Source organism: Diceros bicornis, chromosome 13, assembly GCF_020826845.1.
Source record: "Diceros bicornis minor isolate mBicDic1 chromosome 13, mDicBic1.mat.cur, whole genome shotgun sequence".
Lineage (NCBI taxonomy): Eukaryota > Metazoa > Chordata > Mammalia > Perissodactyla > Rhinocerotidae > Diceros > Diceros bicornis.
The window spans coordinates 40390654-40450692 of NC_080752.1; the positions used below are offsets into that span (position 1 = coordinate 40390654).

At 53.9% G+C, this 60039-nt stretch overlaps 1 protein-coding gene across 1 annotated transcript; it reads right to left on the reverse strand.

Moving 5' to 3' along the window:
• Positions 1 to 5497: 5497 nt before the first annotated feature.
• On the reverse strand, positions 5498 to 54446 carry MYOM3 (myomesin 3). The gene is made up of 37 exons (XM_058552052.1): positions 54407 to 54446; positions 51037 to 51215; positions 50687 to 50767; positions 49836 to 49995; positions 48914 to 49071; positions 44678 to 44773; positions 42922 to 43010; positions 40901 to 40945; positions 40282 to 40422; positions 38565 to 38726; positions 37784 to 37925; positions 36465 to 36664; positions 35675 to 35728; positions 35144 to 35271; positions 32202 to 32385; positions 28900 to 29074; positions 26425 to 26546; positions 25844 to 26031; positions 25453 to 25579; positions 24123 to 24301; positions 21270 to 21384; positions 19840 to 19996; positions 19023 to 19132; positions 17512 to 17556; positions 16737 to 16873; positions 14996 to 15140; positions 14790 to 14849; positions 14351 to 14418; positions 13133 to 13243; positions 11300 to 11387; positions 10732 to 10770; positions 10376 to 10484; positions 9041 to 9204; positions 8829 to 8865; positions 8615 to 8637; positions 6845 to 6900; positions 5498 to 5850 (listed from the first exon to the last, which is right to left on the reverse strand). Exons 2-37 carry the CDS (start codon positions 51195 to 51197, stop codon positions 5590 to 5592), a joined length of 4317 nt encoding a protein of 1438 aa, XP_058408035.1. The 5' UTR covers positions 51198 to 51215; positions 54407 to 54446; the 3' UTR covers positions 5498 to 5589.
• Positions 54447 to 60039: the final 5593 nt, after the last annotated feature.

The following is a 60039-nucleotide window of genomic DNA, read 5'->3' on the forward strand; positions in this document are numbered from 1 at the left end:
TCCTCTTGGTTCTTTTCTGTCTCATCCAATTTTTCTACATTAAGCATCTATTTCTATCATTGAAAAAATACAACAAATGCTACTTAGAAATCCCTTGTGAGATTGTGGGCTCCCATCTCTGGAAGAGGCCATACTGTCATAATCAAAAATGTGCAGAACTGTTGAATTCCGTGGGAGCTGGATTAACCCGGCTGTCTTCCCCAGGAGACTGTGACTGTCCCCTCACCCCAGGAAAGAATGAGTGGGGAAATTTGTCATTTGTTTCTCTCCTATCAGACACTGTGCTAATTACGTGGCAAACATCCCCTCAGCTAGATAACTTGATTAAATTACACATTGAGTACAGCAAAGCTGGATCTCGGATTATGGCACCAGCCTTTAATCTTGTATGTTCCGGCCACACAGCAAAGCTCAGATTGTGTTGAATCAATGCAGAGTCGATGAATCAGTTGGATGTGTAATTTTTTTTAACTACAGCCATTACTTGATAATTATTTCTTGTAGCACATCTATGTTACCATTAATTTTAATTAGTGTGATTGAAAAATAACAGGCTGTATAAATTGCCTGTAAGAGAAGAACTCTGTGCTCACTTGCCTGCATCTAATGTCCTTGACTAATTGCTGGATAAATAACTAATATGACTCCAGATGAAAAGACAGCTGAGGATTTGTTTCCCATGGGGTCTTTAAAATTTCTTATTATGAAAAAATTCCAAATACATACAAAAGTAGAAAGAATGATGGTAACCCCCATTACCCATCAACCAGTTTCAAGGATTATCAATATTTTCCTCACTTTTTCATTTATCTCCCTTCCTCTCATTTTTTTTTTCAACTGGAGTATTTCAAAGCAAACCCAAAGACTCATTTCACCATGAACATTTCTATAATTGGAATGAAAAGGCTTTTGTGTGTTTCTCTTGCTCTAGATCTGCTAGCACAGGAAGCGATGATATAAAAACCAGCCCAGGGGCTCATGGATTTCTGGGAGGCCTGCAAGAGGAGGGGCACATTCCTCGCAGGCTGTGCAATTTGTTTTTGCTGTCAACCCAGCGCGCTCCTCTGCTGCAACTCCTCCGGCCTCAGGATTTATACTTTTCTCAAATGCCAAAAATAAAATATCTGGCTTCCTCTAGCTCGAGACATCTGGGGAGTGTTGCTTCTGAAACTATTTTTGGCATGAAAATGTCACCCAAGTTGCTTGAAGCGATTCAAACATTTTAAGGTATTGAAAGCATCTGACTCAAGTGGTGGCTGAGGCTGAGTGGGTAGAGGTTAATTATTACACAGGCCAGTCATTCTCGTCAGGGTTCTTGCTCCCTATGCTGTTTCTGTTTACTGTTCTCAATGCTGTAGGTCAAGGATTGCACCCGGGGTTGGTATGTGAAAGGGGTGGGGGAGGGGTGGTCAGTGGTGTGATAAGGGGGGAACCCACTGGCCAGCTGTTCTTCCTTCCACTGGCACATCCTGCCTGCTGGGAGATCCACGGGGGGTTCCCAGGATCCTGTGTTTGCTGACGGGCTCCATCAGATAAGAGAGACAAAGTTCCTGACTTTCTGAGTCCCACTCAGGGTACCAGGGATCAGGCTAGACCAACTGAGATGTTTCCCAGGATGAGCCAGTGAAAGAATATTACAAGGAGCAAATGGGAATTGTAGTTAAGGAAGAACCAGAGGGTCCAATAAGCATGATGGTGGGAGTAGCCCAGGCTGGGGTCAGGGGCGAAGGCCATTGGGAACAGGTTGGGAAGGGGAGGGGAGAGTAAGGTCAAGGCCGGTGGTTCAGACTGTAGGGCGTGAACGGGTGAGGCTGGGGGCCTGGCTTTGTTGGATGATGGCATGCCACCACCACCTACCGTGGGCTCAGGAAACATGGAATAGATGAAGATGGAAAAGACCCCGTGGGGAGGTGGCTGATTCATAACTCTGAGCTGTTTTGGCCCACGTCACTTCTGACACCAAATGTGTGGGTTTTTCCCACACCAATAACCCGTTCTCCAAATCTCCAGACGCCAACTAGGTGTCCTACAATTCAATTCAATTGTGACACTAACGACCCAGAGTTAGTGTCAGATTCCACAGGCTTAAGGGCTCAGTCAAACAAGACTGCCCTTGCTTATGACACCAGTCAAAAGTCCCAGGTTACCACCTGGACCTCTGACCAACCGGCTATAAATCAAGGGTTCTCACACTCCCTCCTCAGATTCCATAATTTGCTAGAACAGCTCACAAAACTCAAGGAGACATTTTCCTTACATTTACTGGTTTATTATAAAGAATGTTCTAAAGCAGACAAATGAACAGCCAAATGAAGACATACATAAGGGCAAGGAATGGGGGCAGGTATGGAGCTTCCGTGTCTTTTGGGTGTACCACCCTCCCAGCGCCCCCATGTGTCCACAAACCTGGAAGCCTTCCAAGCCCGTTGTTCAGGGGTTTTTAATGGAGGTTTCAATTTAGACACGATTGATTAAATTATTGACCACTGGTGATTAACTCCATCTCCAGCCCCCTCCACTGCCCAGAGGTCAGGGGTGGGACTGAGAGTCCCAACTCTCTAATCAGGTTTTGTTCTTTCTGGTGACCAGCACCCATTCTAACCCATCTAAGGACCCCCAGTCACCATCATCTCATTAGCATAAAAAGACACTCATCTCTCTGGAGATTCCAAGAGTTTTAGGAGCTGTGTGTCAGAAACCAGGGACAAAGACCAAATATTTATTTTTTATTATGTCACAACATCCTTTAGCGAGGTTCCCCCCCGCTTTCTCGCACCTGTGTGGTACTTGAGGTTTCATTGGGATTAAGTGGGAAGAGCTCAGAGAACAATGAAAGGTCTCAGGGACCTCCATCCCCGCTGCCCCACCCCTGGGACCTGCCCTGTCCACAGTCCTCCTAGGTAGGACCCTAATGGAGAAACCAGCCGAGCCTGGACTCTGGGAGGTGGGAGCAAGGAAAAGAGAGCCGAGCAAACGAGGGCGTTGAGGATCCGGTCTTCAGGAAGGCTGCTTGAGGGTGCTGCCCTGGGGACTCTATCCAGGGAGACTGGCCAAACAGAAACTGTCCATATGCAGCACAGCAGGAACGACTTTCTGCTCCCCCGCTGGCTTGTCACCAAATCAAGCTGGCAGCATCTTCAGCCCCATGATACACTGCGTCTGAGCTTCTTCTTAGAGTGCACACCCACTCCCCACCAACAGGGGGCGCCCACACCATGCTCCATCAGGGCCAACAGGCGGGATAGATGCTTCTCAGGGAAGAATTTATGACAAATTGCTGTGTACCACTCCCCCTCCCACCCTTCCCGTGGAGAAAATTTTACTCTCTGGACAATGGGGCCGAGAAGCCACCTCCATTAACCCAACCCGTCACTGATTTGCTTACTCGTTACTTTGGCAATTCTCAAGTGTTTATTGAGAATTTAGGCATGGTTCGCCTCTGGGATCTGGGCTCCACGTGCCCCTTGGCATCGCCCAGGGGCAGTGTGGCAGAGCTCTGAACCAGGACCCAGGGACTCTGGTTCCTGTCTTGACTCTGCCATTTACCCTCGGGTTCTCAACTGCCATATCTGTAAAAATGGGTTCAGTGGTACCATTCCACTTGATCTGATGAGCACTGAGATATGAGAATGCTTCGTAACATTTTAAGTGTAGTGCCCATGTGATTTATTGTCATTTTTACGTCCTCTGCCTACCTCCCTGTGTTGGGGTGACGATCAAGCGAAGGAGAAGGGAAGCTGCTTCTCCCTTGGGTGAAGATGAAGGACATATACAAGCATGTTTAAGGCTCTTCTGGTTTTAAGTGCGTGGATACTGCGCTCTCTGATTTCTTTGAAATTTGTGACATTTTTCATTAACACATGAAAGAAGCCACGTCTCTCTTCTGAGATTCCAAGTATGAGAGTGAGAGGGTGGGCTAGGATCCATCCTTTTTCTTCACCACATCATCAAGAGAAAAGCAAAGCAAAGGAGAATCAAATTCTGAGAGGTAATAAAAATCCTAGTGGCAACTGCAGGGGCCCTCAAACATGATCTTTCAGGCTTCTTGTTTTACAGAAGGAAACCGAGGCCCAGAGTGAGGACAGAATCACTCAAGATCACACAGCAAGCGTGTGTCTTCAAGCCCAGGAGTGTTTGCCTCCAAGACCTGTACAATTCCCCACACTCATTCCCAGCCGGGGCACAGTGAGTTCCCTCCCCCCCAGCACCTGGCCTGACTGCACCACGTGGTCTGGAACATGAGCCCCTGGGGATGTACGTTACCCTCCATGCCTTGACGCATGTGTAGGGGGTGGCTGTGGGAGTGACTCATTTTATCCATAAGTTCAGAAGTCATTTCAGAAATCAGAGGTGAGTGTCATCTCCTCGTGTTGGGAGTATTTATTTTCTCCTTTATAATTCTCAGGATTTTCCAAAATTTTACAACAAACACCTATAACTTTATAAACCCCACCCCCTCCAAATCTTATTTTAAAACAGAAGGAGATTGGAGGGCGATGAAATGCCCAGTCTGTACTGAGATCCATTAACAAGGTCAACCAGTGTCTGTCATGCCAGGCAGGGGCCCCGAGCTGGAAGAATTCCTGAAGGTCACCCAACTCTCCAGCCTGGCGTCCACAGCTGCCTAGGCAGCCTCGCCCCTTCCTCTCACCAGGCCTTGCTCCTGAAATATCCTCCTCCCATTACTGTCGCCACATTGGACTCAGTTTTCAGAGTCCAACACCAATTCTGCTAGTTCCGTGAAGGTGTTTTAAAGCCCACCTTCCCGACCTGGGACGAACATCTGTCTCCCTCCTCTGACCACTACTGGCACTTTACGAGGACCTGTTTTACAATCCTATCCTCTGCCTTGTCCTGGAGTCATTTGCACCCAGGTCCACCTCTCTTACTGCGCTGAGGCCTCCTTGAGGGTGGGCCTGTATATTACTTATCTCTGTGCTCCCAATGCCATCCTCGGCCTGGCACATGCTAGACTACAAATGAATGTTTGCTGAACTTAAGTGAACCGAAAATACAGTATCCTAAAAAGAGATATTGTGATAAATCACATTATGGCAGGGCTCATCCACCTTGGCACATTGACATTTGGGGTCAGATAATTCTGTGTGGTGGGGAGCTGTGGTGTTTAGCAGCATGCCTGGCCTCTACCTACTAGATGCCAGTAGACAACCCCGGTTGTGACAGCTTAAAATTTGGACACTGCCAAATGTCCCCTGTGGGACAAAATTGCCTCCTGTTGAGATCCACTGGTATATGGTATATGGTTTATAAGGGATTTTCATAAACAACTCCGAGGAGTAGAATTCCCATTTGAAAGATGAGAAAGGCAAGGCTCATGGAGGGTTTAGAGTTGAAACTGAGTCTTGCACGTAGGTCTCCTAATCCAAGTCCCGGAGGTCTCTCAGGACCCCAGCAAGGTCTTTGCTTCTCTACTTTGGAGTGTCCACTCCACTCCTACCCTGTGTTCTGGGTTCCACCCTGTCCCCTTCTCCCCTGTTGTGCCCCTGTGGCCTGTGCCAGGCTGTGACCCACTGGTTGACCCTACTGGTCCGTGCAGACTAGACCTCTGGCTGCGCCCGAATGCGCTCATCACATCTGCAGCCCCTTCGGCTCCTCCCCGTGCTTGAACACACTGATGGTGACCTGGCCCGTCTCGGAGCCATACTTGTTCTTGACGAAGACACCATAGCGCCCGCTGTCCTCACTGTTGACCTTCTCGATGGTGATGGTGACCTCCAACCCCTTCACCTCCATGTGGTAGCGGTCAAGGAAGGTGACAGGCTTGTCATTCTTCAGCCAAGAGATTTCAGGGGTGGGGTCTCCTGAGACGACGCAGGTCAGGCACAGAGTCTGAGAAGACAGGAAGGGAACACTCAGTCTCCCCTCCTTGTAACAACCCTCGGCATTCACCTTCGCTGCCCCACACAGCTCCCCGTACAAGTTGCTCCTTGTGATAAATTCATTATGTGTGTTTTATCGTAACCCATAAAGGGATAACATTAAAGGGAGAGACATTTTATTTTAACCCCACATCCTCCATCCTCAACTTTTCTATGGGAATACTTATTAGTTAGAATTTCCGACCATTATTTCTCTAGCAGTTATCTGCCCTAGAATGGCCTGAATTTTGCTTTATTGATTTTTGTCCTATATATAAGTCATTATGATTTTACCATGAAAATAAAGCTATATTGCTTTAATATAAAGATTTATGAATTGAGTTAGAAAATTCTTGAACAAGCTCTAATGCAGAGCACTATAGTGTAATGGTGAAACACTCAGAGTCTGGGTGTTAACCTCAGCTCTGCCCCTTCAAGCTGTGTGACCTTAGGTAAGTCCCTTAACCTCTCTGGGCCTCAGTTTCCTCAACTATAAAGTGTTACTAGTAATATTATGCCATTTCATGTGGTTACCTTGATGGTCAAACAAGCTAAAATATGTACACATGTGGAATAATGTCTGGCACAAAGTAAGCACCATAAAAACGTTGGCTATCTTTTTCTAGAAGACTAGACTTGTATAATTTCAGCCCTGGAAGGGCTTTTAGGAATCATCTAGTCCAACTCTTGTGGAAACTGAAGTTCACAGACAGAAGTCTATGATACCCCCAGTGTCCTAGGGAGGAGGCGTAGAGCTGGGGCGGGCACCTCATGGGCCTGACACCAGGCTCCGTGTCTGTCCTTCATACTAGATGCGACCAGTGAGGTGTGGTCACTTGGTCACTTGGCAGATCCAGCCCCTTTGGCTCTGGAATCCACGGTGCTACATTGTTTCACGATCTTTGACGGACACACTATAGACCACAGCACGGGACTGCTGGCCGTGGTCTGGGGATGGTCGGTACCTTATCTTCCATGATTGTGGCCACGTCTGGCAGGCCCCTCACCACTTTGGCACGATCTGGAAGGGAAAAACGAGACCCCCAGTGATGAATGTTTTCCTGCAGGTTGCTTCCCAGAAGCAGGTTTCCACCGAGTTGAGGTTTATTTTTAAGCAATGTTTCTTTTTTCTATTTTCATCATTTTGGGTGGAAATCTTTAAATTTGTATTACATCTTTCCTTGACTTCATAAACAGAAGACAGAGGACATAATGTGCTTCTGTCATTGACTTGAGATCATTGTCATGATTGGTGGTACCTGGAGGTGACAGTGAGGGAACTGGAAAAGAAGGTAAATAAAACTGCTCTGAGCCTTAACTTGGCAAAATGCACACAGCAGGTGTGATGAACCAGCTAAGGCAGCGAGCTAGGAGGGGGCAGGAAAAGTGGGATGGAGCTGTTGGGACATTGACTCTGGTCAAGGGGACCTGGTGGCCAATGTGGGTGGGCAGGAAGAGAATGTGGTTGTAAACCACTAAGAAATCAGAAAGCCAATACATTGCTTATGCTTCACTCAAGGCTGTGGGAACAGAAGGAGTGGGTAGCACGGACCCTGGACCGTGGATCAGGGAAGTGCAAAGACCTCAAAGTAGCTTGTCTGTCCAGTGGACGTAAGGGGAGCAGGACCCTGAATGTGGGGGCGGGGGAGGGTAGCCCCAGAGATGGAGGCTGCTGTGGCCAGGAATGGTCACAAGCCCTTCACAGCTGGGTGAAATGATCCACTTCCCTTGACTCTTGATTCCACCAGCCCCAGCAACCAAATATAGTGAATTCGGCTTCCCTCTCTTAGGGTCCTGGAAGGGGAGTCCTGTCCAGGAACACAGCACCCTAAATGGGAGGGGGTGCTCTAGCTGGGGAAGTGACTAGACTGGTGGTGTGATGGCTTGAGAGAGCCTCCCTGACTCGGCGCTCCTCTGGCAGGGCACAGGCTGAGGCGGGTCTCTGGGCCGTGCTCTTCCCACCAAGGTGGCCACCCCTGCAAAAGCTTCTCATGCACGGCCTTAGACCCCCGATTGCTCCTTCCAGATTACAGTTATGAACGCTGAGGCCTGCACTTCCTGCCAAGTGGGGACACTCGGGGACCAGACGCCATGTAGGGTGAATTCTCCCTCCCACAAATGGCCCCAAGCTGGTGGCATTTCGTTTCTCTCTCTGTTTCTCATAGGCGTTCAGTTTCCTTCCTTGTTGTCAGGGGTTGCTTTGCTCTGCTGCCAGAAGTCTCCCTCGTGGAAATTCCCACTTCTGACCTGCCGGGTCAGTGAGACCGGAAAGCCAGATCCTGGAACTGGATGGTTTGGAACCAGCCGGGGGAGACCTGATGCAGCTTGAGCGCGTGGACTTGGGGTGGCGCTTGGTGCTCAGAGCCCGAGCCTCCTCCCTCTGGCCTTGGGGCTGTGTCCGGGATTAGATGAGGCCCTGGTGCCCGACAGCCAGAACCAGCTCCAGCTTTCAAGTGGGACCCTCCCCACACGTCACTGGGAAAGGCCGGCCTCATCCCCGTCTATCCCCTGCCGTCTGGTCCCACCCATAGTCTCAGTATCCACCGACTCCTTATCTCTCTATCCTCGCACTGCCACCGCCCAGGTCTCCCTGGCAGCTCCGTGACAGCCCAGAGACACGCAGACCCCCCCCCCCCCCGGGGAACTGGGACCCAGCAGCCTGCCAGGAGGTGTGAGCTCCTGAGAAGCCACCTCAAACTTGGAAACGAGAACAAGAGAAATATTGGTGGACTTACTCTTCTCGATGATGGCCAAGGCTCTGAAAAACAGAAAGGAGAATACGGCTCAGGGTTCCACTTGTTAAAGGGAGGTCCTGCCCTGGTAGGGGTGGGCAGGTGACAAGGGACAGGTGGAGCTGGCAAGGGCTCCCAGGAAGGGGTCCTGTGCACAGCTCACGCCACGCCCCGGAGGGGCCTGTGATTCCCACTGAGAAACGCAGAGGGGACTTACTTCAGTCTCTGGTGCTCGGCCATGGCGTCTTCAAAAGCTGCGAGAAGGAAAGGGGAGGAGAGGGGCTTAGCGGACTGTCCCTGCGCTCTCTCCTCCCGTTCCAGTCTTCTCTTGGGGCAATGCCAGGATTGGGTAGGGAGAGGCGAGTCCCCCCAAAAGACCACGGGGTTTTCTAAACAGGTTCACCGTGGACGGGCGGGTGGACGGCTCACCTTGCCCTGAGAGATCGGTTGAGAGCTGCCGCGCTTCCTTCCCGGCAGCTATCTCCAAGGTGTATTTGCCCTTGTCTGAGTCCTTGGGGTCCAGGATGTGGAGCCAGATCTCATCCAGGGTGGTGCCAGCCCTCAGCCGGTCACCACTCTCCAGACGTTTCTCTCTGAGCGCAAAGAAATGGTTAACACGGCTCAGCTGATCAGTGCTGCCAGGGACAGGCTTGCTGGCTGCCGGTCTACACACACCCCCAGCCCCAAACTCCTCTCTCGGGGTTTTGTTTCCAGATTTGTGGGGTGAAGTTGGTGACCATCCATGAGACATTCGATAAGTATCTACTCACTCGTCCACTCATCATTCATCATTCAACCATCCATTCGTCCAGTCTTGTGGCACATTGACTGTGTCCAGTGCCGAGCCTGTATTTGTGACGTGTCCTGCAGGCTGAGACTCTGAGGCACTCGAGGGGCAGCAGCCACCACCTCCTCCACCCTCGGGAGTCACTTCCTCACCTCTTCATTGTCCTTATCTTAAACCCTCCCAGGGTTTCTTCCCACAATCACTCTCCTCTAGCCCTTAGAAACCATATAAGCTCTTTCCCTTCTTTACTTAAATTTCATTCCTGGAGACACCCAGCCCCTGTCCCCAGTATTGTGCTGCAGAAGTGACACCTCTGGGCTTAGTCACAGGGCTCAGAAACTCTGGCTAGAGAAGGAGCCCATTGTCCTGGAATTCAGCTTGGCTCTCAATCACGTGACAAACTTGACCACGTCAGCTAGCCTTCTCCACAGAATGGGTGCAACAATGTCTGTTCCACAAGGCTGAGGCACGCAGATGAGAAGAAGCACTGGGAAAATTCTGCTCTCAAACTATCTGGGGTCACTTAGTTCCCAGATAAGTCTCTGATACCTTATCTATTCTGCCTTCAAGCCCTGGCCCTCAGTTAGCTGTCAGCCCCACAGGTTCCTCTGCCTGCACCTCTCCCCTCAGCCTGGCAGCCTGAGTTTGCTAAGGCTGCAAAGACCCACAGGAGCACCATGACCCACCTGACCATCTGGTTCTCCCTTGTTCCTGCATCCTTCCCTCCCCCAGTTCCTAGATGCTACTCTAAGACAGTGATCCTTCTGTGGCCATGGACATTCTGGAAAAATGGTCCTACCACCAGGGTTCCCACCTTCCCTGGGGAACCGCTACCAGCTGTTCCCTATCCCTGATTCCCTCTGTGGACAGCAGGACTGGGGGAGACCCTGTCTCTGCCGACTCCTTGGGACTGGGCTCTGGGGCAGGGGCCGAGCCCCCTTCAGCCTGGCGAGGGCTCCAGGGTAAGGCCAACCTACTTGTGGAACCAGGTGGTTTTCATGTACTCCACGTTGTAGTACTTGACCTTGCTGAAGATCCGGATCCCCTCCTCAGTCCCCTGGATCTTCAGTGGGGTCGCAGAGAGGGCTGGGGAGGCAAAGGATTAGAGTGGGTCTGCCCCAGGGCCCTTTGTGCAGCTTATTTTGGGGCCAGCCAGCTCGCCCCTGTTCTGGGGGTGCGGTGGGGAAAAGGCAGTGTTGTGAGGAGGCAGGAGCTTCTCCCTAGTCTTTGAGGTTGGAAACTAAACCCACCCTGGGAGCCAAGGCTGGTTGGAGGTCCCCTGGAGGTTATTTGGCGTCAGGGCAGGGTTGGGCAAAGAGAGGGGCTTGCTTACCACCGATCCTGCCCAACTCAGTGAAGATGGCGTCCAGGGCTGGAGGGAGACAGAGAGACTGGTCAGCTGATGTAGGGCTCCCCTATGGATGCGCCAGGATGGGACGTCCTTGGAAAAAGCTGGTGGAGCCCATGAGCAGCTCTCGGGGCACAGGGAGCTCTGCAGGACGACTCCCATGGCCTGGGGGTGCAGGGGATCTGGGGTACTCAGTGATTGATGGGGCAGGGGGGTACCATGGAGGACAAATGGGCTGACTTGACAATTTTCTTGCAGGCTGAGCCAACCAGCCCACTGTGTGGCAAGGAGTGAACTCAGGCTTTAGGTCTTGAAGCCTGGGCTCGCTGTGGTATACTGCAGTGAATACGGGCATCAGCGCCACACAGACCAGGCCCTGCCACTGACTAGCTGTGCAGCCTTGGGCAGGACACGTAACCTGTCTGTGCCGCAGTTGCTCCAAGTGACATAGGGACCCCATAAATTTTACCCCACAGGTCATATCACAGTCTCCCGGTTCAGTGTGATCTCCCCACGACCCTCCCGGCCTGTCTCTAACACCGCCAGCTCCTACCTTCACCTGTGAGGTCCAGTATGGTGTCGTCCTCCCCTCGATTGTCAGAAACCATCGCTCTATAAATTCCCTTGTCCTCTTTGGCCAGCTGGAAAGAAAGATGAGGGAAGGCGGTGTCAGCATGGGTTCCAGAAGGAGCCATGGACAGAAGAGCAGCCTGGGCTCCAGACCTGCCCCTCAACTCTCTGTGTGATCTCAGCTAAGACCCTTCTCCTGCCTGGGCCTCAGTTTACCCATCTGGAATGGGTGATCTCTAAGGCTCCTTCCAGCTCCAGGGCCCTTTGATTCCAAGCTCAGCTTGTCTGGGCCTAGAGATGGGGTGGGGTGGGGGGAGTTGAGGGCAGAAACAGATGCCCCACGTTTGGATTCACAGGCAGCTGCTCGGAGCAGAGCATAGTAAGCCCTCCTTGCAGAGCTTGTCAGAGCCTGGCACGCCCTCCACTGAGCTGCCCTGCTCCCTGGGGGACCCTGGATGGAGGGACCCCTCTGCACTTCTCCAGGAGGAAGTGTGGTTTTTTTCACCCAGGACAAGGGGGTCCTTTCTGGTACATGCTTGTCAACCCCAAATAAGGATGAACCAACACTGAGCAAAGCCAGAACTTAGGTTGTGCTTTTAAAGCAAGGGCCAGAGGTCAGAAGTGACCTCTTACTCCACAGCACCTCCTGCAGGACCTGGGGGGGTACTCTCTGCCTCCCCGCCCCCGCCCGGTCCTCTACATGGTGTGCTTCGAGGCAGGATCCAAGGCAGAGGCATCTCTTAACCTGGGGATCAAAGGGCTGAACCCTAACAGTCCTCTCCTACATCCCCTCCCTAGTCCCTAAGCGAGGGCTCCAAGTCCCCGCCAAACCCCGGGGAGGGTGATGGGACTGACTTCTGATCCCACCCTCCAGTCTGGTGTCTTGGTACTTAAACCCCTGAGCCTCAGTTTACTCATCTGTAAAATGCTGGCATAATCCTTCCCTGGCTACATGCTCTAGCTGCTGTGAGGATCAAGCGAGGTAACTCTTTGGAAGCCAGAAAATTCTGCACCAGCGGGACAGATGGTTATGACAAGACCCAGTGGCTACTGAGCAGCTATTTGATGCCAGGCCCTGTGCCAGGAGCTTGCACCGTGGTGACAAAGGCCAGCTCGACATCGTTCTGGCCAGGATCTGGAAGACCCTGAAATCATTATTTCCTTCCTAGTCAGCAAACCTGTGTTTGCTCCAGTCCTCCCTGGCACCCAGGGAGGCCACAGAAATCAGCAGCAGGGCAGAAATACATGGAATGTTTGAGAACAAGCCTTGCGTTTCTCTCTTAACCAGGACACATCCCTCCGAAGGCCACGGGGAGGAGGTGGGTGGGAGGACTGAGCCCCAGGCCTGCTTTGCTGTGCCCAGACCTGCCTCACATGGAGCCAGCCTTCCTGTCCTGAATCCTAGAGTGTGGGGGGGAAGGAATCTTGGAGAGCGCATCCCTTCCAACCCGTTCATGTTACAGATGAAGCCGAGGTCACAGAGGGGCAGTGACTAGCTCAGGGCTGCACAGTCCGTGGCAGGGCCGGGACTGGAGTCAAACGAAAGGAAATATCAGTAATACTGACCCTGTCTTTATGTAAAATTTGGTATTGTTTTCCTCTTGGTCTTTTTTTTTGCATCAATTTTGATTTTTTTTAAATATTGCATGAAATCTTATTTATCTTGATTACGAGTTTTCATGAACCCCCTTAAATTTTGAGCCCGAGATGAGTGCCTCACTTGCCTCACCCTAGTCCCAGCCTGCTCCTGACTCCCAGCCCAGTGCTCCTGGCACGGCCGGGAGGGTGTGAGCCCTGGAGCCGGGGCTGCACTCACCTCTTCGATGCGGAGAAGCCCTTCCCCAGTTTCTGGGTCGTACTGACCGTTTGGCGTCTCTCTCTTCTGGAAGAACCACTGGAAGTGGGTTTCCTTCCTGGTGTTGGTCGCCTGAGGAAGGTGGGGAATGAGGAGACTCCATTAGGCTTTCTCTTTTTAAGTGAAAACTCAGCTCATCAGGACTTTTTTTACAACCATGACCCCCCCCCCGCCCCCCGCCAACACACACACATTCTTAGGCTAAGTCTCAGCCAACTCTTTCCTCACACCATATCTCCTCTGCTGCCTTCTGGACTCTGGACTTTTGCTAATGGTGTTCCCTCTGCCTCTTGGGCCCCTCTCTACTCTATTTTTCCTTGTAAACTTCTATGCATCTTAAAGACTCAAGTTAGACGTCACCTTAGACGTCACCTCCTCCAGGAAGCCTTCCTTAAAGCACCCCAGAGAACCCCTCATCGTGATTAATCAATTTCTTCCACATGTGTTATCACAGCAGGAGGTATGCTGTTTTCCAATGATCCTGCTTCAGACTGAGGGCTCCTAGAGGCCTAAGGAGACCACTTCTTCATCCTCATATGCCCAGTGCCTGGCAGAGCGTCTGGCGCATAGTAGGGGCTTTGAGTTTGCTGAATGGATATGCTTCCCCCACCCTGCCCTTCCCCAGTTATCTGAAGAGGCTGCAGGGAGCTGAGAAGGAGCACCAGCTTCGGAGTCAGACAGGCCCCAGGCTCCACCGCTTACCGCATGGTCTTGAGCTATCTCCCCACGCGTTTTCTCATCCGTGAAGTGGGGGAATATTGCCCATCTCACAGATGATTGCGAGGCAGATGAAAGAAAGTAATGCTCTGAAGCACCGAGCACAGTGTCTGGCAAGGCTACTAATAGACACCAGGGAACCCCCCTCCACATACAGACCCCTCACTTGCTCCCAAATCCCCTGGCCCCACAGAACCCCTTCCCGGAGCAGCTGGGAGATTCAAGGCTGACCCAACTCACACTGATTCTGCTCCCTGGGGAAGGCGAGGGGAGGCTTTGTTTAACAGTTAAGCGCAGTTAAATGCAGTCTCCCTGGGGCTGCTTCCCAGGTATGGGGTCAGCCAAGCTCAGGGCATGGAATTTGGGGGAATGGGGCAAGGACAGCCACCGGGCTTGGGGACAAGCCACAGATCTGGCCCTCTGGGCCTGGGGGCAGGGCTGGAGGCGGGGGCGGGGACTCGCCTTGCACGTCAGCAGCACTTGGCAGTCCTCCGTGACCTTCCACTGCAAGGGCTCCTCGAAATAGGGACCTGTGAGCGCGAAAGAAACACGCCCACCGGTCAGAGCGCCAGGCTCACCCAGGCGCCACCTGGTGGTGAGACAGGGGAAGCCAGCTGGGCAGGGGGCCCTGGCCTCTCAGAATCTGCCCCCACCAGGGCGGGCACAGAGGTGAGGCAGGGGACATGCCTAGGGCGCCACATCTAAGGAGGTGCTCACTCTCAGGTCGGGCAAGGGCTGTTTTGTTCTGGCGCCGGGACAGACCTGCATTGAATTGCAGTGGCTGTCCCTCGGGGGTCCAGCCGGGCTGAGGGCTCTATGAACCCACTAGTCCAGCAGTTGCCCAGCACCGACCACCGGCCTGGGGGCCCAGGCTTTTGAACTTCCCCCTCCTAGCTCTTACCCTGTTTTCTCTTCCAGTCCCTTCTCTTAGCATCTGCCTTCCTCAGAAGTTTGTCAAAATCTGTGAACACACAAGGAAGAACCAGCCTGAGCCACGAGGAGTGCCGGTGCAGAGAGGGCCATCAGGACAGAAGACCCCAGGGCTGAGAGCTGGGGCCGGTGCCTGGGGCAGGGCGGGCAGGGCGGGCAGGGCGGGGCTGGGCTGACCGTCATCCACCAGTGCCAGCGTGATCTGGTTTTTGGCTTTTCCATCTCGGAGCTGAGCAGTATATGACCCTTTGTCATCCTCAGACAAGTTCTGGATGATCACTTCCACCAGGCCCTTCTCTCGGTCAAAATTGATTTTGCGATTCTGGAAAGAACAAACCCCAAGAGTGTTTTTTTTGTCCTTTTCCCCTCCCAAGGAATTTGTGTTGTGGGGCACACATCAGGGCATCGTCGGACTTGGGGGATGATATATCAGAGTTAGAAGCCTTCAGAGACTGGGGAGGGGGCCCTGGATAACCCTCTGCTGCTTATAGACTGCAGCTCTCCCACACCCAGCCCTGAGAACATCCCCGGGGCCTGGCAGGCACAGAAAAGTCTTGGGTGCTTGAACTAATTGCAATTAATAACATGCCTTCAACCCCTATTGTGTCACATTTTTTCTTATTTTCTACTTCTTTTGCAATTTAATAGGAAAAAAATCCCCATAAAAGTATAAAGGATAATATAAAAAACACCTGTGTACCTGGTTCCCAGAATTAATGTTCATTTACAGTTTGTCATATTCTAACAGTTTTTAAAAGTTTTATTTTCCACATTTAGGACCTTATTCCTTCTGGCTTTATTTGCATGTATGATCTGAGGGAGCTGTCTAATTTTATTTTATTTTTCTACAAGGGCAACCGATAGTCTCAGTGCTGTGTACTAGAGTCTAGACTTGGTAACACTTCCTCTACCATGAGTCAAGGACGCTTAATCTTTATGCAGAACTTTCAAATCTATTTTCTCATTTGCTCCTCCTGATTCTGGGCAATCAGCCCCACTGTACAGATGCAGGAACTGAGGCACAGAGAGGTGAAGAGACCCAACCAAGGGCACACAACCCACAGCGGATGGTTATGAGTCTTCTGACATCCAGCTCCAAGCTCTTTCTCCTCTGTCAGGACAGCATCCCTCTCTACAACACATATTTTCGATGGCCACTGTGCCATCTGGAGATGAGATTCACAAATAATGTGGTCTCATGACTGAATCTCTCATGAGATTGAAATTGCCGTGTTTGTAAGCAAAAACAGTTGAGTATGGACAACTCCTATGGTCCAATCTAATACAACCTATCTACACACGATTTTTTAAAAAAGCAACATCATACCACAACTGTAACATGAAGAAGCAATAAAAGTAATATATATTTCAGTCGTAGATGCTCAGACACCGTCTCACTCATGCTGTTCTGATTTATAACGGATTGGTTTGAATTTGAGAGAAGAAAAGCAAAAAGATCAAAAGCTCTTCTGTACAAGAGGAACAGGAAAATGAATGAAAGCACAGAGGTAAACTGTCTACTAGAACAGAAACTCTCTATTCAGTGTATATTAAAACTGTGCAAATACTTTACATCTAAAACAGAGTTAGGGTCTAGGTTTGGATAATTATAGGCATGAATGTAGGTTTTTCATTTTAAGAAAGTCTGGCAGGAAATTCAAAAGCTGTGGGGGGTGGCGTGGGAAATTCTTTGATTGTGGGAGTGTCCCTCGCATTGGTGAGTGTCTAGCGTGCCTGCCCCCCCGCACCCCGCGCTAAAAGCCGGGTGTGCCCACCCCGACCCCATCACTGTGACAGCCAAAGCATGTGGCCGTTTCTGAGATGTCCGCTAGGGGGCGGTGCCGGCCTGTGAGAACCGCTGCCCCCAGAGGCCACGGCCCGGGCGGGAGAACCTCAGGAACTCTGAGCCCCCAGTTACCGGTGAGCTGAAGATCTCCTTGTTGTTGAAGATTAGATGCAGCTCAGCGGCCGGAGACAACTTTTCCACTTCCAGCCAAAGCCGCACCTCCCCTTGCTCGAGGATGTCCACGTTCCAGCCGGAGATCAGCTTGATGACTGGGCGGCAGAGGACGGCAGGGGGTGGGCGGGGCACCCTGGGGCACCCTCCTCCCCACCCCACCCGGAGCACACCGCCGGCATTTGACGTGCGAAGTGCTTGAGAGTCTCAAGGAGACTCTGGAGCGGGGGTCCGAGGAGGGTTTTCCGCATTCGGCCCCTCTAGATTGAATTCACCGCAGGGAAGCCTTTCCTCTTCCCACGCTTTGAGGCCGTGTCCCCCCAACCCCTCATCCCGGAGGACTTTCAAAAACACGAATGTCTGGGCTCCGGCCCCAGAGTTGATTTGTCTGGGGTGTGGCCTGGGCTCTCGGGATTTTGAAAAGCTTCCAGGGGGTTCCAATGTGCACCCAAGTTTGTGCCCCTGCTCCAGGGACTGTGCGCCACTAGCCCGTGGAGGGAAGCGGAGGCTTAGACGATCCAAAATCCAAGAAGAAACCATCCGCTCTGCCCTGCCTTGCACGCCCTTTCCGCCCTGCTGGCTGTCCTTTTCCCTGTCACGGACTGCTGACTCCCTGAGTCTCTGACCCTGCGGCCCCATGAGGCCCCATCCTCTGGCCCCGGCCGGTTTCTGGCTCTCCACCTGACTCAGCTCTGCTCAGGACACCCCGGGGGGAGCCGCAGCCTGGACAGCTTACCTGGGTTTCTGATCTCATGGCTCAACTTCTTCAGCTTGTTCAGCTCTGGACAGGGAGGAACAAGAAAGAAACCAAAGAGGATGAAATACTCCGGCCAGTGGGGTCCATGCTGGGGGAAAGTCCGAGACACTTCCCCCTCAGCTTGAGGTCACCTGGCTACCCAGGGGTTGATGATGAGCCCTGTGGGGCACCAAGGGGGCTGCGGGGCTGCTGCAGGCCATCCTGAGATCAAGTGCTACCTCCTCAGAGAAGCACCTACTATGTGCCAGGCTCTGCATTCTCATTCATCCTCACGCAACACTATGGGGTGAGCATCACTGTCCACCTCCACAGTACTTCAGGCCCACTGGCTCCTGAGCCCCGTTGTTAACCACTGTAACATGCTGTTCTAGTACCTGAGGGTCTGGCCCCTGCACTGAGCCCTTCAGTCCACAAATCTCTAGGGCAGTTCTGCAGAGTGCTGCCTCATTTGCTAACTGCTTCTTTGTGTTAGGTTTGTCTCTCTTGCTAAGCTGAACCCTGGGCCTACATGAGAGTCTGGTACACAGTAGGCGTTCAATAAATATATGTTGCGTGGATGAATGGGCAGGGGCAGAGCTCATGCCTCATTTCCCTTGTAAGTCCCAGAGTCCTTAGTATGATAAGTCTGACTCAGGGCAAGCATCCAGTCAAAACAAACAAAAAAACCCTCTTACTTTTGTGGGTGGCTTTAGTTTGCACAGAATCATCTGATTGTATCTGCATAACAACATGGTTTCAGTCGGGGCAGCCAGGGATTATAATCCCCCTTTACAGATGAGGAATCTGAGGCCCAGAGAGGTGACGTGACTTGCCCAAGGGCAAACAGCTAACGAATTGTGGAACTAATATTGGAACCCAGGCCTCTCTGGCTTCTGCTTCTTAACAAAATCAAAGGGCCTGGTGTGCAATCAGCAGGGAAGACAATGCACTGCCCCTTGGTTGCTATGGAGACAGCAGAGCATGGGTCTTGTCAGTCATCAGCACTGGTTTCAGTTCAGCTTACATCATCAAACATGGATGACCCTTTAGACATGGCATCCACTCTCTGGTTTGCCACAGTCCCCACTGCTCCCTATTGTCATCTTCATTCCTCAGACCAATTGCCATTTGCAATTTATCATTACACTTGCACTGTTGTTTTTCGTAGGCTACGGAGGGAAATGAAATAATTCTGGTACCTTTGCTTTTATCAAAGTAGAAAAAAGAGAGACAAGAAAGAATGTGAACTCCATCAGGCAGGGCTTTTTGCCTGTTGAGTTTCCAGATGTAATCCCCAGGGCCTAGGACAGTATCTGGCAAATGGTAGGTGCTCAATAGATCTTTATTCATTGACTGACTGATTGAATGGGTGGGTGAGGGCAGACTTCTCTGGAAATTGCTGCTTTATTCAGTTTCGTTATTTCCTGCTCGCCTCTGGGGGCATTTGTGTTTGGGACTCTCCATCTGGGCCTGTGTCTCTGGGGATGGTGGCAGTGGAGCAGGGGCAGTACCTTCCTCGGTCAGCGTGTGGCTCGCTGAGATGTCTTCGTCAGCATCAGTGACCACCACCGAGTAGGTGCCTAAGTCCTCGAGGCCAGGGTCTTTCAGGATGACCTTGGACCTGGCAGAGAGGGGAGCAGAGGCTCTGAGAGGGACCTTGTGCATGGAAGCCTGGGAGCTGAGAGTCTTGGTTGGCTCTGCAGGCCTTGCACCCCATCCAGACCCGGCCGAGCTGGGGAGCAGGCGGGGCTGCCTCCTTATACTCCCTCAGGGTCCCCTGCCCAGGGCAGCTCTGGCACCTTCAGTGGCCCCCGTTAGCTAGGCTCTGGCACAAGGTCTCCTTACTGGACGCACTGCCCTGTCTCTCCTCCCAGGGCTCAAGCCATTGCTTTCTCTCCTGCTGGACGAGCTGCTGGGGATGGAGGGCGAGACCTGAGGGCGTTTGACAGCAGCCCTTGTGGTCATCTGGTTCCAACCCCTTACAGACGAGGACGCTGAGCCCAGAGAACTTGCGAGAGCAAGTCACCGGCACCCAGGCTAGAAACCAAGTCCTGAGTGTCTCCTCGGAGGAGCCGACGCAGAGGACACGCAGTTCCCTCCAGAAAAACGCTCTCCAAGTGAATGCGCCATTTTAGCTCCTTAAATGCGCTCTCCCTTCCCCCCCTCCTAGGGTGGCAGTCAGCGTCCTTCCTGAGAGACAGGCAGCCCCTCTCAAGCCCATTGTCTGTGAGTCCTGCCAGCTGGTCTCCCCCACGCGTCTCTGCCAGCTCACCTGACGACATCCGGGACCTGTGGGCCAGTCCCGCTGCCCCCTCTGCCCTCACTTACTTGTTTACTCCCTCCTCGACCTTGACCCTCTGGGGGTCCGGCGGGCCCTTATAGTCCTTGGACCACTGGAACTCTGAGGAGTCGGGGGCCTCGGGGGCTTCGAAAGCCAAGTAGATGAAGCCCTCTTCATCCACACCGACCTCGATCTCCCGGGCATCTGAGGGCAGGATCCAACGGAGGGTTCCAGGTGTTTATAAATAACAAACCAGGTCGTGCCCCTCCCCTGCTCAAACCTCCCAGTGGCTGCCCATTGCATCCGAATAAAACAACAAACCCCAGACTCCTTGCTGTGGTCTCCAAGGCCTTGCATAATCCAGCTCCTTCTCAGCTCACACGTCACCTCTTCAGAGAGGCCCTCCATGACCACCCTGGCTTGAGTAACCCCCACCCCTCCATATCACCCTGTTGCATTTCCTTTGTAGCACTTGTCATATCTTAAATCATTTTCTTCATGTAAGTGTTTACTTGTTCACTGTCATCCACTCGCCCCTCCCCGACACTAGCGCAGGGCCCTTGCCTTCTCATCCACTGCTGTATCCCCAGCACAATGTGGGCATCACCAAATATTTGCTGAATGAATGAATGAATGATTAAAAGAATGGAAAGAGAACGTGCTTTATAGTTAGGAGAGAGGAGTGATTCTGTCATGTACTAACTGTGTCACCTGGTCATTTCACCTCTCTGAGCTACAATAAAATCACTTCTGAAGTGGGGACAAGGGGCCGGCCCCGTGGCGTAGCGGTTAACTGCACGCGCTCTGCTGCTGGCGGCCCGGGTTCGGATCCCGGGTGCGCAGTGACGCACCGCTTGTCAGGCCATGCTGTGGTGGCGTCCCACATAAAGTGGAGGAAGATGGGCACGGATGTTAGCCCAGGCCCAGTCTTCCTCAGCAAAAAGAGGAGGATTGGCATGGATGTTAGCTCAGGGCTGATCTTCCTCACCAAAAAAATAAATAAATAAATAAAGTGAGGACAATGATGGCCCCCTCAAGGCTTGTCGGAAAGGCCAGCCAGGGCAGTGTAAGGACCCAGCACAGCATCCGGCATGTGTGGTAGGAGGGGAGCTCAGGAGTTGTGACTGCAAGACACGCAAAGCCATGTGTAGTATCCAAAATGGAGTTGGGTGTTGTTTTAAATATCTGTGAAGAGTTGTGGGAGTTTATGAATGTGGCTTGTGAAAGAATGGAAGATCCCATCAAATCATAAAGAAAAGACGTTCATATGTTGAGATCTCACAGAAATCAACGGGAGTGGGGGATGTGGAGAGAAACAGGCAGGCAGGCAGGAAGAGCTGGGGGGTGCGTGGCCGGGCGGTGGGAGGAGGGCCCGGCAGGTCCCATCCACATGCTTCTCTGACCCCGCCCCGAGCTCCACCCGTCCTCAATGGTACAGCCCAGCAGCCGGGTGCTGGCACCCTCTGCCTGCCCCTACCTGGCTTGTCCTCCAGGAGTATGGGGTCCGTGGGCATGGACGGTTGCCCCAGACCAGCTGAATTCACAGCCTGTACCTGGAACACGTAAGTCTTCCCCGGCTGCAGGTCAGAAATCTGGGGGAGGAGGGATGGGGGTAAGAGTGAGCACTGAGGACAGCAAAGACTCACCCTTCTTGCAACCCTGGCCGTGGGGTGTGGGGAACCGCTTGTGTGGAACCCCAGAGGGCACAGGCTGCCCTGCGGGGGGACAGGCTAGGAGCACATCGCTCCCCCAAGCTCCAGGTTTTAGCGGGCCTCTCCATTGGGATTATCTCCCCTGCCTGTGGCCCCTGGAACTCCACCTGCTCGGAGCTTAACTCATCATCAGCCCCCCAACAAGAGACCCTCTCCCTTCCTGGGCCCTGTGTCTCCTCCGTCCATCACCCCGGAGAGAAGCCTGGGGATCAGCTTCAGCATCTTTTCCTCGAGCCCTGCACCTCCAATCACCAAGTTCTACCCATTTATTTCCCCAATGTTTCTTGAATGTGGCTGCTCCCCTCCACGTCCTGGCCCACAGCCTTGGCTGAAGCTTTCTTTCTCTTCACATGGATTAGTCCAGCAGTTTCCTAAATGGCGTCTCTGCCTCTAGACCCTTCTTCCCCAGTCTATCGTTCCCTCTGCCAGTCTTTCCAAGATGCCAATCTGATTGCGCTTAAACCTTTCAGTGGCCTTCAGGGTGAAGTTCAAATTCTGAGGTTTAGACCTAAAGACCTAAAGTCTTCCGAATCCGGCCTTAGCCTTCTGTGGTCTTACTGCTCTATATGCCCCCCACTCCGTGACTCCCTCGGGGTCCCCACTTCACGTCGTTTCACGCCTCCCTGCCTCTGCCCTTGCTGAGCCCTCTGCCTGGAACGCCCCCTCCTCCTTCTCATCCTTCACCACTCAGCTCGGGCAGATGCAAAGATTCCAGGAAGGGTCTCTGACCCTCCTCCTTGGAGCTCCCAGAATCCCTTGGACCCCCCTCAATTGTATAATACACAGTATTGTAATTGCCTGTTACTCAAGGATTGTGACTTATTTAGCTTTTTACATCCAGGATCTGGTTCCAGATCTGGCACTAAGTAGGTGTCAGGGAGTGTTGAGTGAATGACTGAGTGAATGCCGGCCAACCATCCACACGCGGAAATGGTGCCAAGTCACAGAGGCCCCACCCCGCCCTGGCCTGGGCCAACCTACGTGGGGAGCAGAGGGACCATCTATCCTGTGTGGCTCTCATGGGCCAGCTGTCCAGCACTGGCCGACTCTACTGCAGGGAGCCTGATCTCAGGGAAGCGGAAATTGCAGAATCTCAGAGTACTCCACTGGCCGGGCCTTCTTGTCCTCCCTGAGTCTGTCTTAGGTGGCCTTAGGGTTATTTTTTCAAAATGGAAGTATTTTTATTTTTTCTGATTATAAAAGAAATATACACTTGTTGGGGAAATATTAAAGCAACAGAGAAAAAATAAAACGAAAGATTATAACTCCCCTGGCAGTCCCACCTACAGATGCCCAGAATTAACAATTTTGTAAAATTCCATTTAGACTTTGAAATACATGTAAACCATGTAGAAACACGACATGTGCCATATTCTGTTTGTTAGTATCTTATTCTTTCCTGTTGTTTTGGTCTTCTTCAGCCTGCCGTCTTTTCTCTTGGTGCTAACTAATAGAATGCTAACACGTGGACTTGAAAACTGAACACCGTCCTGTCCGCTGCTGAGAGACACCTCAGGAAAATGAGCTGGAGAAAATATTCCCTCTTTCCCTAGAGCTACAGAAAGCAAAATTTAATCCACATCACGGAACTGTTCTTACAAATGTTCCTTAAACAAAGGAGGCCCGTGAGACATGCTGGCTTCAGAGACGATGCCATAGTCTGTGCAAGTGGCCCCAGTGACCTGGAAGTCTCTGATTCTGATTGATTGTCTGAGTTGGTAATTTGTGTCGGCTAAGAGTGCTTCAGTTGACACATTTGTTTTCTGACATGTACAAATATTTGTGAGTTGTCTGTGTTATGTCAGGAGAGGATTTTGTGTTCTCCTTTCTCCTATATGTGTGGAAGTTAAAACAACCACCACCAGTGATTCTGCTCGTTTTCTTATTTGCCCACAGAGTTTACAGTTTGTTTCTCATTTAAATTAAGGAACGTATATCTGCATATATGTTTGTTGATATATAATAGGTATGCTGTGATATACATATATTATATGTTATCTTCGTATAAATACGCTACACTGTAGCCTGCTTTTTTTCCTTAGCCACATAGGATGGATATAATTCCATGCCAGTGCATATATGTCGGTCTTCCTCCTTCTTTATGCTATTGCCACTCCTGAAACCACCATAGTCTTTACACCACCTGGCACAGTTTCCACTTCAAGGATACACTACGATTTATTTAAGCAAACTCCCTACTGATGGATATTGAACTTGTTAACTTCTGCCTTTATAAACGATGATAGTGTGAGCACTATTGTCCTTAGGTCTTTGCATGCTTGCCTAATTATTTCTCTACAGTTCAATCCTAGAAGCAGAATTCCTGGCTCAAAGGATATGCATATCCAAATGCTGCTATACCTCGCCGATTATAAGTGAGTTTTTAGGGAGAAGTCTGCCCAGCACGGAGCAAGTTAAGACTACTAGCCAGCCAGACCTACTACCGACTCACTGTGTGACCCTGGGTAAGTCACTCTGCCTCTCTGGTCCTTTGCTGCCATTAAGTGAGGGCAGTGATCTCGGAGGGTCATTCCAGTCCTGATGTTCTGTAGTCCTGCCATGTCCAGTGGCAGGGAAGGCTCTGGGAGGGTGAGAGGACAAAGGTGGCAGGGACTCACCCTCAGGTGGGTGCCAGAGACAGGGTCAGGGGTGACTGGCTTCCATTCCTCAGAGCCTTCCTCTTGGACACTGATGCGGTAGCCTGTGACAGGCCCAGCCCCTGTGTACAGTGGGGGCTCCCACTTCAGCATCAGGGAGGTGGCCCGCACCTCGAACGCCTGCACGTCATGCGGGGGGCCTGTGGGAGATGGGGTAGAGAAGGAGTTGGGCAGCTAGGCAACCAGCCCGACACACCAAATGGCCAGCCAGACAGTTGGGCAGCAAGCTGGGCGGTCAGTCAGCAAGCTTGTCCATCTTCTAGTCACAACCAGGCCTGGAAGCGCCTGCTCTGGACAGTGGACACCTGGCCGGCCTTGGCTTCGGGACAAAGCTTGGTCTGGGCCTGAGATAGGGTGAACTCTTTAGCATGTGCTCAGCATCACTTCCTCCCGAAGCATCCCTGATCCTCCCCTCCCCGTCCCGGGCAGCATTAATCCTGCTAATGTTTTGCTGGTTCAGCGTGTAGTGTAGGGGCTGCGGGTGTGATCTCCAGAGCCAGATCACCAGGTTCATGTCCCAGCTCCACCCTTTCAGGCCATGGGATCTCTGGGCAAGTTACTTAGCCTCCATGTTCCTGTCTCCTCATCTGTAAAATGGGGATAATAAAAGTTCTTATAATATTGTACTGTTGTGAGCATTAATGACATAATTTATAGAAAGTGTCGGTACATATTAAGTACCCAATAAATATTAGTTGTTTATAATTGTTGTTGTCCAAAGCATCACACATAGAAATTATCTGCCATTCAGGTAAAGGTTTTGTGTAGAAAATGGAACTGAACTGAACAGAACAGTGGAAGGTTGTGATCCTTCCTTCCTAGAAGGGAAGTGAGGGGCTCATTTGTGAGAAAGCTGATGTGGTTTTGGGAGCAGTGTGCAGGGTGACTGACCCTCTCTCTCCAGGACTGGGACGTGGGACTTTCAGTAGTAAGACTAGGAAAGTCCCAGGCAAACTGAGACGAGTGGTCACCCTAGCAGTGTGCCTTTGGGGTTTGAGATTGGTCTGTGGCCAGAATCAGAGCTCAGATGGTGTGTCAAGCTAAGGGGTAGTTTGTGCTGAGGGTACAGGGCCAGTTGATGGCCAAGGTTAGGGTCCTCTAAGGCAGGGATAAGACTGTGTCAGAGATTACAGGGTCAGTTGGTGGAAGGGGCCAGGGGTCTGGTGTTCAGGACAAACAGAGCAAGCTTGCATGCACAGAGAGGCTGGTGGCCTTCATCTCATTAGTTAGATTTGGGGAGGGAGGGGAGGTGAGGGCAGGTGCTGGACTTCGGCACCTCCGGGCCACTCACCTGGCTGGGGCATCGTCCACTCTTTGCACTCAAACAGGCTGCTGGGTGCCGACATCTCGCCAACGCCTGCCCAGTTTACTGCCCGGGCACGGAACTCATAGAAGTGGCCTTCCTGAAGGTTACTGACCTTGAAGGGCAGAAACAAGATGGTGAAGGCCGAGGCTGGGGAGGGAGGGGGGAGAGGTGCAGCCGCGGGGGGAGAGGGTCAGAGCAGGAAGTCTATGAGGGCTTTCAACAAGATTGGTCAAGTAGGTCTGCACTTGAAAATTAGCTGGATTGTCAAGGCAAGGGAACCTGGGGCCTCTCTCAGCCTCAGAACCTGCAACAGTGACCTCCGGTCTCCACTTGCACAAGTCAGGACACCGGGCTGGAGGCCACATTCCAGCCTTACCTTGCAGACCCGGCTGGGGACGGGCTGCTGGTTGACCGGGTGCCAGTCCAGCTCCTCCGAGTCGTGCTGGTCCAGGAAGTAGCCCAGGATCTTGCCACCTCCACGACGCTTGGGGGGTTTCCATCCAATGACCATTTCATTTTTCCCACAGTTCAGGAGGATGAAATCATATGGGGCGGAGGGTACAGCTATGGGGAGGCAAGGAGGTGAGGGCGGATGCTCCCTAGGGGTGGCCAGATTGGGCAGTGGGGCCTGAGGGAGCCAATAAGCCTCCCCCACTGGGTGCCACTATGCTCGGAGGGTTCTGCGCCAGTGGCATCTGCTGGTAACCCTGACTGTGCCCCGGGGAGGGAACTGGGCCTCAGACCTGGTCAGGCTTCACCACATGGCCTCAGACCATTGTTTATTCCTTCCCAAAGGAAAGGGCCATCAGGGTCAGCTCCAGTTCCCCTCAGAGGGCTTGAGCCCATTGGCTTCTGGGATTGGACCCTCTAAGATGTGGTCTATAAGCCCCTCAGCTCTCTGCCCAGCCCAGGGCTGCCCCCAGAGCCCTGCGGCTGGACCTGCCTCTTCAAACTTACCCAGAGCCTGCTTGACCCTGATGGGCTCAGTGGCGGCAGAGCTCTCACCCACTCCAGCCTCGCTGACGGACCTGATACAAAACTCGTACTCCTTCCCCGTCTTCAGCCCAGGAACTGTAAACCTGGGAGAGAAATGTGCAGCCTTCAGGCATGGCCAAACAGCTCACAGACATTCCTGAAGTTTCTAGAACAAGGTTGTGGGATAAGTGGCCACCAGCGTGGTAGGATCTAAGGATTCTGGGCCAGTTCTTACCTAAAGATATTGCCCCTGCCCCCAGAGTGATGTCTACACCACAGACGAAGTCCTTAAGGTTTTAAAGGATGTGGCTCTTCTAGAGCCCACCATTAAAATGCAAATACAGGGAAGGGTACCAGTTGAAGGCCCAGGGAGCCGACACCTGAACTGTGCCACGTGGTGCATCTTCAGGACCTTGTCCTTGAAACACAACAAGTGGCTCTTATTATCTGCACAAATGCTGTGATTCGAAAATACAGAGGCCTTTTAAAGAACCCCCCAAGAGAATTGTCACCCCGGGACACACAAGGACACTCTGGCTTAGAGAAAAACGTCCTTCTCATCCTGACCCTTCTAGATGAGACCCAAACTGTGGACCTCTTTCTCCCTTTTCACTGCTCAACACTTTCCTGTAGCAAATCTTGTTCTACAGGGAGCTTCTCCCAGCCAGTCGACCCTGAGGAATCCCGAGGACTTAAATCAAGTGTTGATGGCTGACATGGCATCAAGCTCCCCACTCGGGGACATCATATCTAATGGGGCACACATCTTTATGAGAGGGATGAATCACCGAGGGGATGATGCTTAGGCAGCACCTGAACAGGTGATGCTGAGGGAGACTCCCCAGATTGGCCCCTGTTGACAGTGGATGACGACAGGGACGATGGTGACGGTAGCAGCACACACTTGTCTAGCACTCACTTTCCGTATAATTTATGTAAGCTCAGGCATTCATCACAACACCCTCTGAGGAAGGTACTGTTACGTACCTCTGCTTTAGAGATGAGGATGAAGTTGAATGTTGGGATGTTGGAGAGGCCCTTACGGACCACACTGTCCAGTTTCTTCATTTTACAGGTAGGGAAGGGCTCCCCCAGAAAGAAAGAGGTCAAGGGCATACAAATAGGAATACAGCCTGGACCGGAGCCCAGGTCTCCTGAGTCCCAGGGCAGCACCTGCCCATTCATTATTCATCCATCCATCCATCCATCCATCCATCCATCCATCCATCCATCCATCCATCCAATCTCCTGTGAGCCAGGTTCTAGGGGCCCCGCGATACGGTGCTGAACTTGATCACCACAGCCCGGCTGAGCCGCCTGACACCATCAGCCCAGGCAGCCCTCCTGGGCAGCAGTGTTCGTCCTCTTTCCAGTCACGACACATGTAACAGATGACATGCACACGTGTGACGAGTTCTCTGGACATAGCACAGGAGTTTGCCACTCCCCACGTGTGACACGTTCCCCAGGCATGCCATTCCTTTAATGTAACTCTCCCTGAACCCCTGCCCCCTCAGGGAAGCACACCGAATGCAAGTGTGGGGAGACATATTATTCCAGGGATAACCTGGACTCTGAGCTAATTTGTCAAAAACCCCGTTTTTCTCCAACTTGGCAATTTTAGAAGTAACAAATTGTGAGTGACCCCACTCAGCTGACTGTGAGGCATCAAAGACTAGTAGGGCACAAGTTTCTGTCCCTTCTTCTGGGTAAGATGATCTTGGGGGTCATGGCCCAGGGTGAGGGGAGCCCAGCCACGTGTGCTCAGGGCCCGGCTCATCAGCCAAGGGAAAGGGAGGGGAGGGAGTCACCATCTGAGCACCTTACCCCTCAGAGCCTCACAACTGAGAGAAGTCATGAGCCCAGAAGCCTTGAGGCTCACCGTGCCTGCAAGGACCAGGGCCACCGAGTGAGGAGGGAGCCTCAGAGCGGGTGGGAGTTGGAAAGGCAAGAGGACCAGAGTCTGAGCAGAAGCTCAGAGAGGGCGAGTCTGTGCAGGGGCACCAGGTGAGTGAGGGCTGGGTGCAGAGCAGAACCCAGGCCTCCCCGATCCCAAAGCCTGCTGACTGCTCTGTGCCCTCTGCCTCTCTCTGTCTCTAAGCTCCTGGAGGGACGAGACCTAGTCAGTCACCTCTGTCTGCAAACAGCATGTCCTCAGCAAGTGTTTGCTAAAAAGAGGCCACCTGGGTCAAGTCTCAGTTCCTCTACTTACCAGCTAAGGGAGTTTTGGCAAGTTACTTAACTGTTCTGTGCCTCAGTTTCTTCAACTGTAAAATGATAATAAAAATAATAGTCCTAAGCTCATAGGATTGCAGTTAGAACCAAATGACCTAATATATGAAAAGACCTTAGGACAGTGCCCAGTGCCCAACCATATTGTGAAATTGTAGCCTTCATTATTATTATGGCCCCTCCTTCGAGGATGCCCTGGTGCAGGAAGGGGTGGGGCAAACTCACTTGTTGCCTTGGATGGGTTTGTTGTTAACTGTTTGCCACTCGGATGATCCTGCCTCCTTGGAGTAGATGTAATAACCTAGAAGCTCTGGGCTGTCTTTCACAGGATCCCAGGTCAGGGAGACAGAGGTCTGTGTGTCTCGGAAAGCTTGAACTTGAGTTGGCGGAGGGAGAGTAGCTAAAAACCAGAAATGTGGGTTGAGTGAGGACGCTGAGTTATACGGCGCTAACAGGCTGGGGAGGGGGAGAGGTGTGGGGAGAGGCAGAGAGGAGCCCCCACAGCAATCAAGGGTGGAATATGGATTCCAGAAATGCCCCGGGGTCTTAGGCAGCTCTTTCCTAATCCCAGAGGTGTGCTCCAGGCTCTTGTATTCTAAAAGTCCACTCCCCTCTTACCTCTAAACATCTCCACTTCCTCACGAAAACTCACATTCGTTAATCCTTATAATCCCTTTCTCTCTCTTAGAAGTCACCAAATCTGACAATTTCCCTCAGTTCTTTGTCTTCAATCTCTAGGAAACTTGATTTTCTTTTCTTGAAACTTTTCTATTGATTTTCATGGCTCCCTGAGACTATGCTCCTTGAGGTAGGGGCTGCCATGATTTGTTAAATGGACAGATGGATGTATGGATGGATGGAAGGATGGATGAATAGACGGATGGATGGATGGACAGAAGGATGAATGGACGAATGGACTAATGGACGAATGGGTGGATAAATGGATGGATAGATGGGTGTGTGGATGAATGGATGGATGGACAGATGGATAGATGGATAGATGTATGGATGGATGAAGGGATGGATGGACGAATAGAAGGATGAATGGACAGATGGCTGGATGGATGAATGGACAAGTAGACAGATGCATGTATGGACAGATAGATGAATGAATGGATGGATGGATGGATGGATGGATGGATGGATGGATGGATGAATGGATGGATGAATGGATGGACGAACGGATTAATGGAAGGATGAATGGATGGATGGATGGACAGATGGATGGATGAGTGAATGGATAGATGGATGGATAGATGAATGGAAGGATGGACAAATGGACAAATCGATGGATGAACAGACAGATAAATGGATGGGTGGGTGGGTGGGTGGATGGATAGATGAATGGATGGATGAATGGATGGATGAATGGATTACTGGAAGGATGGATGGATGGATGGATGGACAGATGGATGGATGGATGGATGGAAGGATGGACAAATGGACAAATTGATGGATGAACAGACAGATAAACAGATGGGTGGGTGGGTGGATGGATGGATGGACAGATGAATAGATGGACATATGAACATATGTACGTAAGGATGGATGGATGAATGGACAGATGGAAAGATGGATGGATGAATGGATGGACGAATGGATGAATCAATGGATGGATGGATGGATGGAAGGACGGACGGGTGAAAAGACAGATGGATGGATGGCAGGTACAGGATCTTCCTAGTTCTCTTTTTACTTCTCAAACTCCTTATACATCCTTCAGTGGCTCCCCGTCTTCCTTTTGTCACCAAATGTGGAACTTCTTCAAGCTTCTATTCCTTGACTTGCTCCATTTTTCTCCTCTCCTCTCATATCAAGGGTCTGCTTATTCCCATGCCTTCAACCTTCATCTCTTTGCAGGTGACTCCCCAGGCTTTACCTCCAGCCCTACTCTCTCATGAATTCTAGAGTCTCATCTTCCATTTTCCCCTGGACACTCCTTGAGTTCTGGTGGTGGCCTCAGAGTCAACAGGCAAAGGCTGAACTGAGCATCCATCCAACACAATCCGGTATTTATTGAGTGCCTACTCTGAGCCAGGCTCTGCACTTGGCCCAGGGGATGTACTGAAAATAGACTTGAGGTCGTCGGCTCAGGAAGGTCCCGTCAGCAACTTCAGCCTCTCAGGTTGCAGACAGTGTGGCAGTGGATGAAGGCTGGGTGGAGGGGAGAGGCCAGAATGGGGCCACTCAGGGTCCCCACATGCCCAAGAGACCTGATTCTATCGAAGGGCAAGAACTTGAGAAGAGGGTAGCCATGGTGTGGAGCAGTCCTCGGATACTAAAATCATGATTTCAAGGAGGATTTTATGACCTGAGGAAATGTTTGTGATATAATGTTAATTTTTAAAAGTAGAATGCACAGCTCTACATATGGTTTGATCATACTTTCAAAAAGATACATTGATATGTGGTCAAAAGGCCATAAGCCCAGATACTCACAGTGGTTACCCCCGGGCAGTGGACTCATGGGAGTAGGGGCATTCTTTTCCCTCTCTCCCCTCCATCCTTCCTTCCTTTCTCTCCTTCCCTCCTCTCTTTCTTTCTCTCTTGCTTTTTTTTGTATTTTCCAATTTTTGTATAATAATTTTACTTTTATAATACAAGTAAATACCTTTCTTTTTTCCTCCCCTCCCCTCCTCTGCTCTCTCTTCTTTTCTGAACTGTACCAGAACCTTGCCCCAAGGCTGCCTTGTGGTCCAGAGACTCCCACATCCAATCACAAACCGCTCACTGGCCAGGCCCCCAAATCAAGCCTAGATGTTAACCAGACCAGAACATCAGGCTTTTCCTGGATGGGTAGTGCTGCAGCTGGGTTCCTTGAAGGACTAGTTGGGGATGGCAGCTGCAAGGAACCTTCTGATCTCGTCTGATCTTATCAAAAAGGGAAGAACCCCAGAATCCAGAGGCCTCAGAGGAGGAAGGGAACCCCGGGAAGTCGGGACCAGGATGGAGCTGCAGCTAAGAGACTCAGGAAGGAGCCAGAGGTGGGAGACATAACCAGGCCTTCAGAACATTAGGTTTGGCAGGTGAGAACTTAAAAGTTTGCATCTTGCAAATGACTTGCCCAGGCTCATGCTGTGCTGCAGATGAGAGGCATCCCACTTGGTGAGCCAGGGCTTGGCGTGGGACAGCTCAGCCCCCACCAGGGAGGGGGCAGGAGGCCTGCTCAGGAGGCGCACTCCTGGCTGCATGAGGCAGGATCGGGTGCTGGTTGGTCCTTTAGAACTGAGGGACCACTTGGTCACACTCAGCTCCTGTGCTGGACCAGCTGGATTCTGCAACCTGTGAATTGTTGATCTGGAAAAAAATGTCTGTACTTCCATGAGCCCAGAGAAATGTGACTCCTGATGCCCTAAAACTTTACAGTTGCTTCTCAGCTTCATGACAGGTAGAAGGGGTCAGGAACAGGGAAATGGGCACGGCTCTGTTCCTGCAGCCACAGGCTCCTGAGCCCTGGATGCTGACAGCCTGGCCTGGCCTGGCCTGGCCTGGCCTGCCCCCATCTCCTGCATCACACAGGTACCTACCTGGCTTCCCCTTCAAGGCGATGGGCTCGCTGGCCTCTGAGGGATCGCTCATGCCATACTGGTTCATCGCTCGCACTCTAAAGACATATGACTTTCCTTTCTCCAGATCCAAAAGGGCGAATCTCGGGGATTTCACAGGAGTTTCTGAGCTGATGGCCTCCCAGGTGCCACTACCTATGACAGACTGTGACAAGGAGAGAAACTTACATTGGTTAAGCGCTTGCCTGGGCCTGGTTCTGTACTGGGCGCTTCCCATACATGCTCTCCTTAACTTCTATCCCTGGCCCAGGCTGCCCCTGAACACCTGAGGTCTGGATTCACCTGCCTCCTCGACATTCCTACCTGGATGCCTACTGCTCAGCTCACACTCAACATGTTCAGAACTGTGGATCTTGTCCCCACACCCGCCCACACTGGGTTAGCGGCCCCCACCCTTCCAGTTGCTCAGGCCAAAATCCTTGGAGCCATCCTTGACTCTTTCCCTCACATCCCAATAAGCTCCATCAACAAATCCAGTTGGCTCCACCTTCAAAATTTATCCATAATCCAACCATGACCTACCATCCTCATGTCCCCTGCCACAACCTTGATCCAAGCCACCAGCATCTCTCACCTGAGTTATTTTAATAGCCTCCTAACTGGTCTGCCTACTTCTACCTTTAAACTAATTCAGTCTTTCCTCCAAATGATGATCAGAGGGATCCTTTTGCAACACAAGTCAGATCACATCCCTGTCTGCCTAGAACCCTCCCCAGTCCCACATCTCCCTCAGAGCAAAAGTATCTCCATGGTCTAACCCCCTGTTACCTGTCTGGCCACATCCCACGTCCCCCTTTGTCCACCCACCATGCTCTATGGCAGCTGCTGCTCCTGGATGGTGCCAGGCCCAACTCCTGCCTCTGGGCCTTTGCACTTGCTAATCCTTTAGCCTGGAAAGTTCTTCCCACAAAAATCTCCTGGCTGGCTCATTTCCTTTAGGCCTTTATTCAAAACTCACCTTCTTGGGGAGGCCTCCCCAGCCCCCCATCTAAAATGTCAGCAGCCCTTCCTCCCAACACTCTGAATCCCATCCCTGCTTTTTGTCTTTCTTCTTAGTGTCACCACTAGCTAATGTGCTAAATATTTTACTGATTTATCTTCTTTATCATGGGTCTCCCCACCCCCCTACTCAAATCTCAGCTCCACAAAGCAGGGGTTTGTCTGTTTTATCCACTGCTGAGTCCCCAGGGCTGAGAATAGGACTGTCACGTGGGGGGTGCTCAATCTATGTTTGTGGGACGAATAAATGAGTAAATGGGTGAATTCTCACAATAACTCTGCAAGGTACGTGTTAATTTCCCCACCGACGAGGAAACTCAGGTTCAGGGAGTTTTGTTAACTTGGCTGAAAGTCATGCATCTAATAACGGGTGGAATTAGTACTTAAGTGCAGGTGTGGGTGCCCCAAACCTGCTCACTCTCCACAGCCTCAGGGGCCCCAAAGGCAGCCATAAATCCCGTGTCTCTGGGAAGATAGAGGGTGATGCAGGGGCCACTTCTGCTGAATCTGGGCGTGAGAGCTAAGACCTAGAAACACGGGCACACACACACCCACGCACACCACTGACCTCCACCCTCCCTGTGTCTTCCCCTCCCAGGGCCCACCCGGCTTGCAGTGGCCTAGAACACAGCTAGGCCAAGAAATCGCTATAAACACCAGTGAACCTTGCTGAGCACCTACTGTGTGCCAGGTTCTGTTCTCAGTCTTGATGTGCCTTAGTTAATTTGATCCTCACGTTAACGCTATAAGGTGTGTAAATTATTATGTCTATTTTACAGAGGAAGAAACTGAGGCACAGAGAGGCTAAATATCTTCCCCAAGGTCACACAGCTAGTAAGCAGCAGAGACAAGATTTGAACCCAGGCAGTCTGGCTTCAAGGTCTTCACCATTATACTCTACGGCCTCATGAAACAAATCCTCAATTTCTGTAGCCTTCCTATGTCGGAGAAATAGGGTCAACTGTGAGTGCAGGGAGAGGCCCATCTGGACAGCCAGAGCCAGAGACGCCTCCCTGGAACTTTCTTGTTCATTGATTCACTAAACCTGTACTGTCCACCTACTATGTGCCAGGCACTGCTCTGGGCACAGCGAGTAATGAGAAGGTAAACCTGGTCTCTTCCTTGAGGGAGATCAGAGTCAAGAACATCCCCTTGGGAAGCGTTCACAGGCCCAGGGCTGCTGGCCCCGGCTGTGTGCTGCATCTTATCCCTTCCTCACTGGGTGGGTCTCCATTCTATGCTGGAGCAAACCGAGGCTCGGAGAACTCAGGAAACAGGCTCACACAGCATAAGTCAGGATTGGAATTGATCTTAACACAAGCTGTTTTTCACTCGGCCATGCTGCCTCCCCTCCACTGTGAGATCCACTCCGCACAAGCTGTCCTCCTCCCCAGACACCTGTCCCCACTCTGACCCCAGCGAGAACCGCCTCCTAGCACAGCCCCCCACCCACGCCCTGGGGGTGCCGGAGGTCGATGACCTTGGCTGGTGGGTACCAGCTTAGCTTCCCTCCCAACTTGATCCTGGCCAAGAAGAGGTGCTTGACCTGATGTGTGACCCGATGCCAGCCAGACTTAGGGTGGGAGGTACCTAGGAAACAGTGGATCTTACTGTTTGTTACTGTTGGCTGCGTCTCAATTTTGTGTATTTCCATCAATAGCCTCAGAAAATGCCATCAGCTACTGGCCTCTCAGGGCTGGAGATAACTTCAAAAGGTCATTAACCCATCCTCCGGCCTCTCTGTAGGGCCACGCTCAGGCCCTTCCAGGTGGGGAATTCTCGTCTGTTCTCTGAAGGCCTCTCCAAGGGATCTCTCAGGGTCTCTTAGCATGTCCCCTGCCCTGGTCCCACAGCATGTCTATTTCTCAGGCTAGCCTGGGGCTAGGGCCTTGGGGTCTCTGTACCTTCTCCAGGGAGTATGTGAGCGGGGCTTTGCCCCGGGGCTTCGGCTCCTCCCAGGCCAGAACCACGTAGGCCTCGCGGATCTCACTGGCGTGGACATTGGTCGGGGGTGAGGGGATGGTCACAAAGTCTAGAATCAGAGTCATCTGAGTCAGAGTCAGAGATGGGTGGGCTCTCAGAGACCCCTAATCTCAGCCTCTCATCTCATAGAAAAGGGAACTGGGGCCCAGAGAGGGGCAGGAACTTGCTCCGGGTCACCCAGCAAGGCCAGGCAGAGCTGGAGCCAGAACCCAGGTCTCCCAATGTCCTGCCCAGGACTGTCCCCAAAGTGCTTCCTCCTCCTGGAGGGTCACAGCAAGACGGGCCACAGCCACCTGAGAACCCTGGCCTCCTCCGACTAGACCCCAACCACCCTCACCTCCCCACACCTGCACATGGACAGCTTCTGCCTCTTTGCCAGTTTGAGACCCAGAGTTTCCAGAACAATAAAGGGGGCTGGAGTCTTGACGCCAAGTGCTGGGGTTCACACGTACCATCAAAATCATCTGTGCTGACCGTGATCTTCTCTCCCAGACCAAAGGGGATCTCTAGGATGGAGAATGGAGCATGTTGGGGGATAAGCAGGGGTGCTGGGTGTGTGAGGGGCTGGTCAGGGGCATCAGGGCAGGGCCTGCCCCGCTCTGGGTGCTGACTCCTCCCCCGTTCCCAGTCCTGGCCTCTCGGCCCCTCGCTGTGTGTCCTCAGGTCCTCTCTGGGCCCCAGTATTCTCAGGGGTCCAAAGTGGAGCACCGCTGCTCTCAGACCCTGAGCGAGGCTCTGTCCTCTTGGTATAAATGGGGACAGAGAGAAGTAATGTGCCTGGGGTCAGATACCTAGGGCACAGTGGAGCTGGGAGGCAAACCCAAGTCAGATTGACTCCTAAGTGCTGAGAGGGCTGTGTCCCCTCACTTCTGCCCAGGCTAGGGGCTGCTGAGCAGGGCTGTTTTCCTCCTTCCGATTAAGAGCATCTGAAGAAGGTGCTGTGGTCCTCCCTCAGATTGGCATCTCCTGTGGACAGGTTTGTGTTTCTTCCATCAGACTAGCTGTACCTTCCCCCTCAGGCTAGGACTTCCTAAGAACAGCGCTGTGTCTCCTCCAACAGACTAGGGTTTCCTGAGGCGGTGTCTCCTGCATCAGACTAGGGGTTCCCGAGTGCTGGGCTGTGTCTCCTCCCTTGGCATAGGGCTTGGAACGGGGACTGTGCCACCTCTCTCCTGTGTGAGGCAGTCCTGAGTGCGCCCTGACTGATGCTCTAGAATGTCCCCTCAAGGCCTCTGTACCCACCTGTCTTCCTTCGGGCTTCATCATGGTCGCCCATGACAACTGGCTCTGAGGCCTTGGAGGGGGGGCTGCTGCCTGCTTTGTTGACGGCTCTCACCCGGAATCGATAGCTCTGGCCTTCGACGAGGCCTTGGATTGGGCACCGACAGGTCCCGCCTGGGGCCTCGTGGCAGGGCACCCATTGCCCAGACTCGCCCTGGCACCTGTGGGACAGAGGCCCTGGCTTCAGCCCCTGCCCGTGACTCACACCTTCCCAGTTTGAGCCTCTACCAGGGCCATTCCACCACCTTGGGCTGCCGCCCCAGCTCATCTCAGCCAATTAAAGTCCTGCCCTTGGCCTCCAGGAGGTTGGGGGTCATCCTCCACGGACCATGATGCCAATCAAAATAGCTAGTGCCTTTCATGGAGCTTTCCTGTGTGCCTGGAGCTGTGCTGTGCCCTTCCCATCCATCATCTCTTTTAATCCTGACAGTCTTCAGAGTTAGACGTGATTACCTTCACTCTACAATCAGGGATCTACGGAACAGAGAGCGAAATGACTTGCCCAAGGTCACACGGCTCATGAGTGGTTGAGTTGGGAATTCACCTGAGGGCTGTCCACTCCCGAGGTCGGCGTGCATTCAGATTGACCCTCAGAGTCTAGACTCTCTGCGCCCTCTGGGTATCATTGTCTTCAGATAGTACCTCAGCACAGGTTACTGGCTGGATGGGGCAGTGGTCACAGGTGGATCCAAATCCTGACTCCATCACTAATAAGCAGTGTCACTTTGGGCAAAGTCATGGCCCCATGAACCTCAGTTTCCTCATTTGTAGAACGGGGCACTAAGGAGTCCCCCTCTCCCTCAGGTGGGGGTTGTTGTAGGGATTCAGTGAGATAAGGCATGCAGCTCCGGTACATAGTCTGTGAGCCCCATCAGTGGCAGGATGAGGTGTTGCCTCAAACTAGGGCCTCTGAGCTGGTAGCACATGGAGGCGGGATGTCCTGGGCCCTCCTCTTCCTGGTAGGGCCCTCCCTCTGGGGTCAGTGCTACTCCATCTCTGTCACTGAGGGAGGAAAGTCGCCAGCAAATGCACATGTGCTCAGGCTTCAAGCACTTACTGTTTACCCCTTCCAGGGTCAGCTCTTGCTGTAAAGGGTCAGAAGGTGAAATTCCAGGTATCAGTGGACGCCCTTCTATTGCCCCTAAATTATACCACACGGTCTACCTCCTGCCCTGTTTTGAGGAGAGGCATGGGGCCCCCTCTTTCCTGTGGCCCCCACTCTGTGGTCTTCACAGAGCCATCTACCCGCAGGGGCTCTGCCACTCCAGAGGCGGACTCACAGCTCGACCAAGTAGCCTGTGATGGGGCTGCCCCGGGTGTCGCTGGGTGGGGTCCATGTCAGGATGAGGCAGTCTCTGTTCACATCCAGGCATCGGACATTCAGGGGGGAACCTGGGGCCCCTGGCTTCTCAGCTGCAGCATCTAAAACCCAGGGGTGGGGAGATACAGGGGGATGGGGGAGGCTCTCAGTCAGCGTCCACTTGGCAACAAGCCCCTCCCACTCCTCCCCCCCATCCTCTTCTCATTAACCCTCCAGGGGCTCAGTTCTGATCTGGAGGACCAGGACCTGAATAATAGCCTCCTCCTCTTAAACACAGCATCTGGGGGCTGGTGGGAGTACCATTTATTAGGGGCTCATTCTACACCACGCCCTTGAACAATTGGCATAATTAATCTCTGAGCCCCAGAGCAAATCTCCATCTTGTAGATGGGAAAATTGAGTCTCATAGAAGAAAAGTGACTTGCCCAAGGTCACCCAGATAGAGTGGCAAAGCTAGGAGGCAGAAATCAACCAGGGTCTAGAATCATCTCTGCCCATGTTCAGCCTTCCCTTCCCAGCTCCCACCAAGTCTGAGACTCTCAGGCTGTGTCCTTTTGGAGGGTCATAGGACGCCACAGGGATTCTCAGGGAGACTCTAACCCAACACCCCCATTCATAGCAGGGAAACTGAGGCCCCAAGGAGGAGGGCAGTTGCCCAAGGTCCCACAGCAAATCAGTCAAGGGCAGAGCCCTGGTCTCTGCCTCCAGCTGCCCTCTGCCCCCCAACTCCACTCTCTCACCTCTCACAAACACATAGGTGCTCTGCTCCCGGGGACCAAAGGGCGAAGGCACCTGGACCGTGTAGAGTCCCTCGTCCTCCTTGTAGGCGCAGGACACCTTCAGGGATGCCTGGCGGTCTGCATAGAGGGTCTGCCGCCGAGCAGAGGACCTCAGTAGCCTCCCTGCGTAGCAGACGGGTCCGGTGTGAGCTTGTGGGGGATCCTGGCCTCACCTGGGAACCCATAGACGCCCTGGGGGTCTAGGCAGAGGCGTGGCTGGCGTGGCTATGGCCTGAGGCTCAGCTGGGGTGTTGGGGTGGGGGCGGTGACCTCCAGGGCTTTGCCAATGTGGCCGCTGAACTCTCCTCTGCAGAAGGCTTGGGCAGTGGGGCAGGGTCCAGGAAAGGGGCTGGAGGCTCAGCAGGGGAATTAGGGTTTACAGAAACCGTCAGCAGCTCAGTGAGGAGTTGGAGGTTCTGTGAGGAAGTGGGAACAAGAGAAATGGGGACCTGTGTGAGGGTTAGGGGCTCTGTGGGGGTCTGGGGGCTCTAGGAAGGTGGTGAGGGGTCAGTGGGTGGGGATTGTAAGCTTAATGAAAGGAGTGGGGGTTTGTTGAGGGGGTGGGGGCTCAGGAAAGGGGTTAGGGGCTCATTGAGAGAGCTGGGGTGTCAGCGAGGAGGGTAGAGGGCTCGTTGAGGGGGGTGGGGGTCAGTGAGGAGAGTGGGGACTCAGTAGGGGGGACCTTAGTGAGCGGGATAGGGACTCAGTGAAGGGGCTCTGGGGTCAGGGTGTGGGCCCTGCCCTGAGGCCACACTGTTGGGCCATCCTGCTCTTTGTCCCACTTGAGGGCCCCTCCCTCCTGTCAGCACCTCTATTCTGGAAGGTCTGCAGGTTTGGGAAAACATCTCAGCCTTGTTGGTGCAGCTGTTTCTCGGGCTCCTTATGGCCTCCCCACTCCTCCGCCCTCTGCGCTGAGCAGGTGCAGCCTCCCTCGGCTCAAAGCGGCGGGGCGCTGGGGAGGGGGCTGTACTCCTTGTCCTTTGGCTGCAGGCCTGGTCACGGATGGGGCAGGAGGTCCAGCTTTCCTCCTCCCTGGCTGGGCCACCTCTTCCTGCCTTAGCTGACCAGCCTTCTCCAGCCTTGCCCACGACATGCCCAGAGGGCTTCCAGCTCATGAGCAGCAGTTATTCACCTGCACCCACCCCGACTCTGAAAAGCCCGCTGCGACAGTCACAGCCTGCGCTGACACTCGCGCAGTCTTGCCTCCTGGCCTTGGCCTCTGTTCCCGTTGCTTCTCTTGCCATCACTCCCCCCTGGGGTGGTGCTGAGGAGCCCACAGACGTAAAGGGCCGAGCCAGTGCCTGACCACCGCAGGCTCGCAACAGCGAGCAGAGGTGACAATTGTGCTCTGGCTTCCTCCCTCCTCCCAGACGGAGAGCCCCGTGAGCTCAGGCACATCTGCGCCTACCCTGCCCCAGCACCCAGCACAGGGCCTGACACCTAGGTGCTTGGTGACCCTTTGTAGGGCACCTTGGTCTGAACCCACCTGGCTGTGCCCTGCTTTCCCTGCCTCCTCCGCAGCCGTAGCTCAGCTCGTGCTGGTGGGGGGAGGGGCCCAGCTGAGTTTCTGTCTCCCTGTGGGGGTGTCCCAGGGATGGAGGGATGGAGCCGGGGCTCTAGACCCCTCTGGTTTCCATCTCTGCCTCTGAAGGCTGGGGGCTGGGACTGGGGTCCTCACCGTCTCGGAACCACTGGATGTTCTGCTCGGCGTCTAACACATCTTCTGAAAAGACGCAGGACAGGGAGAAGGATTCCTTCTCACGGGCAAAGACTGGCTTCAGCACTGATGTGAATTCCACATTGGCACCAAACATCAGTCCTAGGGTGGGAACAGAAATTTAGGGCAGACGTCTTCTGAGGTCGCCAGCCTAGCCTGGGGCTTAGATGGGAGGGTCCCCACTCCTCTGGGTCAGGGTCACATTTCCTGAGGTGGTCTTAACAAGGAGAAGAGGGCCCTGGTCCTGGGGGGCAGTGGTGGGGGGAAAAGATTCATCTAGGTGGGGACCAGGTGAGCTGAAATAGCAAATATCCAAAGGCCGTGTCCATTTGTCTGTCTGGCTTTGCCTCACCCACTCAGTTTTGGCCACTGGACAGCTCAGCAGCTGGGGCGGCTCTGGGTGCTCTGGGACCCCCAGAAGCCAGTCTGCAAGTGTTAACAACTCAAAGGCAAATCCCACACGGACATCCCTTTGTGGGCAGTGGGTGGCTATATTCTGAAGGGGGCTTTGGGGAAGCCTGACGAGGAGCCCCAGATGCCCTCCCCCCCCGAAGGCCCGTCCCTCCCCCAGCCTCCTTACTTTTAAAGATCTCCGAATCAAAACCGGCGTCCTTCCCCAGGTAAGCTGAAAACCCAGAGCAAATGGAGTTCGAGAAGGTTCAGACCCCACATTCCTACTAGATTTTGGAGGCATGGGCTTGGGTGTGGTTCGAGTCCTGGTCTATTAGTGGCTCCCCCTTTGGCTGGTGAAAGTTCCTTTACCCATTTGTTGGTAACATGGGGACAGCGATTCCTACCTGACAGTGGTGGGGTTCTGAACAAGTGAATTCACACGAATGAAGCCTTCAGCCAGAGCCTGACGTGTGTCAGGGCTTAATAAACGGTGGCTTCCTTCCTCTGCCCAGACTCACTGCCAGGATCACACACTGTCTTCATAGAGGTTAAGCCTGGTCAGACTGGGATGTCTGGTGGGGTCAGGGAGAGCAGGCAGGGGAAGGGGCAGTGCTAAGAGAGCCACCTGGAGTTAAGGGTGAAATCCAAGATGAGGACACCGACCACCAGAGAAGAGTAATAACAGCCTTCGTTCACATGGTGCATACCGTGCTCTGCTTATTAACTTGATTAATCCTCACGACAGCCCTGCCTGTTGGTGCCGTTATAATCCTCTCATACAGATGAGGAAACTGAGGCATAATCACCCAGCTAGCCTGAAGCCATGATGTGGACACCGGTCCCTGGAAAGGCCCTTCCTGAGATAGGCCCAGAGAGGGCCAGGAGACTGCCCAAGGTCACACAGAGAGTCAGTGGAAGACTCAGGATTAGAACCCAGAGCTCCTGCCTCCCAGCCCAGGGCCTTCCACTAGGACCACTGCAGTTGCTATGGAGAAGAGAGCAGGGGAGGGGTGGTAGTGGTGGTGAGTAGATGCTCTCAGTGGGAGCCTAGCTGGAGCCTGGGGGCCAAGAAGAAGCCTGGTGGATCCTGGAGTTGCTGGTCTTGATGGAAGGAGGGGCGGGGATCTGGACGAAGTGATGGGAATGTGGATGGACAGAGGGAGGCAGGGCCCTGATGCCTGACCTTGGGCTTGACTCTGGGCACAGCCTATAGGGATGGCTCAAATTCCGCAGAGAGCATGGCCTGGCAGTGGGGACAGCTGCCTCCCAAGAGCTATTTGAGGAACAGGGCAGAGGCGTGGAGAGGACCGTGAAGGACAGTTTAATAAGGTCTGCTGAGAGGAGGGGAGGAGGGGTTGGCTGCTGCCCAGGGAGAGTGAGCGTGTGTGAGTGTGTGTGTTCATGCACACACGCAGCTTCTCTCTCAGGGGCCCCGAGAGCAAGGCACAGCGTTCTCCCGGGCTCAGAGGTGTGGCCTCCTGGGCTGTGCTCTGCCCTGGTCATGGGGTGGGAGAGGGAGAGCTACCCCTTCCCAAGATCCCACTACAGCCAAGCTTTACCTGGACCATCTCATTTAATCAACAGGAGCATCTGAGGGAGGTAGTAGGAGTCCCTTTACAGACGAGGAGGCTCAGAGAGGTGAAGTGGCTTGCCCAGTCTCACACAGCCAGTCAGCGGCACAGCCAACACGTGAACTCAGGTCCAGCTGACTCCTGAGCGTCTCCCCTGCTTTATGCTGTGATGTCAGATGCCCTTGGGGTCACCTCCAGGGAGGGGCCTGAGCCCCACTGGGAAATATGCACCAGAAGCCAGATGGGGCAGTGGGGGTCAGGAGGGGAGTTGGTAGGGCTCTGTCTTTGCCACTGAGGACCCCTCAGCAGGGCTGGCAGGGCCAGGCCACCCCCCCAGAGGCCCTGAGCTGGCTCTGGACCTGAGCCCCCCCGAGGGGATGAGCACGCTCTTTGGAGACTGGCAGGTGGGGTCCCCTGAACAGCGATGCAGGTCGTGCAGCCTGAGGAGGCAACTCTCACTTGCTCCGAAGGCCCCAGGGGAGCGAGAGTCTCCGTGGCTGCCCCGGTCACCTGATCCCAGGCTAAATGCCCCTGTGCCATGGCCCTTCCTTGAGTCTGACCGCAGACCCACGTCCTCATCTGCTAATCCTGGGTTTGCTGAGGGCCGGTCTGGCCTGTTGGGGATGGGAGGACTTACTGCGGACAAGGACTTTGGCGAAGGAGGAGGCCTGGCCGTAGGCATTCTTCACCTTCACCGTGTAGGTGGCGGCGTCCTCAATGGTGCATCTGAAAAGGAGAGAGGGAGAAGCGCCCCCCAAGACTGCTGGGCTCCATGGGAAACTCAAGTCCCCACCTGCGGGGGGGGAAGGTGGGGATTAACAGGAAGGCCTCAGAGGGGAGACTTCAGGCTTATCTCAGGCCCCACCTCTGAAAAGCTGTGTGCCTGTGGGCTGGCCACTGTGCCTCTCTATGCCTCGGTGTCCACCTCTGAAAAACTAGGGACATAACATCAGCCTAACCCACTTCAGGTGAAAGCGCTTTGAAAATATGATTGTTATTACTGACTCTGCAGGATCAGAGAGGTTAAGTGACTTGCCCAGAGTCACACAGCAACTAGAATTCAACTCAGTTTCAAGGTGACAAGCCCTCTCCCAGGCATGGTCTCCTGCCCTGTCAACACCTCCAGATCAGAATCCTGGAGCAGGAGCAGGGCACGGACTTGTCCAAGACATACTGCCAGTCTGGGCCAGCACTGGGCCAGATGCCCAGGTGTTCTCAGTCTCAGGCCTGGGTCTCACCACCAGCCAGGCCAACCCTGTCGTGTTCCCAGTGGAGGCTTGGGCCACCTCCATCCCAGGGGCACCTTGGTGACAAAGAGAGTAGTTGGTAGGATGTGGCACATCTGCCCCCATCAGCAAGCAGAGCGCCCCCATGGTGTCCCCCCCTTCCCCTGGCTGCTTAGAGCAGGAGTCCTTCTTGTTTCAAGGGCCAGTCCCACCTGCCCCTATAGGCTCCCCTAGCCCTGCACGCCTTCCCTGACTGCGCAGCCCACGGGGCACCCCCCCTTTGTAGTATCGTACAGTCAGGTATTTATGTCCACGTATCCCCACTTTGCTCTGGGGGGCAGGATCAATATCCTGTTCAGATCTGTGTCTCTGATGCTCACGTTGGTTGAGGTGGAGGGTTTGGTGTAGGAAAGAACCCGGATGAAGAGAACTGGCTCACACCCAGGCCTTGCCCTGGACAAGCCGTGTGAGACCCTTACCCTTTTGGAGCCTCTGTTTCCTCACCTGTAACGTGGCCCTAACAATGCTTCCCTGCAGGAACGGTGGTGGGCACTGTTGGTCAAATGCATGAAGCCCTCAGCACAGGGCTTGGCACCGGAGGAATTCAACACGTGGCAGCTCGTGTGAGTAACGCACACTTGGGGAGGACTGGGCTTTCATATTCCCGTACGGCCTCCTCTGTGCACGTGGCCTCTTCCTTCAAAACCATGCTGGAGACTCACTGCCTCCTGAAAGGCCTAACTCTCTCCCCTCCAACTGCTTCCCCTTGCACTTTTGTGTGTGTGCATGCACGCGTGTGTGTGTGTAAGGATTTGTGTTTTCTCTCCCCCAGCAAGGAGCTCTCCCTCTGTGCCTAGCTCAGCATTCAGTCTTTGCTGTTGGCTTCTGAGTTCGAATTTCTCAGCGTGTATTTCAAGACAATGGAATCCCTTGGGGTGTGTGTTAGACACCAATTCCTGGGTCCCGCTCCAAACCTGCTTAATCTGAATCTCTGGGGGTGAGAGGAGTGTCCATCCCACGAATCGATATTTTAACGAGCACCCCAGATACTTCTGAAGATGAGGCCAACTTGGGAAAGAGCTCCGAGGAAGGGTTGGGAATGCTGCTCTGGCCTCCGTGGTATTGGGACCTGGGGGTCGTGGGTCTCTCCGAGGCTCACAGTCTCACCTCCGAATCTCCAGGGTCAGCAGCCCGTAGTTGTTGGTGATTCGGTACTTTCCGGGAGGAAAGAGGCGGGGATCAATTCGCATGTCGTCTTTGTACCTGTGGAGACACAGTGGTCTGTGGCAGGCAGTGTGGTTTCGAGTGGGAAGGATCCCGAGCCTCTCAGATCTGGATTGCAACCTCAGCTTTGTGCAGCTTACTGGCTTATGTGACCCAGGGCAGCATTTTCACTGCTCTGAACCTCAGTTGTCCTCATCTGTGAAATGGGAGTAATAATAGCACTGACCTCGTAGGGTTGCTGTGACGATTTAATGGGGTAAGATGTGTAAAGCTTTTGTCCGGTGCCCTGGACATTACAGATGCTCAAGAGTTCATTCCCCTTCTGCGGGGCAGAGAAGAGGGAGCCTATAAATAGGGGTGCTGCTCCTCCCCCTGCCAGGGGGAGGCCCCAGGGGGGTACCTCTAGGGACCAGGCCCCAGCTTTTTCCTCCTCTGTGAGAGGGGTTGCCAAGGAAAGTACCCCCATCGCTACCTCAGAACAGCAGTTCCTTATCTTGGCTCTCGTTAGAATCACCAGAGGAAGCTTTAAAAATCTTCACGCCCAATTTGAGAGAAGTCTTTGGGAATTTGTATCAGAAGCTGGTAATTATTTTCCAATAGCCATTCTCCTCTTATTCTAATGGAATAAAATATATCACTGAGGCACTAAATGTATAACCTATTTCCTAGCCTCCCTGTCTGCGGGTGTAGGCAGGTGACTAAGTATTGTCAACAGAAGATAAGCACTAGTGCCACGAGGCTGATTCCGCCCCTTTTTGTGTCATCTTTCCCTCCATCCTGCAGCGAAAATATGGCCGTGAGGACTGCCGTCTTTTGTAGGGAAGACCAGGGCTGCGCCCTCCAGCAGTGAGCGGAACGGGCCTGAGTCCCGGAGGAATCTGAGAGTGGAGTTGCCACAGCAGCTCCACCCTGTCTACATCAGGCGCTTACATGAAAGACAAATAAATGTCTATCTTATTTAAGCCGTTAAAAAAATCTCCGTGCCCAGGCTGCATCCCAGATCAATGAAATCAGAATTTCTCGGGTTGGGACCTGGGCATTATTTTTTTAACTCGCCAGGTGACTCCTGAGGGTGGCCCAGTGGATCGCCCTCTGCACCTGGTTACCCCTGTGTGTTTTCTGTGAACTCTGGGGTCTTGTTCTGTCTGCCCTGGGCACTGGACAGTGAAGTGGCCTTGTCTTTGTCCACAGCCCATTATGGGGTCTGCAGACCTGAGGAGTCAGGGCTGGCGAGTGAGGATCTGAAACTTAGGAGGCCTGGGTTCTTGACGCAGCTTGCTGTGTGACCTTGGGCAAGTCAGTCTCCCTCTCTGGGCCTCTGTGTCCATGAAGCCGTTGCATGAACAGTCTGCCCCAGTGGTGGTTGAGGTTGAAGAGGAGGCCTCAGCGGAGAGAGGGTGTCTCAGATTCCCTGCATCGCCTTCCTTTGACCTGGCTCCCTTCGCACCCTGTTTGTCTCCATGGCAGCCAAACAGCCCATGAGCATGCCCCACCACGCAGCCCCCAGTCTGCACTGTCTTCTGAAACCAGCCCATCTAAGTATCCTGTGGGGAGAGCGGTGCCTGATCTGGGCACCCAATCTCTCCGCCTCTCCCAGGCCTGGGGACCAAAGTCAGGTCCCCCAACCCACACCTGTCAGGAACATTCCAGACACCTCAGCCTGGCCAGCTGCCTGGCCAGAAAAAGCAACAGCTGCAGCTCTGGGCACGGCCAGGGCAGCCGGGGAGCTCAGCGCTCATCTTGCCGTCTCTCTGGGCTTCTGTCAGGCCCATGGAGGCAGGGGCTGCACGGATGAGCCTGAGCGGCAGCCAATACTAAAACAGCATTAAAGAGACAACTGAGGCGAGGTGCCGAGCCCAGAGCCTGGCTCAGAGAGGTCCTCATAAAAGAGTGAGATTTTTATTATTTATCTGGATTTTTTTGCCCATATTTTGATGTCAGATTTTACTTTTTAAGGCTGCTTGGCCTTGGAGATTGACTCTGACACCAGGTAGAATCAGGGCCCACTTCTGCAGCGTAAACATGGCCGGAGTGGGCCTTGCCTACCTTCCCCTGCTGTTGCCCCTGCATTCGGGAAGTGCTCAATAATTGCTGAATGAATGGACTTGCCTCACAAGCCCTCTGAGTCAGCCTCTTCCTCCTAACCGAGGGGCTGGGTCTCTCCCGGGCCTGGACAGAGCTCTGGAGGCCAGTCCCAGGACCATGTGCAGCCCTGCCTGAGTGATTGATGAGGGAAAACCAGGTCCCCAAAGCCAGGAGCCCCAGGGGCCATCTGACTCCCTCTGGCTGGAGGTGGGCCAGGCCTTGGCTTCCGCCACTGACAGGGAACGCTCAGTGTCCTGTTGTGGCAACCGGCTAGCAGGGGTGGAAATGAGTCCTCCTCCCAAGATGGTCCTGTGGAATGCCCTAGATGTGGGCCTCAGGGCCGGGGCAGGGCAGGCCTTGGCTGCCCGGCCAGGACAGCTGCGGTGCTGACCCTCCCCAGCCCAGTCCAGCTGGTGGGAGCAGTCTTCCTACTGGACCAGCGACTTGCAGTCAGGGTCTGCCTCGGTCCCCGCGAATTCCAGCACCTAGCATGGTGTCTGGCACACTTGTTTGAGTGAATGCCATCTGGCAATGACCAGCCCCAGTGCCACCTCCCTCAAGATGCCTTTCTTAATTGCTCCTGGCCTCTGTGCTTTCTGTTTCCTGCCTTCTGAAGACTATGTGTGCTTTAAGGAAAAAACAACTGTAATGATGACTTTCCTACCCTCTAGGTCGGTAGAGCGAGCTATGGGCTGGGAGGTGAGAGGCCTGAGTTTGAATCCTGGCTCACACTGGCTCTGTGACCTTAGACGAGTCACACTACCTCTCTGAGTCTTGATATCCTCACCTGTGACATGGGGATAACAGTCCCTCCCTCATGGGTAGCCCAAGGCTCAAATGAGAGAAAAGAGCTGGGTCAACGCCAAGCGGGTTCAAGTGTAAGATGTTGCTGTTTCCTTTGTGATCTTGGTTATTTCTGTGCTTATCTTCTCTCGCCAATTAGACTGTGGTCTGTTCACCCTCAAGATCTGGCTTACATGTCACCTCCTCTGAGAAGCCTTCTTGGATCTTCCAGGAGGCGGGAGCCACCGCCTCCTCCCCTCCACTCTTTCACCTCAGACATCACCCACAAATGTACTTCTCCTCTGGGCTGAGCGTTCCTTGAGGCGACATTGTGTCTGGGTCATTTCTACCCCTCAGTGCCCGAGTCAGGGCCTGGGACACATGACGCTGCTGGTGAATGTTTGTTGAAATCTCTTCCTTGTCCCCCAGTGTGACTGACGATGGGCCTTAGACCCGGGGGGAGCTCAGTAAACAGTGGGCTCAGCTGCGTGAATGACACGCTTCCCTCTGTGGTAGAACTGAGACCCCACACATGGCCACGCCCACCCCATCTCCACCAGGCCAGTTCAGGAGACACCTGCCACCTCCCCCTGCCTCTACCAGCTAGGCCTGGACTCCGTGGTTCTGTTATGGTTGCAGTCCCAGGAATGGCATCTCTTGCTTTCCCAGCACCTTTCAAGTTCTGAGGGCTTCCACGTTGTTGTGGCACTAAATCCTCACCGCATACAAGCTGGACAGGAGGTCTTCAACCCATTTTACAGAACAGGAAAGTGAGGCAGGACCAGAATGGTTACGAGTCATAGTTGAGACCACATGCTGGGTTAGTAGAGAGAGCACGAGCAAGGCCTGGAGTGCAGGGATCCCCCCCAGGCCTGAACTCCTTTCACTGGGGACCCCCCACCCCCCGCCCTCCCCACCTCCTCTCCTGCTGCCTGCCCTCTACCCTGCCTCCCGCCATCATCCTCCAACTCCAGAGATGCCCAGCTCAGAGCAGCTGCCTTCTCGTGCCACCACAATCATATTTTTACAAGTCTGGCTCCCCGGTGGTCCAGCCTTCCAGCCCCAGGCTGGCTGCGAGGCGGCTAAGAATAACCTCTCCTGAGCCTCCAGCAGCTGCTGCTCTGCTTGGGGGGCGGGCAGAGCTCAGGGTCTGTGGGTCTGCAGCTTTTCTAAGGCAGCAAGAACTTCTGGGGAAGGGACTGGGCCCCTGGAAGGGAGGTGTCGGCCGTGAGGAACTCACACTCACGTACCCCCGGAGGCTCAGAGCATGGAGGAGGGTGAGGACCCTTCTCTGCCGCCCCAGTGGCTTACCAGGTGACCTGGGGCGGTGGCGAGGCCTGGACAGTACAGGTCAGCAGGACCGTGGTGTGCTCCCAGACGGCGTGGGAGCGCAGTGGGATCCAGAACCAGGGCCCCCGGCCAGAACACAGCTCCTTCAGCTCCCTGGCCTCCTGGACCTTCTCCTCTGTCTGGAGGCGGGAGAGGTCTGTGACTCCTATGAGTCAGGGCACTATCTCCCCCCTCAACTTCACTGTCACCCTCCCCCTGACACCCAGGCTCTGGAGTCAGACCCACGTGGGCTGGAGCCCCCTTCACAGCAGCTGACAGGCAGTGTGGCCCAGGGGGCAGGGCACAGGCTTTGGAACCAGCTGGCCCGGGATCAAGGCCAAACTCTGCGACTTACTAGCTGTGAGATCATAGAGAAGTCCTCAGTTTCCTTATCTGTAAAATGGGGATGATAATAATAGTACCCCCCTCGTGATGGGCTGTAGTGAGGATTACATGAGTTAACATGTGAAAAACATGAGAGCTGAGAAAGCCTGTGTATTAGCTATTGCTCTCCTGCCTGGCGGAGGGGGGCACAAAGGGTGGCTTCAGAGGCCTGACACTTGTCAAGAAGAGTGTTTCCTGAGGGTCTTCTGTGTTCTAGGCATAGGGAAAGTCACTTTACAAGCCCAATCTCTTTAAATTCCTGTCCTGACACTGATCGTTGGTACAACCACATACGTCTATTTTACAGATGAGAAAACCGAGGCTCAGGAAGACTCATTGTCTGCCCAAGGTCACACAGCTAGAGGGTGGGGACACCAGGATTCAAGCCTGGGTTGAGTCCAGGGCCTGGCTCTTTCCCGGAGGTCCAGCTGCCTCTTGGGAAGGGGGTAGGGTGAGGTGGGTGGCATGTGTGATGGGTCACAGGTCCCAGGGTCCCGGGGCTCCCCAGCCTCCCCCTCACCAGCCGTCTCAGTGCCTTCCGGTCGCGTCTCTGGCGCAGCAGCCACTGGGTCCGCAGGAAGGCGATCTCCGTCTGCTCCCACTCGTTGCCGAAGCGCACCCGCTTCTGCCCTCGCTCCTCCAGCTCCACGGTGGAGGTCTGGCGCCTCAGCTGGGCCTCCCTGCGGCCACAGAGGCCTTCAGGGGCCGATGGCCCGGGGGTGGGGGGCATCCCAGCCCGTTCCATCCCCACGTCCAGTTTTGCCAGCTGTATTTTAAGCTTCTTGAGGACAAGAGCTACTTTTAAATCCTGTCTTGCCTCCAAAATACCCCGAATGGGTCCCGCTTACAGTAGGTGCATAATAAAACTATTGATACAGTTCTCAAGGCTCTTTTCACAAGCCGTTGTTCCTCTCATTTTCACTACGACCAGATGGACAGGCATTAGTCTCCCTATTTTACAGGGCAGGGACTTGAGGCTCGGTGACTTGCTTCAGGTCAGCCAGGACCAGGACATGGCCTCCTGATGCTCTCAAGCTGAGGGGCCTTCCAGTCTCGGGACTCGTGTTTGAAACTTGGAGTTGCTTTAATTCCTCCTCCTCTCCCCCTCCCCTACCCTGTGAAGCCTGACGATAAAGTGGGGACCCCCATTTATCCCCACTTTTAGGGGTGTCACTCACTGGTGCCTGTGGACGCATCCAGAGGGTAGCGTGGCGGCTCTGTGGTCAGACAGCCCTGGGCTTAAACCTCTGTCTAGCCCCTTATTCTGGATGTGGTTTTTTAAGCTCAGCGGGAGGCCAGTAGGGAGGCAGGGGACTGGACCAGATGGCCCCTTCTCAGCCCGGGGCTCTCTGGAAAGATCACCTGACTTACCAGGAGGTCTCTGAGGAGGCCGTCAGAGCCAGGGCGGCTGCGAGGGCGTAGTCTGCGGCGCTGAACTGATACTCCTCCTCGCTGCCCGGGAAAAGAGAGTCAGTGGCTCCTGCAGGTTCGGCCGGGGTTCTGGCTGGGGGTTCCCTGAGATTAGGGCTGCATCTTCCACCTCAGCCTCAGGGTATTCGCAGGCCTGGCTGTGCCTCCCTCCTCAAACTGGGGTCTCAGAAGGCAGAGCCGTGCCTCCCCCCTCAGACTGGGGTCTCCACAAAGCAGGGCTGGGCCTCCCCCCTCAGACCGGGGGCCCTCGGGGTAGCACAGTGGCAGGGGTGGGTCCCTGATGCTCCCACCTGCTGCGGAAGGTCTTCCTCCGCATCGAGGAGCCCATCTGCAGGCTATGCTGCCGCTCCTCCTTCTGCTCCTCCTCCCGGCGGTGTTCCCGCCTATGGACCTCCACGGTCTGGGGGGGCCGGGGCTCCCCCGCACTTCCAGGGCTGTGAGGCAGAGTCATGGCTGCGAGAGCGACAACCTGCCAAGCCAAGTGAACGGTCACCCCACCGGGCGTCTGCCCCTCCCTCCCCCGTGTGGTCCTCCCAGCAGCTCCGGGAGGTTTGTGGGCAGACGGGGATGCCGAGGCCTGAGAGCGAGGGGAACCTGGCCAAGGTGACAGGGGCAGACTTCGTGCTCTGAGCCTGGCTTATCCCCACCCCACGCGCTCCCCAGCAGAGTGAGCAGAGGCCCACATCGGGGGACAGCCCCCGGCTTCCAGCTGCGGCCCTGCCCTTGCCTCACCGTGTGACCTTGGGGCGAGGCCTTCCCTTCCCCGGCCCTCAGCTTCCCAGATGATGAGTGACTGAACACAGCGATGTCCGAGGGCTGTTCTACGACTCCAGATGGGCAGGTGTCCTCACTCTGTGTGCATGTGCCACACTCAGTCTCACCTCCAAGCCTTTGCCTGCGCTGGTCTCCTCACCCGGAGAACCCTTCCCCTCCTCCTGGTCTGCTTAACTCTCCTCATGGCTCAAAGCCCAACCTGAGAAAGCTTAGGTTAGCCTGATGGCTGAGTGTGGAGACTCTGGGTCCAAGCCCCTGGGTGTGAGCCAAACCTCTCATTCCTGTTTACAAGTATGTGACCTTGGGCAAGACTCCATGACTTGATTCCTTATCTGTAAAATGGGCCTACGGACCTCCCAGGGTTGTCGCGAAGGTGAGATGAGTGCCTGGCGCACAGTGAGTACTGTGTAAACCTTAGACATAATTTCTCTAAGAAGGCCTGATGAAAAACTACGGCCACCTGGAATTTTCTCTCCTCTAATCCCTTTTGTATTTTTTTCTGCACTCCACAATTTAGCTCTGATCCAGAATATGCCTCTCTTACTATTTAATTATTTCATATCTGAGCATCTTGACTCTTCAACAGATTGTAAGTGAATTAAAAGCCACAACAGTCAGTGCTTACTGTGTGCCAGGCCCCCACATTAGAAGTTTTCAAATGCACTGTCCCTGGTGCCTACAGCAACCCAAATGACACGGCACCGTTATGACCCCATTCTACTCATGAGGAGGGGAAGTCCTTGCCCAGGTCACGGAGCTGGTTGGTGGGGCGATGACTGGCACCCAGGTCTGCCCACTCCGAGCTCTCTTGACCCCTATGTCACACGTCTACTCAAGGCCAGGCCTTGGCTGAGGCTGGGGACACAGTGGGCCACACGGCCTTTCTTCTAGTAAGGGGATCACAAAGAGGGGTCCTCTTTTGTATTCCCGAGGCTCAGGTCTGGGCACCCAGGTGGTGCCCAGCAGGGTTGGATCCAATTGGTCTGAGGAGGCTCAGGGATCGGGGAGCGAACCCATGATCTGGAGAGGCAGATGAGGAGAGCGGAAGGCCTGTGAGCTTTGGGTTCTTGCACTGAGGTCTCTCCAGATCTGGGCCTCAGTGCCACCACCAGGGCTCTGAGGGCCCCTCGATGCTGAAGCTCCAGGCCGCTTGGTGGAATCTCTGGAATGGCTTTCACACCTCCTCCAGGTGCAATTCTGGCCGGCAGGCCTCTGACCTGGGGGGTCCCTGTGGGGCTTGGACTTGAGGAGACACTGGGCATGAAGAAGGAAGCAGATGAGGAGACTACCACCTCAGCCCTCTCTTGTTTGCTTCTACACGGTCCAGGTCTGCCCTGGCCCCACCTCCCCCGGGGGGCCTGCTGGCCGTGGTGGTGTGTGTGTGTATGTGTATTGTGTTCTGAGCTGGGTGTGAGCACAGCACCTGGGTGACCATGGGAGGTGGGCCCGCTGGCCTCATCAGAGATCCTTGGACTGGTGGCGGGGTGTGAGGGGGCTCAGGCTGCCGAGGGTCAATCTTAGTGGGCATTTACTCCTTCCAGTTCCTAAAAGTTCGCTCCCTTTGGGACAGTCACCCCTTGGGCTTCCCATCTGGCCCCTCCAGAGGAAGAGGGCCTGCCTGCACCCAGACTATGACTGCCCTGCTCATTCTGCCCCTTCCTCCTCACAGCTCAAGAGGAGAGCTGCTGGGTACCACCCTAGGTGGGGGAGGCCCCCCCAGCTTTCCTGGGACACAGTGGCCCTGGCCCAGCAGCCGAGGGTTAACGTTCCCTGGCGTCAGCAGCCGCTGGCTCCCTTCCCCAGATGCTCTGTTCCTGATTGGCACAGCGGGTGGGCCTGGCGCTCATCCCTGACCTCCTGGGCCTCCAGCAACCAGACCCCTGGCTTTAGCGGATGAGACATCGATTCTTTTTAAAGCACTGACTGAGGCTCAGGATTAAGCAGTGACGAGAGTGCAGCCTCCTCTACCCTCTTTCCAGAATGCTGTGTGTGCCTGCTGGGAAGGGGTCAGTGGGGTGTGGCCCAGGAGGGGAAACTGCCCCCTTGCCCTCTCCTGGGGGTGCAAAGCCTTAGGTCAGAGGTCTTGCCCTGTGGCCTTCCCGACCTGCCTCCACTTCCCTCCCAAGCCTCAATCTGCTTTCCCACCTGGCCCTCTGACAGGTATCCCCGAGTGAGAAGGGGCAAGAAGCCTCTCCCCTTCCTCAGGAGGGAAAGAGAGATGCACAGAGCTGGGAGACTCGCAGAGCCCTAAGGGCAGAGAGGTGGGTGGTAGGGGGGGCGCAGAGACAGGCTGTCGGCGCAGGCTGGGACCCGCTCTGAGCGCTCCCCCAGCTCCTGAGAGGCTGGAATTCTGACCCTGTCACTGAAGGGTTGAGGCAACTCCTTCCCGGCCCAGGCCTCGGTTTCCTGCCAGTGAACCCAGGCTGGATGAGCGCCCTCCCGGCCCTGCGATTTGGGCCCTGAGGGCTTGTTCTCTCTCCCTGCCTGCTGGGGCCGCCAAGCCGAGCTGGCCAGCACTGCTCTAGGGTTTCTGGACCTGCCAGCTCGCCCCAGTCCCTGCTAATTCCTGCTCCGCTGCAGGAAAGCCTCTACTTCCCAGGCCATCCCCAAATGCCTTTTGGGGCAACTTTCACATCACAGAGGACTCAGCTCAGAAGACCCAGGGCCACATGGAACAGGGATTTTCTAGGATCCCCTCCCATTCTCACTTGGGGTGCTGCCTAAGCACACGTCTACTTTATCTTTCCAAACCTCCCAGGCTCCTTTCCGAACACACACACACACACACACACACACACACACACACACCCCACTTCCCAATGGAAAGCTGAGGGTCTCACTTTCTGGAGGGGTCCCTCCCCACCCTTGGTCCTGGAGGGGACTCACAGAGCAGCAGTGTTTCCTTAGGTGTCTCTGAGGAGAAGATTCCAGAAGATGAGAGGGTCCTTGGTGTCTTCTCGCCCCGGGCTCAGCGAGGACTGGGAGAAGAATGTGATCCTGGAGCCCGCACGGGCCTTAAATATAGCAGCGCTGAGACAGTGTGGTGACAATGGATGAGAACTATGGGGGGGAGGGGCTGTTGGTCAGTACAGCATTGCTCAGGCAGCAGCGACAGGTGGAGCTGTCCCCACCCCCACTCCAGCCTCCCACAGACTGCTCCCCCCCCACCCCCACCCCAGCCTCCGCAGACTGCTCGTCCCCCCCCACCCCCAGCTTGATTCCTTCTGTCAACTTTGGCCCCCCATTACAATGGAAAGAAGGCAATAGCTCAGGCCTGGTTGTCTGGAAAACAGATAAGGGGTGGGTTTTCCAGCTGCCAGGAGTTCTGACTGTTGCCTTGGGGAAGATACCCACCCATCTTCTCTGATCTCATTCCCTTTCTGAAAAATGGAGACAGTGAGACCCGGCACCCAGACTTCATGAAGACAGTGGAAGGAATGTGACCTAAAGATCACTGGCTGAAATGGAAGTAGGTTGTTTCTCGTCTCTCTACCACCCCCAGCACTACCGACCCAGCCCCACCCAGCCGTGGTCATGCGTGTACGGGGATGTGGCACAGGCAGGAGAGGCGTGGAGAAGCCATCTCTTCCTTTGCTGTCCCTATTTCTCAGGCTTCCAGAGTGGCCACTGCAGGTCCTTCTTCCCAACCTATGCCACACCCCTCTGCCCTATCTCAGTCCCTCCCACCTTTGCCAGGCCTGGTGGGCGCTGAGGATGCAGAAGGGAATAAGATAAGACCCCTGACATGGAAGAAGTCCTAGTCTAGACGGGGAGTGATCAGGAAGGTACACCTGCGCCAGGTCTCAGGGGAGAGCAGGTTGGGGGAAGGCTGGGCCAGCTCCAGTGCAGAGAGCTCGGCTTCCCTCCCTGGCCTCCCTCTGGGGCCTCAGGGGGCCAGCAGCCCTGCGCCTGTCCCTCTTCCTTGTGCCGAGGACTGCTCACTGGAGAGAGAGAGAGAGACAGGACACACAAGTGAGCTCTGCGGCCAAAATCGTGATCTGTTCTGCCCTGTTGGAAACCTCCTTTCCAAGCTCTCCTGCTTCTCCCCCTTCCTCCCTGGCTGCAGGGTTAACAGCATCTCTTGGGGGAGAACACTTGGTGGATCTCTCCCATCTTGTGCTGACCCACCCCAAGAAGGGCTTTCCAAGACCAATATTTATACATTAGCTGTGAGGAGTGAGTGAGTGTGAATCTGTAAATACAGACAAGGGGGTGTGGCCTCTAATCCAGCAGGAGATAGGCATTTAAATTGGTCTTGTTGCCCTCTTTACCCCAAGGCAGCCTGGTGGAGGTGTCACCACTTACCGGCTGTATGACCTTGGGCAAGTCACTGAACTATTTTGGTTTTTTTGTCTGTACAGTGGGGTCGATGATATCTGCCCTGCAGTCTGATTGAAAAGATTCCATTAGGAAATGTGAAGCCTGGCACCCAATAGACGTTTGCTAAGTGAGAACTCCTCTGATAACTGCACAACTCTAGGAATGCCGAGAGCTTCCCCTCACCTTCCTCTGAGGGTGGGATCCCCATGGACCTCCTTGCTGACCAAACCCCGATGGCGCCCTCACTCCCCACTGGGACTCTCCTCAGGGAGGTCTTGCTGTGCCTTAATGTGAACACAGCCAACCCTCAGGCCGTGAGGCGAGCAGAGGGTAGACGACTTGGGCTGTACAAACCCCGGTTTAAACCCAACCTCTGGCCCCCGTGCTCACTAGTGGGGGACCTTGGCCTCCTTTCTGGGCCTCAGTTTCTTTAGCTGTATGTTGGAGATAAGCTCTAAGACAACACAGAACTTGCCTGCCTGTCTTGTTCACTGGATCCCTTGCCCCAAGGACAGTTCCTGGCATACACCTGGGCCTTGATGTGTGTTTGTTTAAAATGAATGAATGAATGAATGAATGAATACATACCTATCTTGCAGAATTGTTGTGAGGTTCAAATGAGGTTAAAAATGCATAAAATGCCTGGTATAGTACTTAGCTCATGGCCAGCACTCCTCAAAATATTTCCTTCTTTCTCCCCTTTCCTTCTCTTGTTTTTCCTTTCATTGCTTTCCCTGGATTTATGAACTTTAAGGATGGTCCTTTGAACCTATTTCTCTTACCGACCACCCTGAACTGCCACACCGTTTTCTCCAGACTGCAACCAAACTGTCCTTGGCTGATGGCTCCACCTGGTGGCCAAGTGGAGAACTGTCCGGCCCAATGCTTTCTCCCGGCTACCTCCTTTCTCCCTGCTTCAGTCTCCCTTCTCTCCCTCTGCTGCTCTCCCACTTCAGTTAAATCCAGTTACTGTTCTTCTCACACTTACAAGTCGAAATGTATCTTCCTTATGCCCCTTCCTCCTTAGAGTGGGAAGAAAAAATGGACTCAAGCAGCCCAAGGGCTGAGAAGGGGTCTGGGGGCTCAGAGCTATGTCCCACCGGTACCAGGACCAGCAGGTGGGGCAGAGGCTGTCTGTATCTCTCTGGCCGTTGCTGCCCCAGCTCGTTGTTTCTGTCTGTCCCACTTTCTGGAAGGTAGGTGGGGATAGCAACAGGAGACAATCTTTGGTGGTGACATCTAGCCACAGCCTCCTTGTCTAGGCTGACACTCAGACCAGGCAGGGGCACAGAGAGGTCTGGCCCTCTGGGATGCTGGAGGAGCCCCAGTCCCATCACCCCTGTTCTCTGGGTGGAAACTCAGGCAACTCCTGTACATTCCTGGGGCGGGGGGCTTGGGAGGCCAGGGGTCTGCAGGCATCATGGATTGAAATACCACCCAAGGAGACTTGCAGCTCCCCGACCCCCAGCCTGGGTATAATGGGGGTGACTCCAGGAGGTGATTTGAGGCCATGATAGGGAAACTGTGGGTATGTGTTCCCTCCAATTGCCAGAGAGGAATCACTAAAGGAATTTACTAAAAATCCAGATTCCCCCGGAACTGTGGATTCAGCAGGTCTGGATGGGGCTGGGGAAGCTGTATTTTTAGTAGCTCCCCTGGGGATTCTCATGCTGAGGCAAATTTAGGAAACCAACTTGGGCAAGTCACCTCCTTGAGCCACATTTTCCTTCTTTGCAAAATATCAATAATGCAACCTATCATGGAAAGTTAATGGGAGGATGAGAGTTCAAGAACGTAAACTGCAGGCGACATGGCTGAGCTCCTCCCCCTCTTCCCTCCTGCTGCTAGTTTGCTCCTGGGCTTGGCTCTGCCGTGCCTCGGAGGCAGGGGACACCTTGGAGACTCCCCTTTCTCTGGGCTGGGTGGGCCGGGCTCTGGAGACTCCTGGTCATGGGGTCAGGGGCCAGGACCCTCAGGGATGCCAAGGTCCCAGTCCAGTTCCCCGGGGGCCTCGGACACTCTGCCCTCTAGTGGTTCCAGTTGTATCTGCAGGGCTGGCTGACCGGAGACCCGAGGGGTGACGCAGCCTGGTGCCTGTCCCTCAGGGGGGACAGGGCCAGCCTGAGAAGGGTCAGAGGTCTCAGAGCCATCACCTCTCTCCTCAGGCACTCAGACTCCACCCTCAGTGAGTCATGGGGTTGTCGGAATGTCTGTCACCCCGAGGAGCTCAAAGAGCTTCGTGGCCCTGTGAGCTGAAGAGATGTTTATGGCTTTCAATAAATACCTCTGTGACTCCCTGTCTCACTTACCTGGTGAGAATGGTCAAGCTGTTAAGTTGTTTTTCATTACTAAACAAGATGAAGACAGTCAACCTTTGGCCAAGTTTGCCCCAAGTGACAGGAAGCCGACTTGTTTGCGGTGTGAGGGAGAGGAAGCAAGTGTTGTGGCCAGGGAGGAGAATGGGCCGGGGGTGATCAGGCGGGCGGCCTGCCCCTCTGTTGTGGAGATACTGGGTCTAAACCAGTGACCGTGAGGAGACGTTAAATATTAATTACAAATGGATAGGAACACGCCACCTGGTGCTGTGTCGCAGGGAGGGGAGGGGTGAGGAGGAGGAGGAGGACGTATCTGGGTACAGAGAAAGGAGGCCATTGTACACTCCAGAAAGGGTCACACTGAGGCAACCGTACTTTGATCCTGTCTCTCAGAAATGTTCAGACAGGGCTTTGGGACAGGAGGGTGATGTGGGCACTTGCCCCTCAGGGACCGCATTGGCCCCTCCCCTCCTTATGCCCCATTGGTCTCATCCTCCAAGAATCTAGACTGCTGTGGAAAGTTCCTTCTCTTGATGAAAACAAAAAGCGCTAGATTTGAGCTCCAACTGTGTCATGGCCTCAAGAGGGCGCCCTTGGGTGAGTCTCTTCTCCTCTGTGGGCCTCAGTTTCCCTATCATAGGGGTCATCTCACGTGCAAATGAAACAAAGGATGTGACAGCACTCTGAAAGCACAGAGCAAGGGGCCCTTTCCTTTCGTAGGAGTGGACACAGGGGCAGGAGGGCAAGGTGGCACTGCACCCTCTGCCGGGGCGTCAGGGAGGCAGGCCTGGGGGCTCTGTGCAAAGGAGGTCCTCTGAGAATGTGCTGCCAGACCCAAAACAGCTTTTGCCTATGACCTCAGGGAGGAGGTTCTATTTGACTCTGGGCCCTGTTTCCAGAGGGCCCTGCAATCCCTTCCTCTGCTCCCCCCACCCCCAGGCAGTCCAGCCCCTCTGGCTTGGCTGGAGCCATCCTGAAATCAGGATGGAAATCAGGAAGAAATCAGGATAATCTGAGCCCATGAGAAAATGCCCAGTCCAAAGCCAACCTGAACTAGGGATGGGTCCCTCCCTGTGCTGTCCGATTTTAAAAAACCATGACAGGGGGCTGGCCCTGTGGCTTAGCGGTTAAGTGCGCGCGCTCCGCTGCCGGCGGCCCGGGTTCGGATCCCGGGTTTGCACCGACGCACCGCTTCTCCGGCCATGCTGAGGCCGCATCCCACATACAGCAACTAGAAGGATGTGCAGCTATGACATACAACTATCTACTGGGGCTTTGGGGGAAAAATAAATAAATAAAAATTAAAAAAAAAAAAAACCACGACAGGAAATAGCTACCATTTATTGGGCACCACCCGTGTGCCAGGCACTATTAAGCTCTTTACAGACGTTATTTAATTTCATCCTCACCACAACCACATGGAGTAGGTGTTATTATCCCCACTTTATGGAGGAGGAAACTGAGGTTTTGAGGAGTGATTCATATGCTTAAAGTCTCACAGCTGGTAAGTAATAAGGCTGGAATTTGAACTCAGATGGGCTGGGCCCAAGGCTGAGTTTCCAAAGTTGTGAAGTAAGTACAGTTTGTTGTTGCCTCTGCTTCAGAGGCCACGTGGCCCCATGTTCCTTTCAGACCCCGCTGTCAGGACGGGGTCTGAAACGGCTGCCGACAGAAAAGATTTGTGTGTTTTCTCTCCTTGGTGGACCTGCATTTCACTTGGGGTAAAGCCTCCAGCAGAGGAACAAAACTGAAATGGTGAAATTTCAGGCGGTAGTCTGGTTGGGAATGAGCCCCAGGCCGCACCCCTCCCTGGAGTCTTGCCATCATGCCGCCTCCGGCCTTGGCAGAAGTGCAGGTTGTTCTGGTTCTGCCCAGCCTGCTATG

Coding starts and splice junctions, on each gene's coding strand:
- MYOM3 (XM_058552052.1), bottom strand. CDS start 51,197: ATGACTCTGCCTCACAGCCCTGGAAGTGCGGGGGAGCCCCGGCCCCCC. Junction 25,580..25,843: donor TCCCCAGCCGGGTCTGCAAG/GTAAGGCTGGAA, acceptor CTGCCCTTCAAG/GTCAGTAACCTTCAGGAAGG. Junction 17,557..19,022: donor CCACACGCTGACCGAGGAAG/GTACTGCCCCTG, acceptor CTCCCTGTCCAG/AGCTGAACAAGCTGAAGAAG.